Raw genomic sequence first — 71307 nt, forward strand, 5'->3', positions numbered from 1 at the left:
GTGTATCCAAGCGCGGCTGGTGCAGGCCAGCGACAGGTGTCCGCTTCCTCGCGCCTGTCGCAGAAGCACTTTCTCCAGCCGTATTTTTTTTTTCTTATCAGCTGGCCTTTCAGGAACTTGGTTCATTCGCTGTATACGAGACACCATTATGGTTTGAGGCGATTCTCTCTGTTGCGTCGTCTGTTAAATTTGTGCCTGGCAACTACGTGTAAATCCCTTGCGGTTTGTATCTTTCCATTATGTTGAATAATTTTAAGTAAATCTGAGCCTTGGTACAATTTCCAGTGGAATTTCTGGAATATTAAGAATGAAATTGAGTAATAAAGCATTTAAATTTGAACTCTTCCGGCTAGCAGCTGGTCGGCACCCCCACATTTAGTGGCAGGGTCCTCCTTCCCCCCCACCCCATCACAAAGGAGCTTCAACAGCAGCTGAATAGATCTCAGAGAGCTGAAGCAGGATTGACGTGTGAAGATGTCCAGAAGACATCAGACCTTTTCAAAACAGGGTATATGATGCTAGAATGCATGCTTAGGAAGTCATGGCGTGTGGGATTATCAAGCCGTAATCACTGTGTCTCATTTAGCCAAAAACCTGCAAAGTAATCCATAAAGAAAATCACGAGAAATGGGTGATACAGGTTAGCGAATGACAGAATGTGATAATCTCCCCCAGTGTTGGCTACAAAGCGTAGTTTCTTTAACTAGTTTCCACCCTGTTTAAAAGGCACTTTAAAAGTATTGTGGTAGGAAATCATACAGCAAAAAATACTTTTTACATGAAGACGGCCATAATCCTATGCAACATGTGCAGTTTCTGGAGAGAGCAAACAGAAACTATGGGATAGGTCTGAACGTTTGTCTGGCCCTCAGTGAAGCTGTCCCATGTTCAGAAGACGGTCCAGGAAAAATGCTCATCTTTCTGTTTTGCTTCCAGACTTGCGGGAAACACTTTCTCAGAAAAGCCACACGATAAGGCCTATTATGGCTTTCATGTGGGGTGGCAGCGAGATGCGTGATCAGGGATATTTTTGTCTGTTTTCTGCTCTCTGAACCTTTTTTTAGCGTGAAGGTTTACAAGGCTGGTCACTTAGTATTAAGGGTTCATTTTCGCGGTGAGAATTGAATTGGTTAAGGAATAATTCCAGCAGAGTGTGTGTAAATCTGTTGAGGCGACTCGATAAATTCAGCATTGATGTCTTGGTTCTACAGCGTTAGCATGTCAGTTGCCAAACATGACTTGGGGTGATGTGCTTGTGGGCCAGCTGTAGGACACAATAACCCGTCTGCACCAGCCTGCTTACACAGTCCCAGGTTCTGATCCAGACAGTCGGATCCCGTGTCTCCTGGCCCCGGGAGTTCCGCCCTCGGTCTGTGCCGTATGAAGACTGGGTTTAATGGGAACAAGCTGTGCCCTGCCCCAACCCGACCAGCAACGGAGGGGAGGGCCACTGGGCAGGAGGAGGCGGGGGTGGGTACAGACGCTGTCAGCTGCAAACGGAGGATCTGTTCCATCTGGCAAGAAGAGCTCCAGCCGAACACTAGCTGTAACGCTCCTCAGCAGCGGGGAAACAGCTGCCTGGCTGCCTTTCGGTTCCCACCTTTCCCAGCTAGAGCTCCCCGCTGACTGTCGGTGTGATCCTCCCCAACGACGCTGGTTCCCTCAGCCAGCATCTGTAAGTACCAATCACTCTACCGAAGCATTTCTCTCTGCGCTCCTTAAGACAACTAACGAAACGGTCTGAATAGAGTTCGTTCAGTTGTGGTATACATTCATTTAGATCCATTTGTTATCCTTATGAAGCCAAGTCAGCCTTATGAAGCCTGGTGCTTATTGCTGGAGTGCGAAAGCGAAGACCATGTCCAGACCATGTAAGCAGTTCTCGCAGGGCAATCATCATGGTTAGCTCACATAGTTTCTCCAATGTTTTCATAAACTGGGAAGAAGAATCGCAAAGGAAGCTGGTGACTCAGAGGGACTGTAGCATTTATAACCAGTTTAATGTGAGAGATTATGAGACTAGCAAGTAATGGGACAGTAAAACATTTCAACGATAAAAAAAATGACCATGGATACATTTCATATTTAATTCATAGTCTTGCAAACCAATCCTTTACAGAGCGTAGCATTTTACATGAAGGAACCATATTTACTTCTGATGTTTACATCTGATATGCACTCCACATAAATGACAAAAATGAGGTATTTGATAGTGCTTCAAAGGATTAACCTCCAGCCCAGATGTACTTTGGGACATAACCAAGCTTAAACTTTCTGTTGTTATTCTTGTTTGCTGCTTGCGTGAGGATTATGGAGCTTCTACCTGATGGTTGGCAAATTGTGATTGGTCCAGTTCACAGACGTGTGTCAAACAGTATAGAGGCAGAGGTTTCTGGACCAGTTTTTCCCTGGTAGGACGTGGGTGTGTGGTGGAAGGAACAGGGATGAAGAACCACAGAGTTTTTTCCCACTGTATAATTTGGGCTTGCTAATATCGTGGTGACTGTGTAGACTTAAAACTGCACTGTTTATGTGCAAGACAGACTTGCAGACGACTGTAGTTTAAACGTAAAGTACCGTGACTATGCAGACTACCCAAAGAACACTACAGATTACTTCGATCTCTGTGGTTCAGTTTCAGGATTATCCGTCAAAAAAAAAGCTCATGGTTCATTGTCAGTTTTATTGGTTAATATATAGTTAACTGCTCTATGTAACAATTTAAAAATGTAACTTTTTTTTCTTCTACAAAATGATAATGTTGAGTACAAAAGATTTATAGATGTGATACAAAATGTTCTATATGGCCAAGAGGGCACAGTAAGTGGGCAAGAATGTCCCTGAAGTATTTTACAGTGGGGAGATGAATGGACTGGAAAACAGATCCAAGCTTTAGCAGCTCAGAAAACATAGTGGTGTATGAGCCAGGAGCCTGATGTTCTTACAGAGTGCCCCAATCGGCATGTGCAGGGGAAATCTAGACAGATGGCCAACTCTGGTTCCGGGAGGGGGGGTGGGGTTCGCAGTCCAGTCAGTTTTACAGAATTAATTTTAATTAGCATCAACTGACACCTGAATCTCTGGGTGATGTGATTTTACTTAAAAGTAAAAAGTAGAAGTTGGAGGATAACTTAAAGACCAAGGCTGAGTAACGGCACATTAAAATGAAGGAGAGAGACCGTAGCCTTTGAAACCCAAGGTGGGTTTGCTGTGCGCTGTCAATCACAGGCGGATCTCACCCAATCAGAACATTTTAAACTGAATTTGAGAAAACACTTCTTTACACTGCGTGTAGTTAGAGTATGGGATAGTCTTCCTACTAGTGTAGTGCAAGATAAAACCCTTCCTTTAAATCAGAGCTAGATAAGATTTTAACAACAAGCTATTAGTTAAGTTCTCCCCAAAGAAGCTTGATGGGCCGAACGGCCTCTTCTCGTTTCTTAATAATCAATCACCAATAAGAAGTGGGTCAAACCTGCCAAAGAATGATATTTTATTCCCTCCATAATTAGCTTTAAATAACAGCAAAAGGTTTTCCCAACACAATCGATTGTTTAATTTTGAAGTCCTTTGATACTTTGGTACAATATATGTCATTTATTTTTACAGCTAATACAGTTCATTTCCATATTCCTGAATAGAAACCTGCATTGACATTTAAACAGTAACTTGGGGTCTAATGGAAATGTGATGAAATGTTATATTTTATTAAATAAAAAATGGTTTATCTGAAGCAACAATTTAATAAATGTGGCTGGCAGAGCACCAAAGCCATTCTTAAGATTTTAATCTACAAACATCCAATCACATGTCCAGATCTGTAACCAATAAATTGCATCTGCATATATGGTCACAACGCTGATACTGAAGTGATTGTTTTATTTGAAAATGTTACATTACGGGCAGTAATTTAATCGATTTCCTTTACTTTCCCCTCCTGCTCATGTGGTCTTTATACTGAGTTTATCTCACTATCTTGCCGTGTCATCGGCACAATTCTATCTGAAACGAAACAAATCAATTCAGAAATTCATTTCAAGAAAAGGGGGGGTAGATCACACGACTCCTCCCTGAACAGTTTAAGGTCCAACTAACGGACCTTGATTTGCTCAAGTCAGGGTCACCAGTGACAAAGACCTGGAATCTCTCCAGGACCAAAGTGAACAAAGTGGTTTAGCACTGGCCGTGTGAGTAGATCAGTGTAAGGAGTACTGTGGATGGATGTATGTCACATGTAAAACTGTCAGCTGTGCGAGTCACAGACCAAAATAACTGAAAAAGAAGAGTATAGCATTTATGATTCACTCATCTAACTCTTTTATTTAAAGCAACCTATAGTATAGTGGTCCCTGAGATGTATAACAATAAGGTAGCTGGGTTTCTTTGGATCACAGTGTGTGTCAGGCAGCTATGATTATAATTTTTTTTTATTTAAAATACACACATTGCAATTCCATGTCTGGACAGCACTGAGCATGCTTCAGATGTCAGGAGGCAATGTACACCAGGGGGTGGTAGAGAGCCCTTCATTGGTGAGTCATTGGTTAACTGTGGACCATAAATATAGAGGAGAAGGCCACAAGGATCCCACACCCTGTTCCTCCCTCTGAAGCATATAGTTTTGTGCCGCCCTTTTTGTGTGGCAAGTGAACAGCCTTTTCGTTGCTAATTAGAAGCTTCAACAGCTTCCCCACCCAAAATTAGGAATTGTTATTAAACTATATTTAATGCAAACGTGGGAAAACACAGCAGATTTCTAGCTGAATTTGCTGTATTCACTTTAGATGAAAAATAGGACGATTGTAAAGCACTGCATTTCCTCCAACTGATATGTAATTAGACATACATCAGCATAGTCTTGATCCCACAAGAGTTTGTATGGCCGTCATGAATGGAGGGGGTTTCTTTGTTTTTTGTTGGATTAAAAGGTCAGAATAGATCAAAAACACAATAACGTACAAGAAAAATGCTTCAAACACCACAGTCGACCTACTGTGGTAGATGCATTTGGTTCATAGACACTGCAAAGCAATTGAAATAATGCAAATCGGCTCCAAACTCTGATGGTTTATGTTATTTTACCAAAGCCTTACCATGGTTTCTACAAACAGGCATTTCTGTGTTATGCCTAAAATAACATAAACCATCATTGTTTGGATCCAATCTTCATTATTTAAAAGAATATTAGGATTAGGATTAAGAATATTAAGTCCCTTCATGTTTTCTTTAGCTAAGGTATGAGTCACACAGCTCATAGCTGAGTTTACTGCAGATTTGCCACCGGATTTCGGTGTGGGAATAGTAGAAGCAGCACCTCTCACATGTTCAAAACCCTTAACAGAGTGGTATGTATTTGTTAAAGTAAAGGGGTCTCCTGGGATATCTTCATTATCATCATTGTGCATATGCCGATATTTTCAAACTAAATTTAGCCAAAACCGATATATGCACATTATTTTTTATTTCATTGAAGAGAACACTAAGTGTGTCTTGTACTAGAAATAACCTTTTACTCTTATTGTTATGGCCAACTGGGGATGGGCAATGTTGTATTGTTTGCGATATACCGGGAAAAAATTCCCCACGATCATAATTAGTCATCCTGTGATAATAAAGATAAACTCTAATTGATAACATATATGTGTGTTCGACGCACTCACAGTCCAGCCCGCTGTAACAACCATAGTGGAAGGTGAAAGAGAACCCGAGGAGGAGTTCATTGCTAAAAAAGGAGCTACCTCAATCATCTGGAACTGGTTTGGATACAGAAAACCTGACGTGGAACAAACAACTGTAATATGCAAAGTTTGCAAAAAAAAAACAGTGCTTACAAAGGATGGCAACACATCCAGTTTGTTCCACCAACTCAAACACAAACCAGAGTATGAGGAAAGCCAGAAGACGCGTGAGGAGGAGACAGCAAGGTCGAGTAATATTACAGTTAAGAAAATTCCTACTCGGCCGAGAATTGCCGACACATTTTCTCATTGCATTCCTTATGATAAGCAAAGTAAACGATGGAAGGAATTGACAGAGGCAGTGGCAATTTGCTTGGCTAAAGACATGTTGTCACTCCAAAAAACAGTAATGAATTGTAATATTTTTATCGTCATTTATATTGTTATCACAATAAATACGAGAAAATATTGTGATAAAATTTTAAGTTCGTATCACCCATCCCTAGCGCCAGCTCATAGTTATTATTTCCATTGTCCTCACAGGCCACTCTCTCATTTATTAAATCATATATTTATTTGTTTTCAAATGCAGCTGTTTGTTTCAAGACTTGTCACGAGTTGGGTTTGTCCTACTTGAAAAAGCAGCTTGAATCTAATTGTATGAGGTAACAGACATAACTTTGATGCAAGGTTATTTTCAAGGTTTTATTTATTTTGACCCAAAAAATAAAACAAAACTGGCATTATGCAGCATAATAAGCTAACTTTCCTAACTTCTTTTACCCAGGTTCTCTGAATGACCATGAAGCTCTCTCTGTTCCTTTCTTTGGCCTGTGTGTCCACGATTCTCCTGTGGAACTGCAGCTGTGATGCCACACCCTTCCCATTCAACATGTCTGCAGAAGGCAGTGGGGAGAGTGACCCAGAGGTCATAGAACCTGCCTCTTTTACCACTCGCAGCCCAGACCATGTGTCTCCAACACCAAGGGTCACCACTGCCACTCGCATCAAGCACTTCATCCTCAATCAGGTGGTGGATTTCCTGCGTGAGAACCTGCTCCTCATCATCGTCATCTCTTCACTGGTCATCATCCTCATCTTCATTGTCTGCTGTGCCTCTGTCATGAGCCACAAACGCAAGCTCAATGCCTACTACCCTTCATCCTTTCCCACAAAGAAGTACGTTGATCACAAGGATAAGTCTGGGGGTGCCAGGACGTTCAATGAAGTTCCAGGCAAACTACCTAGCACCCAGCAGGCCCGACCACTGGAACCTGTCAAACAACCACAAACTGACAACAGAATGATCACCAAGAACCTGAGGACTCCCTCAAATGCCTTGGTGGGAGAGAAGGAGGGCAAGGAGTCCAAACTGAAACCCCATGAAATTCAAACCAACAAGGAAGACAGGAGGCCAGAGGAGACCACCCAGGTCGCCAAGCAGGAGGAACCTAAACAAACCCCAAGCACCAGCCAACCCCCCCTGGTTTGTCTGTGTCACTTGAGAAATGGCAACCAGCCAAATGCTTCCCAGAATTCATCTGGCCCAGAAGATCGAGTGGCCAAGAGAGATGGGAATGTAGCAAAGGTTCAGGGAGTTGTTGTGGAAGTGGTGTAAAGAATGAGGAGGAGAGATGACTTAACACTGTGTATGGCTGGTCTGATGCCTTCAACACAGCATGTCTGTCACACTATCCTGAAGTATTTTTTTGCTATTTTGTTTGAGATGGTGGAAAATTAAAACCAAAAGAATCAAAGGCAGATCTGTATTATTTTTCCAACTGATTATTTAAAATTATTTTTCTGTCATCATTAATGCACAGAAACCAAATATGGATGACTTCTGTGACTTCTGGTGCATTGCATGAAACTTGTTTTAGGCCAAAAGTATGAGCCAAAAACCATGAAAAGTAGTTCCTTGATTTTTTTTTTGATTTTTTATTTTTTATGAGACGCATGTCTGATTTTCCACTCATTCAAAGCAGGATTCTGGCAGTGCCAGACACAACCTACTCAGCATAAACAACACTGCTCTTTTATCATAGTTCTGTATTCATTGTTGCATATTTTTGGAAGAGACAATCTATGAAAATACCTCTTGTGGTGCACCATTTCCAAGGCACTGAGGTTGTAAGCCATTTCTATCTGCAGTGATATACCTGCGCATTGTCCCCCTCAGTGCCTATATTTTGATCAGCAAGGGAAGAATATAACCATATGTGTAAAAACTGATATCACAGATTTTTTTTTTCTTTTTTAAGTAGCATGCAGCTGTTACGTTAATTATCTTTAAATGTTTCTAGTTTTGAGTGACCTGTGCTTACCTCTTCTGATTCACTGCATCTTTAAGACAGCTTCACGTTACTTTATTTAATTTTGGCCTTTTTTCAGGTCAACTTTTCATGGTAGACACAAGAAATCAGTCATTGTTACATTTACATTTATTCATTTATCTGATGCTTTTATCCAAAGAAATTTCCAATTGTGTGCTCTCTGAGATTGGTTTGCTTTAAAGCATTACCACTAATCTTCTTGGAGCACTATGGTTACATTCTTTGTCTTGTCCCCCTGAAGGAAAATTATTTTTAAACTTAATATCCTTCTCATATAATGTTGTCAGCTATGACGCCCACATTGACTCCTTTGTCTCCAGCATAATGGTAAAAGAAAGTAAATATAGTTGTATTTTTCTTGTTCATATGCAACCTATCTTGCAAACAAATTGGTAGACATTACGTCCCTTTATTGTACCACTTAAAGGACATTACATAGTTTCCTGGCAAAATATGTCTGGTACTAGACTATTAAATTGCATTCTGTGTTTTTATATTTAAGTGCTCTTTGAAGTCAGGATACTTGTCTAATGATAATATGACGTTATATTTTCTGTTACTCTTTTTGTGTGAGTCTGTTTAGTGGCATATAATATTCATTTAACTTTATACAAAAGGGGAAATCGTGTATGTGTCTGTTAATGTTTCACTTAGGTTATTTTTCCGAATGATGAATTTTGATGTGAAATTAAAAAATTGAAAATTAAAAATAACTGTGGACGGAAAAACATAGGAAGACTGTGCAAAAAAAATGGCAGTAATGATGCGTTTATTCCTACTTTATCATAAGCATGGTTTTCCGAGTTCCTAAATGCTTATGTCAGCTAATATAACCGCCACAAATAAACATAGTAATAAAATAATCCAGTTTCTTGTGTTAGTTTATGTTAACGTAATGCTGGGGTCATCAGTTTTGTTAGTGGTTACAAACAATGTCTAGACTGTTATGTTATTAATGCATTCTATGACAATTACATTTATTCTTTTTGTGGTTCTGTTTTCCAGTTTCCTATGTTGTTGAAACGCAGACAGCAGATAAAACACATCCATTCTTTTTTATAACATACATTCTTTATAGGCCTAGTACTAATATGATTTAAACCAGTTCTGCAAGCTGGTCAACGGAAACATTTCATAAGGTATGTTTTTATTAAAACACTTGGCACATTTGACCCAAACTAATAAAAATACAGGTTAGAAATTATATTGGATATGAACTTCAACGTACACTGTCTGAATAGTTTTGCTACCATTAACAGCAGACTGAAATAGTTTTATGACTTATATTGAAGAGAGCAGTTTGCATGATGAGAACATCTCTGTAGATATGTTTTATATAAATATTTAACGGCGGCATTCCTACGGGGAATTACGTGTGCTAACTCTCCGCTACGGACCGAATTTGGTCTCCTTCAGATGCCGGGTCAGATTGATCCACATTGAGAGGACTTGTTTGCAAGGACGCTTGTGATTTTGGTTTCAATGCCAAAACTTCTCAAATATTTATTAAAAGACTTTTCAGTTCCACTTGCATTCCGCGCAGGGTGTACCCAAGAATGGGATAGGATCCAGCCCCCCCATGACCCTGACCAGTAGATGTGGTTGGAAGATGGGTGGATTCCTTTTCATGCCACATGTAGGCCTAACATGGTCCTAATATGGAGTGAACATGGAAAATGAGAAAATGGTGCATCCTTTCCTTTGGAGCTCCTGCACTACTTTTACCACAACACACAGAAATAACATTTACAAATTTGAAACAAAAACATAGTATGCACCAAATTAGAAACCTGACATAGGCCTAACATTCAAAAATGCTGGCATAAGCATCCATAATCTCACCGAAATTTCAGCACCAGCTCAGTAAAAATAAATGTATGGGCACTTAGCAGACTGTGAATTTCAGCACTAAAAGGAATAAATAGATGACTTACCTAGCAGCATGCTTGTGTCCAGTTTAGTGACTGGCAGATGCACCAAATATTGTCCCTTTGTTTATTTTGTCAAAAAATGAGATGGTTATAGTTCTGTCTATCTGTGACACTATAGTATGTCTTTGCACAAACAAATAGTGTATTTATGTTTTGGGGTCTAGTTGAGCTAATGAACTTAAACCCCATATGGCTTTAATCAGCACTGACTGCAAGTCACCTTCGCCTTTATCGGGTTGTGTGGCGCTTTGTCATGTGCTCCTCGCTGTCCCTGCAACCTTGCACTGTTATTTGACTATTTTGTGGCCAATGTAAAAAAACAGTAATGCCGGACTTTGCTTAAACAAGACTGTCTATAAATGTCTTGCAGGAAAATAAGGGCACTTTGTGCCCAAAGATCCTGCAATGAGAAGCGCTTTTTCTCTCCTTGTTGGGCTTACAATTTTTGGTCAGTATTTCAGTAGCTAGTTAAATGACACGGTACTCACTGAAATTTGAGTTTGTGTCTTTTTTGGTGCACCCTGCTGTTATAATGGGCAAAGTAAACAAACTAGTTTTGTCTGCTTCTGACTAAAAACTAGGGATGCACAATGATATCGGCACAACATCGGTATCAGCCGAAAAAACCTTTAAAAACTTTTTTTATGTATAAATTTGTAAAATGATACATTTAGGGATGAAATGTTGTTGGTCTTGTTTTATGTCTCTGTCTACAACAAGTTGGCCATAACAATAAGAGTAAAAGGTTATTTCTAGTACAAGACACACTTAGTGTTCTCTTCAATGAAATAAAAAATAATGTGCATATATCGGTTTTGGCTAAATTGAGTTTGAAAATATCGGCATATCTAGTATAGGCAAAAATTCTATATTGTGCATCCATAGTAAAAACTGAATTTTTAATTCTCTGGATAAATTTTGCTAGTAGCTTAAATATATGATGAAACAATTGCCAACAGATCTGGCATTGGCTTTCTCCAAGCAGTAAAACAAAAAAAAAACATGGTTTTAGTATATAGGCCTAGCTTTTTCAGTGCTTCACATTTTATTTGTCCATGTCTTCATACAAGTTGTGGATCGCCTCGCAATTGCTAGCATTGTAATCGATGGAAAGTGTGCCACCTTTTGGCAATGTTGGGAATGACATGGTACTATCTGCACCTGTCACACCAGTGCTCCTAGACAATAGCACTGGATACTTATCATGCCTGTGGTTGCCCGTTTTGTCTTATAAGGGGAATATTTGGTTATTTTTTTAATCTTTGGATTATATTTAGTTCGACAACTAAAGTCATTTTTTTGCCAGTTAAGTTTCACTGGTGACAGTTGGGCACACTGAGAAGCTAGTTTTTAATTGATGGCGCAGTTTGAGTCTCATTCATGTGCTGCTTTGGAAAAGCTATCAACTACGAACATAAGGTAAGCGCTAAAGTTAATGTTCTACAATGAAAATCCTACAAAAAATCAAAGGTTGTCAATGTGAAATGTTTGACTTTATTAAAATTTCTTAAATAGCAAAGTCTGGAATGTGTTTGAAAGATATGCTGTGTTTATGCATGCAACATAGAAATAGTAAAAAAAAAAAAAAAGCCACATAACAAATAGTTTGTATATCTTGCTGTAGTTGTTGAAATTTACTGTATTTCACGCTTGCTTTTTGTGAGAAATGGACCATGCATGTAGTTTGCAGGAAAATGGATGTTTGTCTGATCGCGGCAGAGAGCCAGGTCAGTGATCCGGTTTGAAATGCAGACGTCAAAGATGGAAAGTGAAAAGTCTGCGGCTCAAAGGAGCAGCCAGCAGCTGAAAGGCGAGTCCTGGAAGGCGGCTTGCCTCAGGATCAGCTTTCCTCTCCTTTTGTTGAGGAGGTGCTAAATAATTTGGGAATACACATCCTACACAGTTTGACGGCAATCTGCTCGCTTTCGGACAGTCCATATCCTAATAGTTGATCAATTCATCTATATTTTCTGATTGACACTAAAGCAGATACCTTTATTTGCCACATTGCTAAAAAGTTTAATCGTCCTATGGCTATGTTGTATTTGTCGATCAGCTTGAAGCAATTACAATTACAATTCTAAATGTTTTTTAACCATCAGCAAACATCTTACCAGAGATCTAATCAGGAAGAAGACATGGCATCAATTGGTGAAGAAGACACACAACAAGTGGAATACTTTTAGGTTCCATTAAACTTTGATGCCTGCTTTAGATTTGCTGAGACCATTTCATTTCTATGTTGCAGAGCATCTCCTCAGGTGCAATAGGTGTGCAATTTTTACACCCTGGGGTCAAAAAAAATTCTAACCACAGCTGGAGAAGATGGTAAGTGCCACTGTATTATGTCATTTTACTACTCAAAACCTAGATGCTTTTGAAAAGGAGAAATATAATTTCAAGGTGTATTTTCTCAAAGGTACATTTTACAAAAAGTTGCATATTTTAGGTTTCAGGATTTTCAGGGTGTTTAAGGACAAGATCACATGTTCTAAAGAAAATTGAACATAAAATGGAGTTGGTTCCTTTCTGCAATCATCTACAAGCCTCAGCGGACGTCAGCTTACTGGAGACTGGGAATGGGTACCTCTGAGTCCTCAATGGCCTGGCTCTGTCCCATGACAGTAAGCCATGCCCAGGTGCCTATATGGTCTGCTTTTGGTCCTTGTGATGACTCCTCTAGTTTCCCGGGTGGCTTCCATCTGCCCTCCAGGATGTTGCTGCCCACACCCAAGGTCTCTGGTTCTCTGTGAATCCCTGGGCCTTCAGAACCTGCCACGTGCCATTCCCCTCAGCACATCTGTCCTCTCCATGGCCAATAACCGGCTGTGCAATGTGGACCACCTGCTCCGAGCTTTCTCCGACCTCCGGGAGCTGAGCCTCGGCCACAACCGGCTGCCCCGCTTCCCCCGGGGCCTGCCCCCCAGCCTTCAGTCTCTGCAGCTGAGGGAGAACCACATCACATACCTGACAGCAGGTGGACTGCGACAGTTGGGAAACCTAACCAGGCTAGACCTGGAGGACAACCGCATCCGTTTCATACAGCCTGGTGCACTTCTGCGACTGACAAAGCTGCGGGTTCTGAGCCTGAAGGGGAACCGCCTGTTGGACCTTCCACGCTCCCTCCCCTCCTCTCTGGCCCACCTTGACCTGTCTGCCAACTGTGTCTCATCTCTGGATCTCACATCCCTGGCCCCCCTTGTGAACCTGCAGGTGCTGAAGGTCAATAGCAACTGCCTGAAGTCAGTGCCTGTGGGCGCCTTTGACGGGCTGCCCCGCCTCCAGACCATTGCCCTGGCTGACAACCTCTGGGTATGCGAATGCAACATCTTCTATCTGTACAGGTGGCTCCTGGATGGCAGGTTGAGGATGGCCACAGACCTGGTTTGTGCCGCCCCTGTCCACTTGGCCCGACGTTTGCTCCTCACTCTGTCCATCACAACCATCTGCCCCTGGGTACTGAAGCCAAATGACACCAGGGTTCCCCCAGATACTAGAGTGCCCTATAAACCACTGGACAGTCAGGCAGCTCTACCTGGGACTGACAGCATGTCCGTATCCACAACAACCAGGCCATTCTTGGCATCCTTTAGACAACCAGCCAAAGCGTCACAGACACCAGCCATGACTGATGACCACACCTGGCACATTCGTCAAGGCCTCTTGGCTGCCCACCTCCCGGTCGAAAGCTATGTGTTGGAAGAGCTGAGCTACAAGGACTGCTTGTCATTGAACTCAACTCCACAACCTGTCCTCCAAGTGGACAGCTCTGTGGCCCACAAGGACACCACATGCACAGAGAACACTGTGGGTCACTATACAGACGCTGACAGCACCACCACAGGGCCTGCCAGTCCTGCCCTCCCTACGGACAAGGCCGGCCCACAGCCCATTACCCCCATCTGGCCTGTGAGACTGCAGGAGTCCAATGCAATTTTGGCTATGCTGGTCACTTTGTGTGTGCTGGTCATCCTGGTTCTGCTCCTACTTTTACTTCTCCTGCGGAAGGTCTTGCGGAGGAACCAGAGAGTGGCCCCCATTCAGAACTCTTGACTCTGAAAAGACTCCAAAGTCACCTGGCTAACAAAAATAACAGAATTGCAAAATAACAGAGAACAATTGCTGTTTATCATAAACATTTAACAATTTGATGTGACTTTTTGAAGCACCTCAATGAATTAGAATGCATGTCACAAAGAGAAATGAGGAGTTCTGAAATGGTAGTAAAACACCACAGACAAGTCATGCAGCATTTCTGTTTCAATTGTTCTTAATTGCAACTGTACAGTATGTAGTTTCTATTAAATATTTTGAAAACAAGACTTTCATGTCTTTATGAAAGCAGACAGCCTGCTCCAAAACTGAAGTGCCAAAAGAACACAATATTACTTTATTGCCATTGCTATTTCTTCTGCAGCACGCATGACAAAATCATGACAATAGAATAATACTCTAACTCCTGTCTGATATTCATGCTGGCTTTGTCCAACCATGGCTTACTTTAGTGGAATTGTATATTTCCATGTTCTTCAATATCCTTCTAAATCACTTTTATTTCCCAGAACTGGACAGATATTACTACTAGTAACATGAACAATAATAACCTTGATATTGAATAAAACATACTGTCAGAGGTACCTAAATTATGAATACTACTCTTCAGCAATCCTTTGATTCTTTCTATCCAGATACTCTGCAAGTGCAGACACCAATGTCTGATAAGGCCAAAGAGTAATGTGAATGAAGATGGGTGACAAGGGGCCTAATTGACACATTTTTATCCAAAGATTATACATTTTTGAGAAACTAGGGTCAGACAGCCCCTACAGTAACTGGGGGTTAAGAGCCTTGCTTAAAGGTCCAACAGTGAAATTACTATGATTATGGTGGGATTTGAACCAGCAACCTTATGATCACAAGCACAGCACCCTAATCCATTGAGCCACACAATCGATTTTGATATCCCTGTCAATCTATGGAAAGACTTGGAAATTGCTGTCCATGCTGTAAACAGACCTTGCGCAAATCTATCAGGTACTTGATCAGAAAGGTTTCATTTTATTAGTCTGTTGAATTATTTCTAGTTATTATGTAAGACAATGCTGCAAGGAACCCAATCTGAACTATACATCCATCTTCCATAATTTTTCATGCAGTATAGGGTCATGGCACACCTGGACCAGGAGCAACACAACCATCTAAGTGTGAGGCCACAGTGAAACTCACTGAGTCACTGTTCCTCCAGGTGAACTGATTTCAGAAAAAAAATCTTACCCTTAATTTTTTGGTTCATATAAACTTCATTCAGTATTTAAATAAATTCTTCAATTTGTACTTTCATAGGAAAGAGCAGAATGTTGTTGTAATCCACCCTGTCCTCTGCTGTGGGTCTGTCCATTCATCTATCCATACATCTTCCTGTAGAAGTAAAAAGGGACACAAGTAGCCTCCAACACGATCTTAGATGATGGGTTATGACTAGAGTAAACTCAAGTGGCAAATTTAACAGGTCATGTTTCACAATTAACTAATGCAAGGAGATTCACTTAAGGGATTAGATGTCACGGATATTGATTAAAAATTAATTGTTCCTGTTTGTTAGTTTACTATACGTAAGCCTAATACTTTCTTTACAATTTCAACATTATGCACATTTTGTGAAACTTCTTTTAAAAATATTGGGACGAGTGATGTCGTTATGCTGAGAAAAACACTACAAATTATTTTAGAATCATAAATATATAAAGCTTCCACACTTCATCACACAAGCGAGGATAATTCGGTGATGTGCAACCGATCGTCAGAGAATATTCCAAAAAAAAAAAAGCAAAGAAAAATTTTGCTGTCGCGATTAATTTTGGACTACTAAACTGGCATGTATGATATATTAGGTAATTTCAATTGCTTTAGACAGCATTCAGCTTCGCCATTAGCAATGAGTTTGAGTTGATGAGCGGACCTGTAATGTTGCCTACCAGTACATTGATTCATTATTATATAGAAAGAAACAACATAACTACCTCCAGTTACAATCATAAAAAATATAAAGTTGTAGTACATTAAATCTGTCCACCGGGGAGCTGCATTTTAGGAGAAAGTACAAATAAAAGAAATCTATATAAAAATACTTAAACTGGAAAGTCAAAGAAAACCGAACGCTTTCGTCTGAAACATTAGTTACTGAATGTGAAAAATGTCAGCATTTATTATAAATTCCAATATTACATTAAATTACAGAAAACGTTAGAAAAATACACTTAATTGCGAATTAGAATTTATTTCCATAACACATAATTTACACATAAGTTACATAATACTAGTTACAGAAGTTTGTTAAACGTAATGTTATTTCATAAAACTAAAGTAACCCATTACTTTCAGCGTACGTCTGTACGATTTTCAACACCGCACCAAGATGGCGCTGATTGCAGTGACTAAATAACCACGTGGTTTTGTTAAATGTGACGCATCATCAAACCGTCTTTAAAACGCCTGAAATATTGCCCCTGACAATTTCAATAAAACGTGAACTAAACGCGATAGAAATGTGACATTTTAATAAATATAAAAGTAAAATATATTATTAATCTGGTGCTCAGACAACGCAACACTGCGTTTTGTTTATTGGGGTCATTAAAAGCAGGCTTGAGGTTGGACAACATTTCACTGTTACCAGGCAGATCGAGTCCCAACATGGCGGCAAAGGGAAGCGAAGAGAAGACGCAGTTTCAAGAGATGGAGGAGGAGACGACAGCTGGATTGGAAAGAGAAATGGAGTCTGATCAGGAAGAAGGAATGGGGGTGGAAGATTCTTCTGAGGATGAAGACGGTTCCTCTGAGGATGAGAAAGAAAACGAGGCTGAAATTCAGCGTTTAGAAGAACAGGTATGGTTAAAAAAATGAATGAATGAATGTGTTGTCAAAACCCCGTTTATTGACCTAAAACACTAGCGTTTCTGGCTGAATATCTGAGATCTTAAAAATACAGGCAGTCATTGATTGCCCAGTATACATGTAACGTACGTGCATATTAACATTAAATTTAACGGCATGCGGGCGATCCATATGTACGCAGAACCCACTCCATTAAGTAGGCTGGGATTTAAATGACTGCGTTATGATCTGCGCGTAATTAGGTAACAACGCGGTTTATCATGCTGGCAGTGACGCATATTTTCAATGCATGTGCGTGTCTTCAATTGTCCGGGTTGATCGTTAGATTTATTTTGTCGGTAAAAAAAATAAAAAATTCTAAGCGTTACATCGTTAAAGTTTTGTCTGTCGCGGTTGTAAAACCCTACAGCCTACCCCGTTGTAACCGGAGTGCTCACGACTTTCCCTGTTTCCTGTGGGGAGCGCATTGCTTTCCAGAATAGTGTGGGCGCGATGGCCAAAACACTCACATGCTCCATCATTCCACCCAAAGAGTCGCTCGATAGGTTCCATAATTGCTCCTCGCTTGTTGATTTGCATGCTTCTATGGTGTCATTTCCCTATGTCATTAGCACACAGTCACCTCTTGCCTGTTATCGAACTTTCTTCCGCTGTTCCATACGGACCTGTTTGTTCACTGATTTGCAGCTATCCATCAATGTATTTGACTACAACTGCCATGTGGACCTGATCAAACTGCTAAGGCAGGAGGGTGAGCTGCTCAGACTGCGCAGGGCAAGGCAGAAGATGAGTGAGCTTTTCCCTTTGACAGAAGGTTAGACCCAGCCCTTGTGGCACTTTGTCATTCCTATGACCTTGTTGTTTGTGGTCAGTAGAGATGTTTTGTGTTTTAATTATTCATTTACATGGTCAGTGTCTACAGGTGAGTTAGTGACATATGTGAAAACAGATCTTAAGGTGTGTTTTTAAATCTTGCTTGTCTTCTGCAGAGATTTGGCTGGATTGGCTCAAGGATGAGATACGGATGACAGAGGGGGAGCCCAACCGTGAGAGTGTGTATGACCTGTTTGAGAGAGCTGTGAAAGACTACATCTGTGAGTATGGGCATGAGCTATTGCGGAAAAATAACCTTCTGAGAGACAGGTGCCATAAAAATGGTGCATCTTCCTCCTCACTCAGGCCCTGAGATCTGGCTGGAGTATGCCCAGTACTCCATTGGGGGGATGGGGTCATCTGGTGGGATTGATCAGGTGCGGTCCATCTTTGAGCGAGCCCTGACATCAGTTGGCCTGCACATGACCAAAGGAGTTGCTTTGTGGGAGGCCTACCGGGAGTTTGAGAATGCCATCCTGGCAACAGTGCAGGTAGTGTGTTTCTGCTCTCATTTCTAGGGTTTTCAGTACATTGTGGGAAATATCCTATTAAAACCTGTCATACAAATGTAATAATGGTAATGGAAGCTACATAATCTGTGTACAGAGGATGAGTGAGTTGTCTTGTTGATCACCCTAAATCTCTTGCATTGATCACTGATTTTATCATTATAGACAGTGTTATTGAGATGAGGTAAGCACTGAGTTAGACATGGTGTCTTGCATGGGTGGCAATCCAGCATGTCCACAGCATGCTAGATTGCATGCACAGCATCTGCTGTGTCTGCAGGTAATGTTGAAATGTGTCCCTTTCCCCTTCCGGTGGGGACTGTGTACAACTGATGCCCTATGATACAAATGCCACAGGGGAGACCGTTACCTTTTTTCACTCTGCCTCAGGGTCTTGGCCAGTGTGTAACTCCCCTCCCTCAATCTTCTCTCCTGTCTCCACAGCCACCCCCAGGCAGTGTTCCCACTCGCGAACAGCAGGAGCTGCTGAATGTTCAGCTTGAGCGAATCCACACACTGTTCCGCCGCCAGCTGGCCATTCCTTTAATGGGTGAGGCTCGTAGCTTTATTTGTGGGGCGGGGAGGGGGGGTCTCTCAGGACTGGTTTCATAGAGCCATGTTATGCTTCTTTCAAATGGGGCTCGAACGCTGTTGGTTCTCCTGGAGCACCCCTTTGGTTGGTTTCAGGTGGAGAGGGGGTGTGGGCTGCCAGGCCTTTCACATAGTGCCTGGCCAGCTCCACCCTTTAGAAGAGTCTGGCATGGATACAAACAGATGGTGTGGCCTTGTGTGTGAGGCTTTGGAGGCTCAGTTTATTTTCCACCTGAGACTTAGCTGGGGTTGCCAAACACATTTTCGGCATGCACGGTGCCTGGTTTAGAGCTTGGGCTCCCCTTTTATTATTATTATAATGATATTTATATAAAGAATCTTCGCTTCCTGTTCCTGAGAAGTTACATGACAGAACAGTGTACCAACTGGGGTCCCCAGTCTGCAGAGACTCTTCTCTTAATTATGCAGTATCTGTGGACTAATTAGTGTTGCAAATTTCTGGGAGTTTTCCCATTAATTCCCATATATTTCCATTAATTCCTATGGAAAGTTTCCAACTTGGAATATTTTCAGAATTCCCCAGCTTAACTTCCCATTGAATGGAAAGTTTATGGATAGTTTCCAGAATTTTTCTGTCCCTTTCCAACCCTTGGACTAATAAATGTCACATGTTAAATTAGCGATTAGTGAAACTGGCTGGCATGAGAACAGCACACCGAAGGCTTGTGCTAGATTGAGCATGAGACCCTTCTGGTGACCAGAGCTGTGTGATTTTTTTTGTTTTTGTGCTTCACACTTCAGAACCCACCTGATTTTGCTCAAACTCCTCCCTTAAATGGTCTGTTTAATTGGCTGTAATTAACATTGTCATGAAAGTAAATCACTGTTCCTACCTTGGTCTTGGAAAGCTTACCCGTCTCTGAAGGTGAAAGGACTGAGTCTGACCTCTGCCTATCACCCCCCCAACCTCACTCCAGACATGGAGGCTACATATGCAGAATACGAGGACTGGTCTGACAGAGGTGTCTCGGAAGAGGTTACGCGCCAATACAAGAAGGCTGTCCAGCAGATGGAGAAGAACCGGTCCTTCGAGGAAGCTCTGGTAGGTCCTTCTGCTGAAGTCTCCCATTGCTGATGTGGCTGGCTGTCTCTGCTAAATTAACCGTTTCCAAGTTAAGTGGGTCTGACAGCACCGTATTTCTTAATTTTCACTTTTGGACTTTAAAATGCATTATAGCCAGAAGCTGATAACTGTACACAGATGGCTGCCAATGTGATATTAATGAAAGGAATATCCATCTATCTTTGGACTGATTTATCCTGCTCAGAGTCATGGGGGCCTGCAGTCGATCCCAGGCAGGACAGAGTACTAGGCTGGGATAGACCTTTGCCCAGATGCCAGTTAATTGATGCAACACCATGAATGCTTAATCTGGTTCTGATGTATGTAATTGGGGTGTCTTTTATATAAGATTAATACCCTTGTTGGAATGGGTCCATGTGTATTTGTTAGCACTTAGTTCTGTTGCGTGTGCGTGTGTATCTGTATGTAATGCACTTTAAAAATATTAACTCTGTAATGGGCGTAGTGGGATTTAAATACCTCTATTTTTAAAGTTGGGCTTTATTTGTTTATATAGCAGTGGTAGATAACTTCCCCTCAGGGATTAAATCCACATTGTGCTGTCAGTTTATGGCTGGATTATCTTAATTTGATCTAAATTAATTATTAAAATACCCAGTGAGAAATGGGTTAAATAAGACTAATTAACAGTACAAAGAAATAGCTTTAAAGCCCCATTTCTGCCTTCTTTGGAGTCGGTGGGGGGTGTTTGATTTTTGTCCCTCCCCAGTGTCAGGGTCTTACAGTCTTCCTCTGTTCTTTAACTGAATCTTTGTCTCGGTGCAGCTGGTGGCAGAGACCCCCAAACTGGCTGAGTACCAGGCCTACATCGACTTTGAGCTGAAGGAGGGAGACCCCGCCCGCATTCAGGCCGTCTTCGAGCGGGCGTTGGCCGAGAACTGCCTGGTACCCGACATGTGGGCCAAATACACCCGGTACCTGGTGAGTACCATCCCGCTCGTGCGGCTGGATCCGTGGGAAAGTGGCAGAACGGCTATGTCTTTGTACAGGTGCTCGCTTTTGAAATGTGATCCCTGTGCTTTTCAATGCGACAGCTGCGGCACTGACACCATTCAAGTGTGCTGGTGTTAAATCTGAAACGAAAGGTGAATGAATTTGAACCTGGGATGTCAGTTAAGACTCTCTGCTGTCTGGGGGGTGGGTTAGGCACTCTTCTCCAAAGGTGATGCCCTACTCTCCTCTTGTTCTAATTGAAAGTAAAAAGGGAACTTATCTGTCTGGAAAGTTTTCTGCTCTGTCCCTCCCTGTATAAAAGGCAGCATGGCAGGGAAGCTTTCCTTATATAATGCCAGCCAGCTTGGCTTCACTCCCAGGATGCTGTTGTGAGACCAGACTGAAGAGATGCTGTCGACTTGCTGTGGGGCAGACAGGATTGAGGGGGGATCTGTGCACCGTCTATAGTTACTAAGGTGTTGTGTCCCCCACACAGGATCGGCAGTTAAAAATACGCTGCATGGTTCTGTCGTGTCATGAGCGGGCGGTCCGGAACTGTCCCTGGACTATGAGCCTGTGGAAAAACTACCTGCTAGCCCTGGAAAGGCATGGAGCGGAGCACCAGACTGTGGCAGGTAAGCACAATCCAGGGGGGGGCGGGGTCAGGGTTTGCAAAGAGAGGAGGGTCTAGGGGAAATTGAGCTTGAGCAGCCTGGTATTTAAGCAATTTCAGCAATTTCTTTTCAGTACATCATGAAAAATAATTACAAATGTATGTCCGCCTTACAACATTTAGAATTTTGGGTGTGTGGAGACTGCTTTGTTGCGCGTGATGCTCGGGTAGGGATCCAGAGTTAATGACCCCAGAGGGCAGTATGGGTACAGGTGGACAAAGCTGCCTCTGTGCTTGTCTCTTGCTTTATGGTGATTGGGTAGATGGTTTGTGAGGGTCTGCATGTGTATGTATGCACCCCCTGGTATCCCATCTAGAGTGTACCTCAGCCTCGTGCCCTGTGCCTCCTGGCTTAGGCTCCCGGCCCTGCATAATCTTGACCTGGATAGGAAGATGGAAAGATAATTCAGTGGCCCATTGATGGTGGGGAAACTCTAGGACTGATGTAGTGTTGCATCATGGGATATGTCAACTCTCTGGAGAGTAAAGCACCGTTGCTTCTAAACTCTAAGTTCAGGATACAAAAGAGACTGTTCATGGGGACCTGGTTAGTGGTTTTGTGTTCAAAAACACTGCAAATATCTCTATCCAGTCAGAGCACACTAGGCAAGATAGAGAGATATTTGCATGTTTCCCTCATTAATGCAAACCACACGTGTGTCAGGGTTTCCCAATCCTGGTCTCCATGGAGACTGTCATGTATGCTAACCCTCATTAGTTCAGTCTGCCCTGATTCTCAAGAACTCTTAATGCCTCATGTGTTCACTCCCTTTAATCTGTGTAGATTTTGATTTGACGGGCTGTGACACTTCATTCCAATCATTTAGTTGCCTAAATCGTACTTTGTCATCTAAAGTATTTGCCCCATCTTATTTTTCCACAGTGAATAAACTATATAATTAAATTAATTTAGCCATCTTCTGAGACTACCAGACATGGATGTCGATGTCCGGATCCGTAAACTTCTAGGTCGAATTTAATGAAGAGCTCAATGAAGGCTTCATTTAATTAAGGATTCTGCAGGAACAAAAAGGACTGCAGAGAGCGGGCCCTTGGAGATGGGTGGGGGGGCGTTGTACTGTCAGTCGACCCAGGGAAAATGCAGAAAATAAATGACGGGGCTGCTGAAACCTGCACTGATTGCCCAAAGTGCCACGTCATTAGCGTTTGCTCTGGCAGGTGTTACTGGATTTAGGGTCTGCCAAGTCTGCCGGCAAGTTGGACAGGGTCTGAAAACAGGGCTGAGCACCCAAACAGCCATGTCAGAGTTGTACATGGTGTTCTATGTGTCATTGTGTGCGTGTACATGCTTGGAAAATCATTTTTGCACCCATTTCTGCTTCCTCTGTTACATTGACTTCTTTGTTAGTATCTGAAATAACGCCATAACAGGTGTTTCCCTCGTGTGTGTGTGTGTGTGTGTGTGTGACCACTCAATGGGACACCCATCCTGTCGCTGTCATATTTTGTGTAGGATGGCTGTTTATTGCAAGGTGCCTCAAATAGAACCTTCTGGAACCCTTATTTGTTTCCCCAGAGGTCTTTGAGAAGGCCCTGAATGCAGGGTTCATTCAGGCGACCGATTACGTGGACATCTGGCAGGCATACCTGGATTACCTGAGAAGACGTGTGGATTTCACTAAAGGTGAGGAAGGTCCACGCTGCTGTAGAGCAACTGGGGGACGTGTCACCCTTTGGTGCCTTTGTTCACTTGAGGGTCTCTTCTGTTTTAGAATCCAGCAAAGAGCTTGAGGAGCTGCGAGCAGCTTTCACCCGAGCTCTGGACTACATGAAGCAGGACGTGGAAGAGCGTACGTGTCTCCAGTTATCAAGGGCAGGTTGCTGTCATCTGTGGCTGCTTAGGTTTTTGTTCTAGTGGCCACATCCTCTCCTCAGAGGACAAAGCAAAATGTTCTTTTGATAAATACACCCAGTCATGGGTGGCATGATCTGGTTCTGTTAATCATTAGCAGAAACCGAAGCGTACAAAGTAGTCAGTGAGAAGTGGGTTAAACCCGTGGATAAGTTACATTGTCTGATTTTACTTGAAATTTATTCTGTCCTAAAGACTTGATGTGCTTTTGTTGTCTTGAATGCCGTGAACAAAAAAATGTCCCCCCCCCCCCAATCCCTTTCCCAGGGTTTAGTGAAAGTGGGGACCCCTCCTGTACCATAATGCAGATCTGGGCACGGATAGAGGTGAGTGCGCCCCCTTGAGGCTCAAGGAGGAATTTACTCATTTGGTTAGGGAAAGATATTGTCTGTGCCTCCCAAGCTGGGTAGTGGTTTGTTGGTTTTTAAATTTAGCACAGGGGACCAGTGGGGACCAGTAGTCCCTCGGTGTGGATGTTAAAGGTGACGGCTTGTGAGTCACATTGATGTTGCTGGGAAAATAAGTAAATAGAATGAAAATGTAAAATTGTTGCTGATTGATGGGTAATCTGGACTTGTAGGTGTGGGAACTGGAGCAGAATCTGAATTGTTGGGTATATCAGCAGCCTGTGATGCATGCCATTATGGGTAGCTTAATGGGTAGACTGGTGCAATCTACTGTTACCAGGCCTTGCACTGCCGGAACATGCAGAAAGCCCGGGAACTGTGGGATACCATCATGACGAAAGGGAACGCCAAATACGCTAACATGTGGCTGGAGTATTTCAACCTGGAGCGGTAAGAGCGGCTCCTGGGAAGCCTGCTGGTGGGGGTGGGGGAGGGGGATACACAGCGGAGTCTGGAAATAATGCATGTCTCGTCGGCAGGTCTTACGGTGACGTGGTTCACTGCAGGAAGGCTTTGCACCGGGCAGTCCAGTGCACTGCAGACTACCCTGAGCATGTGTGTGAGGTTCTGCTCACATTTGAGAGGGTGGAAGGTGAGTTAACCAGTGTGTGTATGGTGGTGGTGATGGTGGTGATGATGATGATGATGATGATTCTTCCTCTCTCTGCTCTGCCCTCAGGCACCCTGGAGGACTGGGATGTAGCAGTGCAGAAGACAGAGACCCGACTGGCCAGACTCCAGGAGCAGCGGAACAAGGTGAGGACCCCCCCCCAACACCATAACCCCTGACCTTGGTGACCCGCCGCAGCCCCCGTGTGACACCCTCTCCTCTTGCAGGCGGCTGAGAAGGAAGCCCTGCTGGCCCATCAGGAGGTGGGGCGGGTGGAACAGCGTAAGAAGGCCAAGGCCGAGAAGAAGGCCCATAAGAAGGCGCAGAGGGCCGGCCGGGCAGGGGAGAAGAGGAAGGCGACGGAGCAAGAGGAGGAGGAAGGGGAGGACTGGGGGGAGCAGTCAGGTGAATATCGGTGCACAATGGGAGACCCCAGTTAACTGTTAGGTCACGTTTGAGCCTTTTAGCTGGTTGTGTTCTCAAAGTTCCTACAGTTCCGTCCTTTTCTGCAAATTTGATCTATTTTCTGAAATATTTTTAAAGCATGCTATTCCAGGTGAGTACCTTAGGTATGTAGGCAAGTTCCGCTCCTGGCCGCCTACATCCTCCGTGTCCTTAATCATTATGCCTCCGTGTTACTAACCCTGTCCAAGTGGCTGTGAAGCAAGATATCTGTCTCCACTTCTATTCGTCCTCCGGATATCGCACGCCAAAAACAGCCTCTACCTGATGTCTGGTTTCAGAACATCCTGTGAAGAAACATAGAGGGGAGGGTGCCCCCGGCGTGAGCGAGGCGGAGGAGTTCATGGAGACGGAGGCTGGGCTCCCGGGACTAACAGCGAAGAAACTGACGGCCCCCTCTGGCAACAAGAAAGAGGCGCGGGAGGTGGCAGAAGCTGCCCGCAGGGTGCAGAATGCCACGCAGGAGCAGCGGGACGACCAGACGAGCGTCTTCGTCAGCAACCTTGCCTTCACCTTGGAGGAGCCGGAGACGAAGCTGAGGGAACTGTTCCAGAGCTGCGGCTCGATCCAGCAGGTCCGGGCCATCTACAGCAACAAGGGAACCTTCCGAGGATACTGCTATGTACAGTTTGAGGACCAGGCATCAGTCTCCCTGGCGCTGAAGCTGGATCGGCAGGACGTGGAGGGCAGGCCCATGTTCGTTTCCCCTTGTGTGGATAAGAACAAGAACCCCAACTTCAAGGTGACTGCAGGGCTTGCGGAGGATGCCTTGGGGTGGGAGCAGCTGGTCTGGAAGCTCTTGATTCTACCCATTCTTTCCTTTTAGGTTTTCAAGTATAGCACAGCTCTGGAGAAACATAAGATCTTTGTTTCCGGTCTTCCGTTCGGCTGCACCAAGGAGCAGTTGGAGGAGGTGTGCAAAGAGCACGGCACAGTCAAGGATGTCCGCCTGGTCACCAACCGGTCTGGGAAGCCCAAGGTCAGAACCAGCTTAGTCATTAAGGTTAAAACTGTGATGCACTAATGCGGGGTGCTTGAGAGCCATATCATATAATTACAATATAATCAAAAGGCCATAAATCATGTCTTCAGCACCTTAATTATTTGGATCTGTTGTGCTGAAGGTGAGTTATCTGTATGGTCAGTCCGACTGACCCAAGCATGGCGGCCAGACTAAGGTGCTGTCATCTCTCACCCAGGGCCTGGCATATGTGGAGTTTGAAGACGAGGCACAGGCATCAACCGCTGTAGTGAAGATGGACGGGATAGACTTCCAGGGCCACACCTTGACAGTGGCTATCAGCAACCCGCCCCGCCGGAACGTGGCTGAGAAGTCAGACCTGAGCAAAGGCCTGGGCTCTATGATGCCACGCCAAGTCTATGGATCGTAAGTGTGTCTGTGTGACAGAGAGAGAGCGAGCGTGAGAAGTAAGGGGTCATGCTTGTGTTTGTGGGATGATGCTGATCCATAGATCTGAGTAATTTCTGCTTTCTTTGCTTGATAATCTGTTACAAATGAGTCCCACTAGTGTGGGAGAAGATGGTGCCTTTATGTGATGAGTGGTGGAAAAAGTACTCTGTTTTCATAAAGTAAGTACTGATACCACACCAAAATACTACTCGAGTAAAAATAAATAAATAAATAAATAAAAATACATAGTACTTAAGTATACAGTACATTCGAATCAAATCTTACAAAATGCAACCTAGTCTGTTAAATTTACTTTACAGATTTGAATATAGCATTATCAATTACAGTGCAGCACAATTAAACTGAGTCGTATAACTGTTTTTTTTAAGAAAAAGCCTTGAAGCTTAAGTTTGATGGCACAGATTAGTGAAATGACTTTTATTCTGTGGAAAATGAAAGATGGATCTACAGTCCACAATCAATAATGAATTATAAACATTACTTAACTGGCGTATGAGCACCACTACGAAAATGGCTGATCGTCCAATGCAATCATCTCCATTATTTCAGTGGTAGTTCTAGTGCTGCTGACTTTGAAAAAGTCAGCAGCACTAGATATTTAAAAGTTTAAATATCGAATGGCAATTTCGGTATATTAACCAATATATCGTGCATCTCTAAACATAAAGAGATATATATCCCACAAGAATTTTTCACATTTTTAATTGTGCAGCCCTACAAGGTATGCTGCATGCATACCCAGAATGGTTACCCAGAATGTATTGTAATCAAGTTATTTGAAATGAAAGCAAAAGTTGCAACAATTATAAAATAAAGTACAGATTCATAAAAAGCCTTTCATTTGTACTTTACTTTTAATACCACCTCTTTGTTTTGTAGGAGGGGGAAGGGCCGCACCCAGCTGTCCATGCTCCCACGTGCTCTGAACCGGCAAGCAGTTCCGGAGCTTAAGGTGGAGAATGGAACTGTGCAGAATGCGGAGGCAGCGGGCGAGTCCGGGTTGGAAACGCAGGGCAAACCTCTGTCAAACGCCGATTTCGCTAGGCTCCTGCTCAAAAAATGACCTGTTCTGATTTGTGGAGAGAGAGAGAGAAGGAAATAACTGCCTTTTTAATGGAAACCATTTTGTGTCCTTAAAAGAAAAATAATAAAAAAAAAAAAATGTAATTTAGTTGTAAATATTTGAATCCCCCCACCCTTTATGTGGCCTATCCTATAAGCAAACGCCTTAATTAACCAGGGCTCCTTCCTTGCCCCCCCCCCACCTCCCCCCCAGAAGTATGAGAATCAGCCACTTCTTTTGGATGTTGGTCTGGCTGAGGAAATAGTTTTTTGTTTTAATTGCTGGTTTTATTAAAATTATTTTAAAGCGTGCATATAATGTGCCACACCTCAGTTGTTTAAGATGGGTTGTGTTCTCCAGGATTGAAGACTGAAAGGCTTGGATAGGATGCCTGTAGAGGCTTTGGGGTTTTTCTCCTGTTATTTTGAGGTGTAAATCTACTCCTGTGGATTGTTTTTGCTTAAAGGATATATGCAAGAACTTCATTTTTATTGAGAATATAAATGTATTATAAAGTGTATAGAAGAATGATGATGGTGAGGCATCTTTTACACTTGGTCTAAATATGGTCCAAGTTGTGTAGAACACTCTGGTGCACCTGTTTTGCTTTAGGCTTGGAGGCTGGCAGGTTTGGGCCAGTGCTGGATGTAAAGGCAGCTTCCGGTACCCTCCTGTCCATTTTGCAGAAGCTAACTGGACTGCCCTCACAGAAACTTAGCAGCAGCGATCCCAGCTGACTCATAGCCTCTCCTGAGCCCACAAAATAAGATTTTGATTCTTTGAGATGTGTCAGAGTGCAGTGAGAACACGGCTGTTGTATAGTGGAGGCTCTGCACGTTAACTTTGTTACTGATAGTGGGTGTTCAGATTGCGTGTGTGTGTTAAATCCCAGAAGTCTGCATGTAAAGGCTGATAATGACCATCTCTCATATTGAGGGCGTTTACATTGAAAAGTAAAAAGCAGGAATCATGATTACAAGCCCCGCCCCCTTTTCCCTCCCATTCTCAGCACGCGTTCTTGTAAGCGTCACCTACCTGTTAATCCCAGACTCCTCCAGATTTTTAAATTATTTTTGCCGCCATTTCTGCATTGCATGTAATTCTGCCTTACGCGTAGGCCTCACAGTAATAGTTACGCGTAGGCCTCACAGTACGCGTAGGCCTCACAGTACGCGTAGGCCTCACAGTACGCGTAGGCCTCACAGTACGCGTAGGCCTCACAGTACGCGTAGGCCTCACAGTACGCGTAGGCCTCACAGTACGCGTAGGCCTCACAGTAATAGCCATAAACGGATGGATGGGTTGTAGTTAACACTGTGAAACCGACACATTTCGGAGGCATCGCTGGGGACGAAGCAAAGGTGTGATGGTGATTTATTTTTTATGTTGAAAGTCGAGTTCCTCAGCTACCATTCCCGCACCCAAACCCTCGTGGAAATCTATGCAGCTGTATATCGCAAACAAGACCCTTCTGCGTGCTGATCCTTCTCTAACTGTACAGAAAATCGCTCTATCCGTGACTGTGAGTTATAACTGTATGCTTGAGCTGTCTACCTGTAGTGTGGAGTCCCCAATTTCTCTGATGTAAGGACCTGAAAGCGGTGAATGCGTGCATAGGTTTTGAACACATGGACAACAATTCTTTTGTGTATGTATATATATTTTTTGATTTTCACAGAACTATCTGAAACTTATTTTGTGTTTGTGGTCACCCAGGCAATTCCTTCTATACTAGTATCACCAGTGAGCCTTTCATCATTTTAAAGGAGACATTTTTTTGTGGTCAGGTGTTAAGTGTTCACATCCCAAGTGATTGGCCATAGTTTTCTATAGCATTTGTATGTTTTAAGAGAGAAAAAGGACATTTAGCTAAATCTAGTGATGTATCACCACAGTGGCCTATTTTAGTAAAGAGAAAGTGTTTTAAAGTTATTTGATGTCCATTATTAAAAAAAAAAAAAAGATTAAATTGTACAAAATTTAAAAGTTTATTTTTCGTTAATATGTTGGGTAAATTGGTCTTTGAATGCTTGAACATACTGGAAGCTTTCATTTACCAAAATGTTTTTTTGTGTGTTTGAGAAGTTGTACAAGGACCATGTGTGTAATTTCCTGCTGTTTTTCTAGCAATTTATCCTTTTTGTTGATCTATAACTGTATAATTTTTTTTGCGCCTAAATGCTTCATTAAAAGCAATTAAATGTTTACTTGTTTAAATGTCCTATTGGGGGGGGGGGTACAAATGATCTGGCATGTGTACTTGTCTGGAGGATTGTAGGTTCAAATCCCACAGTTGCAGAATAATCCTATCTCTTGAACAAGGCCCATACTCTTAACTGCTCCAGGGATTCTACTTTTTAACCTTAAACTTTCCTGATGTGTCCATCACTTTGAGTGTGCCAAATAAAACTACCATGCTGTCCACCACTGGAATCCTCAAAAAGGGGGTTAAGGACAAATAACCACAAAGACAATCTGCCCTCCTTTGGCATTTAATTTTAATTTCGTAATAAATAAGCTTTTAAATAGTATGAAAGTGCTGTTGTGTAATCACCACAGACTGTATCTGAGCATATGAGGCATGTTAATATCCACAGCAACTCAAAAGCCATTAGGAGTCTCTCACTTCAGCTGATTGACAAATAAGACTTTGTCGACCTTCTGATGCACTGATGAGCAGTAACAGTACATCTCATGGAATGTAAGGACACTAACCCCCCCTGCCCCCAAGCAACAAGCATGTACTTCAGAACCATAATCGTAATATACCAAATACTGGGAACATAAGATCAATCTTATCTGGGAAGATTTTATCTTAATAAAAGGTAAATTTATTAATTCCTTAGAATTCTTCAGTAGTACACCTACTTTTAGATCACATAATCTGCTGAATACCCCATGTGCAAATAGCCTAATTAACAGGCCTAATTAATTTCCACACATGCTGGTTGCGGTGGCACCTCAAAAGAGGCATTATACAGCAGAAGTATGGTCTGTCCAAATGCATATAGTTGATGTATGTACATAACTATGAATGCTATGTCCATCTAAGGTCACCTAATTTACATTCAGGGAGCCAATACCCACTCTCAAAAATATAGGGGCTGAAAGCAGGAGGCTTGAGCAAGAGGGTTGACAGGAAGCTCAGTTATGCACAGGGATGGTGTTCTCACAGTCAGTGCGTGGCTGATGCCCTGCCCCTGGCAGCCCCACTGCGTGTTCTGTGCTGGCGATGAGCAGTGTGTCCAGGGTGATCTCTGTGCATTTGGCGACAAAGCGGATGAAGGGCCGTACATCACCCTCATTGGCCGTGTCCAGTGCGCCGTAGTACTCTGCTCTCTGCTCCTTGCGGATGGTGATGGGCGGGTATCGCGCCTGCATCAGCACCAGGTTCATGAGCAGCCGGGATGTGCGCCCATTGCCGTCAGAGAAGGGGTGCACATACACCAGCTTGTAGTGGGCCAGGGCAGCAAATTCCACTGGATGCAAGCTGAAGGCCTCCTCCGAGTTGAGCCACTGCACGAGCTCAGTCATGTGCCGCTCCAGGTCCCGGGGGTGTGGTGGGATGTGGTGGCCCACAAACACCTGCGTGGCCCTCAGCCGGCCTGCCTCCACGGGGTCAGCATGGCCCAGCACTCGCCGGTGGATCTCCAGAATATCGTTGATGGTGACAGATCCCACGCGCGACAGCAAGGTGCTGTTGATGTATGTCATGGCAGAGTCCACGCCGATTACCTCATTCTGCTCCTGCAGGCTCTTTCCAGGCACAGCATAGCGTGTGTCGATGATATGCCGGATCTCTGACAGCGTCAGTGTGTTGCCCTCGATAGCCACTGTATGGTAGATGTGGTGATAATAGGTCTCCTCCATCACACGCCGCAGGGCAGAGTTGCCCTTAGGAATAGACATCAACCGGCGCACCTTGCTATCAATGACACTAAAGTAGCGCTGGTCCAATTCGGCCACTAGGGGCAGCGTTCGGTCCCGGCTCACAAGAGCCTTCTCGTTGCAAGGGGAGATGGCAAGAGCCTTGGAATAGAGATGGTCTGCCTGGATAACATCCTTCTCCTCCTCCAGGATGGTCCCCAGCTCTGTCAGAGCTTCCACAAAGTCTGGGTTCATATTAAGCGCATGCACCAGCAGTTTCTGGGCCTTTTCTCGTTTCCCCTGCTTCTTCATCTCCAGGGCCTGCTGCAGAGCTGCCTTGGCCTCAAACTTGTTCTCTGCAACACATTATAGATTGCTCAATGGCCCACTATTCTCTTCAAACACATTTTTTTTGTCAACGATGAGGTTATCTAAAGCTTATCTCCAGGAACAAGTGTAAAACTACATATTAGCCTGACACAGTAAACCAGATGTGGGGCTACAGATTCTGCATTGTGACTGATGCTATCATGATAAAATATGATGTAATGTTAAGTTCTGTTTAAAATGTACTGTTCCAGAAGGCCCAGAAGCATGTAACCCTCTCTGGCTCGAATTCAGCAATCTCACCTGGACTGGGTTTGGGCTTGAGGGGTAGGAGGTCAAAGACAGTGCTAGGAACAGTGAGACTGGTGGAGTGGGAGCTGTGCTGGATCACCCCGCCCCACAACTGGCAGCGCAGCAGGGCCAGGCCTTTCAGCGTGCCACAGCACTGCTCCTCCACCCCAACCAGGGGCAGCAGCAGGGCCAGCAGGGAGCCCAGGAGCAGGCATAGCAAAGGCCCCCAGCCACATAGCGCCCGGCCGCTGGTGTATCGCCACACCTCCAGTGCCGTGATCAGGCCCATCCTCCTCCTCCTTCTCCTCTTTGTGTTGGTGACATACCCGTCACCATGCTCTGGTTCAGCCTCTGCAGCTGTGTTCAAGAGTATGAAAGTAAAGCTGGATGATTCAAAAGTTATAAATTTCACCTGTAGTCCTTAATTATTAAAAGATCTTGACAAACCAGTGGAAAACCTATCTCCTTACAACAATCATACTTGGTTTGTATATAAATCTCCAGTATAGTAGAATGACATTCCTAGCATACAGATCCCCGATGTGTAAGTGCTGTATGTATCGACATTTATGGGTAATTTAACAGCTGTACAAACGGAGAACTCATTCCTGTCTTCTGTGGATTTCATGTCGCCTATTTACATACTCTATAAATGTCTCCCTGATGAACAAATATTGTTTTCAATCACGCAATGGAAGACATGATAACTACGATTAACTGCGTTTAAAAGAGCCGACAGATTACAAATATGTCATCATACAGGTATGCCTCAAAAGCGTAAAGTTGCACTTCCGGTAAAGAGAAAATGCTAGAATGACAATTTACGACAAAAATTAAGAGTGTAACGTTACCTGTAATATTTAGATAAATTCGTGGCAAATACAAGGAGACTATCCTTTTATCCACTTGTACTCATACCCTTCGTTTCCTAATGAGATACTTCATCGCTTGAACACCAATAACCAACAGTCCAGTGCACAAAAAAGTGACCCACTTCTCTCAGCGCCGCCGATTGGTCCTCTGTTCCTTGTATCCTCTTTCTTATTGGCTTACAAATGCCGTTTGGCCAAGGATAGGAGCAATAGATGTGCCGGTTCGTAGTTGACATCGATTGGACAAAAAGTATGAGTGACGTAAGTTATAATTTGAAAAGCTTCCTTCCCTTTAAACCGGAATAGAAATGACATTGTTAGAACGTGACCTCGATGCCTTTTCGCTGTGGAATTTTCCGATAGTGTTCATGATTCGTACACTTATGATGTGGTATAACGTCATAGACCCGACGTTCAAGACGTTGGTAAAGTTAGTTTGCGGTTCGTTTTTCACGTTGCAAACGGCCATAAAAACCTTATATATGCACGAAAAAATACGAATTATGGCTCCTTGTGATAGTCCTGTTGTGTGAATTCAGAAAATATAAATACATTGCGTAAAAACAGCCTTTAATGTATTTTGACCAGTTATTTTCATTAGCTTCTCACGTCAAAACCAGACGTCCTCATGACTCAAAAAGCGTCTCATATTAAACATCCTGATTTGTGAAAAATTTCACAACTGATAATTTGTCCATATATCGCGTGTAAACCCATAAAAAACACATTGAAAAACGCGCGTTTTAAGGAGGACCGGACAGATAGTTCTTAAGGTGGACCAACAATATAGCCCGAATACACACATTTTAATAATTCCATTAATCATACATGCATTTAAACTGGTTAAAACTGATCAAGATGACTTGTGATGGTCAAACAAGGACCTTTCACATCTTCATATACCCCTCAGACACTGACATTGATTTGTTAAAGCTTTCACAAGTCATATTTTAAGAGTTATGACTGATTAAAGGCCCTAAAAATGACCAAGATGACCTCTGACTGACCAAATCAAAACTTTCACACCTTCATCTATCCTAGAAGGACTCACCCTGATTTGTGAAAGTTTTCACAAGTCATATTTCAGGAGTTATGACTGATTAAAGTGCAGTAGTATTTATGGCGGATCAAGGTCTCAACCTAGGTGAATTTAAAGGCCCTAAAAATGACCAAGATGACCTCTGACTGACCAAATCAAAACTTTCACACCTTCATCTATCCTAGAAGGACTCACCCTGATTCGTGAAAGTTTTCACAAGTCATATTTCAGGAGTTATGACTGATTAAAGTGCAGTAGTATTTATGGCGGATCAAGGTCTCAACCTAGGTGAATTTAAAGGCCCTAAAAATGACCAAGATGACCTCTGACTGACCAAATCAAAACTTTCACACCTTCATCTATCCTAGAAGGACTCACCCTGATTTGTGAAAGTTTTCACAAGTCATATTTTATGAGTTATGAAATATTTATAATAGTAATGACTGAAATCCTATGACATGAAATAAGCACAACAGTACATGGAAATTCAGTTGTGATGAACATCTCTGAAGTCCATGTGTGCTCCTTGACACAACAGAGAGCCACAACAGACATTACAACAATGATACATGAACTTCTCTGTGTTGTGAAAGTTCAAAAATGTTATGTTGAAAGTTGAACATCATTTTATTACAATGAACTATTAGTGTAGTTTAAACATTACATCAAATAGAACAGTAACATAAGTTTAACAAATTACAATGATTAATAAACAATAACACAATAACTTAATAAAATTCACAATGTTAGTTTTTACTTATTATGTACAACATATACAAAACCATGTTTTGTTTGGGTGATTTTCTGTGTAGATCCAATGTGACGAGTGCATGTTGTGGACACATGTGAAATGCACAGACCTCACAGAACAGGAAATTGACACCATCAGTAACCCAAACAAAACGTAGTTTTGTATATGTTGTACATAATATGTAAAAACTAACATTGTGAATTTTATTAAGTTATTGTGTGTCACAGAGGATGACTTTTATTAAGTCATTGTAATAAAATGATGTTCAACTTTCAACATAACATTTTTGAACTTTCACAACACAGAGAAGTTCATGTATCATTGTTGTAATGTCTGTTGTGGCTCTCTGTTGTGTCAAGGAGCACACATGGACTTCAGAGATGTTCATCACAACTGAATTTCCATGTACTGTTGTGCTTATTTCATGTCATAGGATTTCAGTCATTACTATTATAAATATTTCATAACTCATAAAATATGACTTGTGAAAACTTTCACAAATCAGGGTGAGTCCTTCTAGGATAGATGAAGGTGTGAAAGTTTTGATTTGGTCAGTCAGAGGTCATCTTGGTCATTTTTAGGGCCTTTGAATTCACCTAGGTTGAGACCTTGATCCGCCATAAATAGTACTGCATTTTAATCAGTCATAACTCCTGAAATATGACTTGTGAAAACTTTCACAAATCAGGGTGAGTCCTTCTAGGATAGATGAAGGTGTGAAAGTTTTGATTTGGTCAGTCAGAAGTCATCTTGGTCATTTTTAGGGCCTTTGAATTCACCTAGGTTGAGACCTTGATCCGCCATAAATACTACTGTACTTTAATCAGTCATAACTCCTGAAATATGACTTGTGAAAACTTTCACAAATCAGGGTGAGTTCTTCTGGGGTAGATGAAGGTGTGAAAGTTTTGATTTGGTCAGTCAGAGGTCATCCTGGTCATTTTTAGGGCCTTTAAATTCACCTAGGTTGAGACCTTGATCCGCCATAGATACTACTGTACTTTAATCAGTCATAACTCCTGAAATATGACTTGTGAAAACTTTCACAAATCAGGGTGAGTTCTTCTGGGGTAGATGAAGGTGTGAAAGTTTTGATTTGGTCAGTCAGAGGTCATCCTGGTCATTTTTAGGGCCTTTAAATTCACCTAGGTTGAGACCTTGATCCGCCATAGATACTACTGTACTTTAATCAGTCATAACTCCTGAAATATGACTTGTGAAAACTTTCACAAATCAGGGTGAGTCCTTCTAGGATAGATGAAGGTGTGAAAGTTTTGATTTGGTCAGTCAGAGGTCATCTTGGTCATTTTTAGGGCCTTTAATCAGTCATAGCTCTTAAAATATGACTTGTGAAAGCTTTAACAAATCAATGTCAGTGTCTGAGGGGTATATAAAGATGTGAAAGGTCCTTGTTTGACCATCACAAGTCATCTTGATCAGTTTTAACCAGTTTAAATGCATGTATGATTAATGGAATTATTAAAATGTGTGTATTTGGGCTATACTGTTGGTCCACCTTAAGAACTATCTGTCCGGTCCTCCTTAAAACGCGCGTTTTTCAATGTGTTTTTATGGGTTTACACGCGATACATGGACAAATTATCAGTTGTGAAATTTTTCACAAATCAGGATGTTTAATATGAGACGCTTTTTGAGTCATGAGGACGTCTGGTTTTGACGTGAGAAGCTAATGAAAATAACTGGTCAAAATACATTAAAGGCTGTTTTTACGCAATGTATTTATATTTTCTGAATTCACACAGCAGGACTATCACAAGGAGCCATAATTCGTATTTTTTCGTGCACATATAAGGTTTTTATGGCCGTTTGCAACGTGAAAAACGAACCGCAAACTAACTTTACCGACGTCATTTACAGCAATATTATTCAGAGAAGACTGTTTGCCCTAAAGGAGAAACATACTCTTTTCATGTGATATTTTATGTGAGGACATACTTAATACTACTATTTTGGAGCAGGTAAAACGCTATGCTTTTTATCGATCCAATTAAAACAGACCAAATTTTGGGACACTTTAAAATGAATGCGGGATCACCACAGTAACGAAGGAGCGGCATTTCTTTATTTTACATAACATCAATCGGACACGAAGCATCAGGTAGCTAATAGTCATGATTATAATCATTTAGGGTTCGCCCTAAAAGCAATTTACCAAAATACTCGCAATGCCATGTTATACAAAACTAGCATTTAAGGCGTGCATTTAAATGGATTTAACTTCAGTCAGTATCAACCCAAGAAACATCAGGGGGCAGCAAAGTCAAGTTGTTTTTTCACCACTTTGCATATCTTGGTCTGTTTGGTCTGTTCTTGTCATAATGAAAATCATAGTCTCCCAGCCGCTTATCCTGAGGAGTCCTGGAGGCTGTTCCAGTGAGCTTAGTGCACAAAGGAGAGCAATAACAACAGCAGCAGTAATGTCTCGTACTAAGACAACCACCACCGCTCCATTGCTTTTGGAACAGTGTTTCATCACGTGGTTCCCACAGCACAGGATTTTGTTTTTGGGACTATTGAAACACACAAGTCTTTCTCTCAGACCTTATTAGGGCAATACCTAACTCAGAATTTTAACAGTCAAATATTCAACTATCTGTTTATTTTTTTCCCCATAGAGATAATCCATTATTAGCATTAGTTTCAGTGATGATATGGCGACCCAGCGCTGCGGCTCACTGTTTGTTATTCCTGTGTTTATGGATTTGTCGGAATGATACATCAGCACTTGTATTTTTGTTTAGAATGTGAAATAAAGTAGGCTGTAAGAGTTTGACATTAAAAATAAACTGTAAATGGATAAACAAATGAATCTGTTCACAGTATTGCACAACTGACTCTTCGACAGCCTTTTTCTCTTTAAACATTAAAACCTAGTAAATAAATCTAAAACAAATTAACTGATTATTTAAGAATGGAATTATAGATGAAAATAAAAACAGTAAGCCTGAAAATAAAAAACATGGCATTGTCTACTTTGAAATAACATCGTCTTCAACAGGATAGGCTTATTAGGCTATTGTATTTCTCTTTAAATATTAATGTTAAGTGTAAACGAATAAACAAATTAAAACACTTGCAGTTTGAAATATTTAATATAAAGCAAATGTTTTGTCTTCAGTCTTTTTCCTGCACAACAAATAGGTCTAAAATGAATGATTACCCTGGCCTGTATAAATTACAAGGCAGATGAAAAGAAAAAAAAAAAACACACACACATTGGATTTACTCAGTTCAATGGTGGACATTGGTTGTACTCAGATCATTTGGTTTGGCAGCAATTTACAGAATTGTATTAACACAATCTGTTTATGTTCAATCAACACAAGTACATTATTTAGAAACAAATTTATTGAAATTTGCTTCAGTTAAGTAAATTAAACTCCTTGATCATTGTACTCTAACACAATTTGATCAGTTTGTTCCAACATAATTAAATCCCTTGTATTCCAACACTATTAACTCTAGCAGTCTCCATCAGTTACATAATTTAATTACCTTAAATTGAATAAATTTAAGGTAATTATATTTAAATAACAGTAAATAAAAAATTCTGCAGTTTTTCATTTAAACTTTCCTTGATCATTCTGAACAGTATCCACTAATCCCCCCATCGACAACAATGGGACATTTTTGTACCAAAACCTTTATTCCAGAATCTGGATGAACAGCAGGTGTCCCTACTTTGCATGTGCCAACTTAAAATGTCACATATAAAGTAGATTCAACAAGAAAAATGGCCTTGTGTTTATATCTCACAGACCTTTACAAAGAAAGGCTGCATTATATAAGAAATTTAATGCCACATTCAGAGCAATATTCTGGTCCGAAATGCAGCACCATTCACTATAAAAGAGTAATGCAAACAAATAAAGATTAATGGCTCTTAAGGAAATCATTAACAATGTAATTGACCCAGAGTGTTACGGTGGTAAATTTTCCGATTTTTGCTTAAATAAATTTGACCACTTCTTCATATGGGCAGACTAGAAAAATTTCTGACTCGTGTTCACATCCACTTTTGCGTCCACCTCGTTAGCAAGCTTACTCACTGACTTCGAGTCCTTACAATCGTTGATCTCTTTTATTTTGGAAGGTCGTCATTAACAGGTTCATTTCCAGCCGTGAATAAATTTAAATATTTTTTAAATCAATCAAAGAAGAACGATAACAGATATGAATCTACGGTCAAAAAGCTATATGCTACTAAGCTGCGCATATGTCCGTTTTGCTACCACAAAAACCTCTATCACGTGCCCAGCATAGGATCCGCCTACTAACCAATAGGAATTTAACACCAATAATGCTATTTAAATTTCCGCAGTTTCAATTATTACAGATGTACCGTTATTAGGTATGCATAAAACAATAGTCAAATTCGAAAGAGTAACAAAAATATTCAACAAAAATGTTTTCCTATAATTTGGCTCTTACATTTCCAGCCCCTAATTGGAAGGCATGAGGACTGACAATTACTTAATACCCTTTATAGAGCCAAATAAATATACACTTAAGGCATCACCTATCAGTTAACCGAGTCTCACATCATACACAGAACATGGATAGGATTTACATTCCCCCTTTTTACATTCAATTCACATGTCCGCCTCACAGATAAGGCACAGCTTGTCAACAGGCCTTTCTAAGGTGTTGGTCTTTGTTTTGATGACCACACGCCGCACAAGTCCTTTGACGTCTTGAATCACCTGAAGAACTCTTCCCAACACCCACGAACTTCGCGGTGCTGAGTCATCGACGATCATAACAATGTCCCCAGGAGTCAAGTTCTTCTTTATCTGCGTCCATTTTTGCCGCTCCTGAAGCATGGGTAAGTACTCACGCACCCACCGCTTCCAGAACAAGTCAGCAAGATATTGCACTTGTTTCCATCGACGGCGGTTGTATAAGTCTTCCTTTTTGAACAGCCCAGGTGGTAGGACTGGCTGCTTCTTCATCAGCAACAAGTGGTTGGGGGTCAATGGCTCAGGATCTGTTGGATCATCTGTTGCTGTAGTCAGTGGTCTATTATTTAGTACTGATTCTACCTCACACATCAGTGTCAGCAAACATTCGTCATTGATGGATTGTTCTTTTAGTATAGACTTCAAGACTTTTCTCACGGATCTGATCTGTCTTTCCCATATTCCACCAAAGTGAGAACCAGCAGGTGGATTGAATATCCACTGAATTCCTCTTTGCATGAGAAAATCTGAGATCTTTAACTGGTTCCACTCTTGAATGGCTTCACGCAGTTCACGCTCAGCGGCAACTAGGTTGGTACCATTATCTGAGCGCATAATAGCTACCTGCCCTCTTCTGCACACAAAGCGTCTGATGGCATTCAGACAAGAATCAGTGTCCAAAGTATGCGCAATTTCAATGTGCATTGCTCTTGTTGTGAGACAGGTGAACAGCACACCATATCTTTTCACTGTGCTGCGGCCTTGTTTTACGTTATATGGCCCAAAATAATCGACCCCAACGTTAGTAAAGGGGGGTTTGTCGGGCAGAAGTCTGTCTTTTGGCAAATCAGCCATTTTCTGTTCCAAAGCTTTGCCTTTAACTTTCCTGCAAATCACACATTTTGACAGAAACTTCCTCACCACCGAGTTAGCAGAGGGAATCCAATATTTTTGGCGCAGCTGTGAAAGCATGTAAAGTCTTCCGCAGTGTCCAATCCTTTCATGCGTGTCTCGCAAGATCAGTGTGGTGATATGTAGGTTCTTTGGGATGATAACTGGATGCTTCACATGCTCTGGCATTGCAGCAGCGGAGAGACGGCCTCCAACTCTCAATACCCCATCTTGATTTACTGGATCAAGTTTCCTCAAGTGGCTGGTTTTCTTCACACTATTGCCCTTCATTAACATGAGAATTTCTTCTTGAAACTGTTGCCCTTGACAGAACTTGATAATCTCTGTTTCTGCTTGCATCAGATCTTCTACAGTAAGAACCGTGCTTGTCCTTACTGATTGGTCGCCTTGTCTGTTCGGTTTGATGGTTGTTTGTTCGTTCTTGTTCCTACAACGTTGCAAAAGTAGGTCTTTGAGTTTAAGGACCCAGGCCACAGCTTTCTTCAAACGGTACCAGCTGGAATAGTGGTTGATCAGTTTGTTCACAGTATGACCTTCTTCATCTACGTTTGTGAGATGTACTGTGACAGTATGTCTCACTTCATCGTCGTCCTCAGCAATCTTTGTTTCATCAGGTCTTTTAGGCCAGAAACTTTCTGATTCTTTCAGGAAGCCTGGACCATGGAACCAGCTTGAGTTTTTCATGAGTTTGGTTGGTGCAACCCCTCGGGATGCACAATCAGCTGGATTAGTTGATGTGCTGACATATCTCCATTGATGAGGCATGGTTAGCTCTCTGATGACAGCGATGCGATTGGCAACAAATGTTTTAAAGCGGAGCTTATCATTTTCTATGTACTTTAACACTGTTGTGCTATCAGTCCAAAATATTGAATCAAGAAGATCCATCTGAAGCTCACTTCTTAACATTTTGTCTGTCTTTACAGCAATCATTGCTGCTGTCAACTCTATGCGCGGAATGGTGGTCTGCTTCAGCGGCGCCACACGCGATTTGCCCATCATGAAAGCACAATGAACACGCCCATTTTCACCTGTTAACCTCAGGTAAGAGGTTGTTCCGTACCCACTTTCACTGCCATCAGAGAAGTGATGAAGCTGCGCTGTTGCAACAGGCCCAAAATCCACGGATCTCACACATCTGGGAATGGTCACAACTGACAGCTGACATAGCTCTTGAAGCCAATTGTTCCACTTTCGACCTAGCTGTTCTGGAATCTCATCATCCCAGGCAAGTCCTTCCTTGCATAGCTGCTGTAGAATCCTCTTTGCAGGAAGAGTTGCTGGGGCAAGGAATCCCAACGGGTCATAGATGGAACTTGTGACTGAGAGAATTCCACGCCTTGTAATAGGTTTGTCTTTAACACTGATCTTAAACTTGAATGAGTCAGATTCAGTGCACCATAAAACACCTAAGGCTCTTTCCATAGGTAGCATGTCATGGGTCAGGTCCAGGTCTCTGATGTCTTTGGCTCTCTCATGTTCAGGGATAGAAGCAAGCAAGGCACGACTATTGCTTGTCCATTTCGTCAAACGAAATCCTCCGCTAGCACACAATGCTGTAAGATCTTTGTACAATTCAGCAGCTTCAGCGTCGCTGGTGATTGATTTCAAACAGTCGTCGACGTAAAAATTCTTCAAGATTGTGTTCACAGTCTCGGGTGATGACTCACAGCGGTTCTCCTCAGCTGTTCTTTGGAGGGCATAATTTGCACAACTAGGAGACGAAGTCGCACCAAAAATGTGAACAACCATCTTGTACTCAACAATATCTTGACTAAGGTCTCCTGCTGGCCACCACAGGAAGCGCTGCAGGTCAGTATCGTCCTCAGGGATACGGACTTGATGGTACATTGCCTCAATGTCTGCAATCATGGCAATTGGTTCTAGCCTGAAGCGCGTCAGCACTCCAAGAAGCGAGTTTGTTAAATCCGGTCCCTGTAAAAGTTCACTGTTCAGTGAAACTCCCTGATAGCTGGCAGCACAGTCGAAGACCACACGCAACTTCTTCTTTTGTGGATGATATACCCCATGATGAGGAATATACCACAATTTTCCATCTTGTCGGTTCAACTGTGTCATAGGAACCTCAACAGCATATCCCTTTCTCAACATGTCTGTCATGAAGGCAGTGTATTCTTCATGAAACACAGGGTTCCTTTTCAGTTTACGCTGGAGGTTTAGTGCACGCTGTAACACAACACTTCGGTTGTTTGGCATCTGGACACACAACTTCTTCGTGGGAAGGTTTATGTAGTAATGTCCGTCCATGAGATGGGCAGACCTGGACACGGACTCCATAAAGAGCTGGTCCTCCTGAGACATTTCCGATTTTTCATCACAGTGTCGCTCAGGAAAGTCATGATTATACTGTTGTATAAGCAGATGTTCTACATTGTCAACGGCTATTCTGTTCACAGCAGCACATACTCGTGCACCGTTACAAACTGCAGTTTCTCTAAGCGGCCCGTTCAGGATCCAGCCAAGTGCTGTTTTTACTGCATACGGTCCGTTATCCTTACTTGGGATCACTTTCCATGGCTCCAAGATCATATATTCTTTGGTCCCAATAAGAAGTTCCACCCCAGCATTGATATGAGGCAATCTGACCTCATTGAGGTACTGCCACTTTTCAATCTCCTTTTGAAGTGGGATGTTCTCTCTGGATACAGGAATATCTTTCTGCGTAAAAACTTTGGACAGCGGGAAGAAATTGTTGTCTTCAAGGCTGCTTACTTCCAAACCTGTGAGAATGTAGCTCTCTACTCTGGCTTTGGCATTGATGGTGCTCAACATAAGCTCAGTTAATCTGCCTTGCACATTCAATTGCCTGGCCAAAGCTTCGGTGCAGAATGAAGCAGAGCTGCCAGGGTCCATGAATGCATAAACCTCAACAGCTTTGTTGCTCTTGCTGGCTTTCACTCTAACAGGCACGATGGCAAGAACACAGCTGTCACCAGCCCCAGTACAAGCACTTGTCTCTTGCTCCTCAGGAACGTTTACTGATACACTGGCCGTGCTGCTTTCATTAACGTCTTTAGCACCCTTGTCTTGACTTGAAAAGTGCAGCAGGCTTGGATGCTTAAGAGAGCACACCTCACATGTCATTTTCTTCTTACATTCTCTGCTCAAGTGACCTTTCACTAGGCATCCAAAGCAGAGTCCATTTTTCTTCAAGAACTCCACTCTGTCTTTGTGAGGTTTTTCTCTGATCTTGCGACACTCTTGCAATACGTGATTTTTCTCGCAAAACATGCAGGGTCTTGCAAAGGCACAGTTAAGCGACACCCCACTTTTAGATTCTGTTTCACTTTCTCTGACTTGGTCAACTTTAGTAGCAAAGATACTTCCTTGCTTGCCATCTTTCTTTGGCTTGTTTCCTTGCTGAAACTTCTTTGTGGCCTTTTCCCTTACTGCTGCATCAAGATCACCAAAGAGTGGGTCAGACACGATCTTTGCTTGACGTTCAACAAAGTTCACAAGCTCTGTGAACCTTGCTCTTTTCCTTTGCTGATCTTGAATGTCATATGCATGCACTCTCCAACGCTCTCTTATTCTGAACGGCAATTTTGAAATGATGGTCCTCATGGTGGTGGGATTATCCATCTCCTCCATGTAATCAATATCCTCCATAGCATTCCGACAGCTTACCAAAAATACAGAAAATGCACTTAAAGCCTTTCCATCTTCAGCCTTGACTTGAGGCCATTTGGATGCCTTTTCAATCATCGCCGTAGCAACCATTAGCTCATTACCATATTTATCTTGAAGCAGCTTTAGGGCCTTTGCATACCCGCGTTGTTCAGGCATATGCTGGCAGCTCCTAACAAGATCGCGAGGTTCACCCCTTGTATATTGCTCCAAAAAATATAGCTTGTCGGCATCACTTTCAGCTCTGGAATCAATAGCATGAAAGAAGGCTCTCAGAAACGACCGGTACTCCAGCGGGTCTCCCTGGAACACTGGCACATCTCTCCGAGGCAGGCGGAACAGCTGCTGGTTCATCGCAAGCATCTCTGTGATGTCTGTCTGTTTTTGCATCATGCGACACATCTCTGTCGTTTCAGTGTCATAACGCAAAGTGTCTCTAGGTTGATTAGGCTGCTGCAGTGGAGCTCTAGACCGCTTAGGAATGGCCCCACCTAATGCACCTAGCTCATAACCAGTCATCTGGACTGCAGACTTCTCCTTGTAGTTTGACTTGAATGGTATGCTTTGCACATTGCCTTGTCTATCATCTTCATTTAAGAAATCAAAAAATTGCGTTTCTGCTGACTTGACCTCACTTGTTTGAGATTGCTGCCATTCATATTCTTCATACACGTGCATTTTAGCAGTAGACACTGCAAGAGCTGTTTCAACCTCTAATCTTTCTCTTGCAGCTTTAATTTCAGCTTCTTTCAACTCTAATGCTAGTTTTTCTTTTAAAACTGCTACTCGTGCCTTCAGAGCAGCTCTGTTGGCTTCTTCCTTCATACGTGCAGAAGATGCAGTTGACACCTTTGACATTTTTGACACCCTAGATACACTATCCAGCGGTGTAATTTCTTGGTCACACGACTGTGCTTCAATCCATTTTGTAACTCTAGTCATAAACTGCAAACACTGCTCTGACTTTGGCTGAAACCAAAACCGTTGGTCAGCATCCTTTTCTTCATCTTTAAGGTACAGCAACACTGCACTGTTAAACTCACTAAATTCTTCATACAACTTCTTGTATGCTTTCATTTCCTTTAGAACGTCATTTATGGTTGGCAGAATTTCACTCTCTAGGAGCCTCTCAATTACATTCGATTTTGCTGTCATTTGTCCTAATTTACCTCTTCTTGCTGTTGTGAGGTGATGCAGTTTTTCCTCCAGACCTTTAGCTGTCAACGCCCTCTGGCGGTCGTCACGAGTTACACCCTCGACGTCTTTCTTCTCCGCCATTTTGCAGGAGGTTTCCACTCAGCTAATCCGCTACAAGAGTTTCGTTTCAGTTAAACACAACTGTCTTCAGTTCTGGTACAGCACAAAAAACTGCAACTACTTTCCAAGCTGGTGTTGCCTGGCAATAAACTTTGGTGCGAAATCGAACGTTCGGTTCACTCGTAGAATACGTTTGCACAAGCACTTCCACAACGCATTTGACGTAGCCTTTCCTACGTCATCCACTTAGCTTTCTTGCTAACTCTTGCTGTAAAACTCCACTTAGCGATCGTTTCTGGGTGATAGCAGCTTTTTGACTATGTTACGGTGGTAAATTTTCCGATTTTTGCTTAAATAAATTTGACCACTTCTTCATATGGGCAGACTAGAAAAATTTCTGACTCGTGTTCACATCCACTTTTGCGTCCACCTCGTTAGCAAGCTTACTCACTGACTTCGAGTCCTTACAATCGTTGATCTCTTTTATTTTGGAAGGTCGTCATTAACAGGTTCATTTCCAGCCGTGAATAAATTTAAATATTTTTTAAATCAATCAAAGAAGAACGATAACAGATATGAATCTACGGTCAAAAAGCTATATGCTACTAAGCTGCGCATATGTCCGTTTTGCTACCACAAAAACCTCTATCACGTGCCCAGCATAGGATCCGCCTACTAACCAATAGGAATTTAACACCAATAATGCTATTTAAATTTCCGCAGTTTCAATTATTACAGATGTACCGTTATTAGGTATGCATAAAACAATAGTCAAATTCGAAAGAGTAACAAAAATATTCAACAAAAATGTTTTCCTATAATTTGGCTCTTACACAGAGAATAAATGAATATTCTCACCACAAAAACCTGAACCCAGTAAAAGCACTTGCAATCTGCAGCAAAATATAAAAGAGCAACAGAAAAAGGCAGCACCAAACATACTCACACACACACGCACACCTGCATTTGTATGTTTAAATTGGAGACACTTCTAATCCTGTTATTAACAGAAAAGATACTCACCATAGAACTTGCATTATGTACATCACAGAGGATGCACTATGTACATCAGACAGCAGACTGCAGCCAAAACAAGAGCAATGTTAAAAAACACAATTTTACAATCCAAAACTGCAACGCACAATAGTGACATAAAGAACAGTGTATAAACTAGGTATGTGTCACATTTTTTCAAATACTCAGGCAAAACTGATGATCTGGTTGACCATCAATTTCTAAATTTGAGATTCTGCTTCAATAGTATCTAAACTTTTATATTTTGCACAAAATATTGACCATAAAATGTAGAGATGCACCGATACCGATCGATATTCGGATCAGTATCGGCGCCGATCCAGACCTATTTGACGGATCGGGTATCGGCCATGCGTGACCGATCCACGTCCTATACTTACTTATTTAGTTTTTGGCAATCAATCGCACGACAGCTCTTTCCCATTTTACATGTGTGAGTACAGTGACTTCCGCCTCCTCGACGTCATGCACATAACCTTCGCAGTACGAGGAGCATAAGATGACGTGACGACCTGGGAGTATTTTACGCTTTTAACTGAAACCAGTAACAGAGCGATTTGCAATCTATGTAAAATAAAGTTTTAAGGTGGGAATAGCGTTTAATGGACAATCCCATTTAGCAAAGCGCACGCAACTGCGAGACAAAACAAAGCAATAGATGATTTGGAAGTCGCTAACTTAATTGGACTGTTTTGCGAACTCGCTGCAGTTTGTGATACAAGAGGGACTGCCATCGCAACAAAAGTGTAACTGCGCTGACGTCAATGGGAGAAAAACTGTGTTAAAATTTTAAGCATTCGCCACTTGTGTATACTTGCTTTGAAGATATATTCATATTGGACTGCAAATGCCTCAAAAACGCTTAAAACAAACGAGGTGGAACAGCACGTTATGTATGTTTGTCAGGGCTGTCAAGTTTTGAAGACAGGCAAGAGTGACATTCCACAGGATGCCTTTTCATTGGTTGTTGTGTTGTATTTTACCCAGATACAATAGTACTATTTTCTGATTGGCTATTGTGTAGACCCTTTCTTTTTTTTTGATTGGCTGGTAAGTGACAGGCTCTTTGGGCAAATCTTGTCCGACTTCATAAAAGAGGCGTGTTTCCGACGGGAAGCGACGTTTTTCTTGACGTTTCGTGACGTTTTCATCCGAGAGAAATAATCCAATAGAGTCTGGCTGCAGATCCACTGAGACTCACGTCCACTGACACGCAGGAAGTGACATCACTAATCCACTGAGACGCAGCCATAGATATCTTCTATGATACATTCTACTTTTAGTTCATTTAAAAATGGTTCGCAGTTATCACTTGTTTGTATGCATATAGTCGTCCCTCGCCACTTTGCGCTTCGACTTTCGCGGCTTCACTCCATCGCGGTTTTTTGTCTATTGATTAAAAAGTTGATCGAGACAATGAAAATGATACATCGCTACGCATCGGAAGCATATTTGCTCTTCGTAATTAGATGTATAATAATAACAATTATAACGTCTAATATTTATCTTCTATTATTTTTTCTAACATTTTGGGTAATACGAGTGTAATTTTCATGACCTACCTGTCCGATCCTCTTGTGTGCCACGCCCCCTTATTAACCACATATGCAACCCTGATTGTGACCAGTTGTTTTCTGTCAATTTGATTCTGTTTCTGTCAGTGTCTATAACCCCAGGTCTGTCGTTGACGTTTTGATGTTACATGTTCCTGTCCCGCATTTGGAGTGATTCCAAATAAACCCTTCAATCCTGATTCCTCGTGTCCCCGTTCCTGCTTCCCTGTCCAGCAGTCATAAACTATTGGTGACTAAAGGATGTTATTCCATGTCTAGAGGGCTCTAATAATGTTAAAAACCGTATTTAGAAGGTCGTAAACAGGTTTCCAATGCTCTAACTACGAAAATATTCGATTTCTAAAGAATCCTATTTCGCGGATTTCGCCTATTACGGGTTATTTTTAGAACGTAACTCCCGCGATTAACGACGGACCACTAGCTGTATTACTAAATCATAGATTATTTTAAAAATAGTTTGTGCTTATCACATTTGAATTATACATTTATAAAAGTAGTTTGTACTTATAATTAAGAATTGCATAACTTATAATTTGATAAGTAGACAATTTTATTAAATTTTATCACCTGTAGTCCTGATTGTGACTGTCAATGGTGACCAGATTTTTTCCCCCCTGAGTGTTATATTGAAGCCTTAAAGACTGCAGAATTATGCTTCTCGCAGAGCTTTTCTCCATACTTCTGTTATTCGAAGATAATGTACGTCCTACATAAATAAATCACTATACATAGATAATTTGGCAAACATTTTATTTGTAGTGTATTGATGTATAAATTTGAACAAACGTGCAAAAAAAAACAAAAAACGGTATATGGAACGGAATAAAATGAGGAAAAATTTGTATTATGTAAACATGGCATGAATTTTAAGACCCATCCCATCAACGCAATTAGAGAGTAAGGTTTCCATGCCCTCCCTATTATTAAAAATAAACATGAATGGGTCATTCCTGTTGCCACTTTGACCCTCCAGGACCTCCCTGGGTGCTTCCTGCTGATCCTCAGCCTCCATCTGGAGAACAGCAGGTTCGGTCACCTCTCCACTGGAGAGTGATTCTTGCAAATCCAGCACACAGCACTGCAGAGGTCCCTCATGACGTGCGACTCCTATATGACATTGGAAGTGAATATCAGGGGTTAGGGTTAGTTAATCAGGCGCAGCTGGTAGTGAACAGGAAAACCACCTGAGAAAAATGAGGGACATACACACACACCTCACTATTACATTGGGTACAGCAGTCAGTTACAGCTTGCCCACCAGGTCTGACAACAGCAGGAGTGCTCACCCTCGAGAGAGGCTCCAAGTTCGCTTTCAGCAGGTGTGAAGCTTCCTCAGTCTTCCTCTGTCCATGTCTGAGTAGTACAAGTACACATCACACACACTACCAAGACTTAATGTTTCAATATCTCAATGTATCATCAATGGTGTCATTAATACCCATATACGCAAAACCTATCCATTAGCTGAATGCACTACCACTGAAGAATTAATGGAATATTACCTTAAAAATAACAAAAATATAATATTCAGCCTCCCTGCTGGGCTTTACCCGGTATTCTATATCTGACAGAAACCTCCTTCACTGCAGAGAAAGTGCACTTGATTCTGCATCTGAATGCATCTCAATGTACAACACGATGCTTTCCATACATACTTTTCCAAACCACTGTTCATCAGAGTTAGGCACCACCATTTTCTTATCCATGGCATGTTAGACTGAATATAAAAAGACAAAAACCATGCACCTGCGTGAAGTTGGCCCCCCATATGTTTCAGATTTCAACCAAACTGGTCTCAATCGTATGTGCTGCGTTTGTGCCGGATTGTGCCGTTAAAATTTTTGTTTGTGCTGTTTTAGTTTCTGAGATATAAATGTGTGTTTACATGGTGACGTCATCAGCGTGAAGTTGGCCCCCCATTTGCGTCAGATTTCCACCAGACCGATCGCAATCGTGTGTGCTGCGTTTGTGCTGGTTTGTGCCGTTAAAACTATCCTTTGTGCTGCTTTAGTTTCCGAGATATTAATGTTTGTTTACATGGTCACGTGACACCAGCGTGAAGTTAGCCCCCCATTTGTGTCTGATTTCCACCAAACCGATCGCAATCGTATGTACTGCGTTTGTGCTGGTTTGTGCCGTTTAAACTGTCCTTTGTGCTGCTTTAGTTTCCGAGATATTAATGTTGTTTACATGGTCACGTGACACCAGCGTGAAGTTAGCCCCCCATTTGTGTCTGATTTCCACCAAACCGATCGCAATCGTGTGTGCTGCGTTTGTGCTGGTTTGTGCCGTTAAAACTGTCCTCTTTGCTGCTTTAGTTTCCGAGATATTAATGTTTGTATGGTTGCCCCCCCCCCTCCAATTTTAGTCTGATTTCGACCAAACCAATCGCAATCGTTTGTGCCGTTAAAACTGTCCTTTGTGCTGCTTCAGTGCAGATATTGCTTATTTACATGGTCACGTGACTCCGCCGTTAAGTTAGCCCCCCACTTAATGCCTCCCAATCGGTCTCAATAGTTTGTGCCGTTTAAAAATTGTCTGTACTTTTATTTTTCTGAGTTATACCTCTCAGTTTACAGTATGCCTTTATGTGATCGCCGTATACTGCTCAGGCGCGTATTTCTCATGTTAACAGAAGGTGGACGGTTTGGTGACTCCGCAACAAAGCTGTACGTAGACTTAGTCACCCCGCCAGCCAGATACCACATTTCAGGATCTTGCTACTGTAGATATTCCCACAAATGACCGACCATTACATCCTGCTTCGTTACGTGCAGGCTTGACCCAGCTAGGTTATCATCGGTTCTACCAACTCATCACAGCACAGCATGCGTCCATTTCTTTAGATGTGGGAGTGAAAAAGCAAAACGACAGTATGAAAAGTGGTTCTTGCGGTGTGAGAAGTGATTGTGTGCCATTTACAGTGGTACTGGTAAAGCACATCACAGAGCTCTAAATCATGTGCAGACGTACATATATAGCATTTTGCTGCAAGGTAGTGAACACCCAGCACCAAACACGACCAGTTAATGCTTAATACTGTACAACAATGTATAATAAACTCTTGTCATTTTGCCTGCACTGTGTATTGTGATGTCTTTACCTTCCCGTGGACCCTCTCACTTATTGCACATGGCGGTTAAATAAAAATGTCCAATAATGAAGTTGTACTTTCTCCCTCCACTCAACCCGAACTAACATATATCCAATCACAACTGAGTTTTGTAAAGGCGGCGACCAATGTAAGTTCAACTATTAAACAATTTAGCAACGAGTGCATAATCATTGACCTGTGATCGCCATTAATTTAAATTATCTTGTTACTAAAATACATCGACTTCAGAAATACGTCATAAAAGGTACGTAACATTTGTACTTTAAAGTATTGACATAACTCGGTAAATTGAAGGCACAAATTTATGTAAGACAGTTAATGCACAAAGCTCTTTTGCACATTTTAATTAAGTATTAACAAATAGTTATTTGATATACTGTATACAGATAAAACACATAAATATACTGAAGTCGTGGTCATTTGCATTTCTTTTGATCAGATGCCCAAAATTCCTAGTGTCAGCAAGGAGAAAATAATTGAGGTTCTCCAGACAGCGCAGGATCAAATTGTCTGTAGCGGTCATATAGCTGTTCCTTCTGATGATGTATGGATTGCTCTGAGCCAGCAGCTGAACTCCAAAATTTCAGCCAAAGCATTGTATACGTTTGTAAAATTAAACCGCCATAATGTATGGCAAGGTTTAGGGTTAGCTGTGGTGGGGGCAGAGCAGGAAGGCAGTGATGACAGTGAAGTGTCCTGTGAAGATGGAGATGAAAATTATGACCTGCTACAGACACCACAGACAGAAAATATCATTAAATTTAATTTTACACTTTCAGAAAAACAATGGAGAGCCATCTTACCTGACACAGTCACATATCAGGACATCAGTAGCAACCGTGGGAGAGAATATGTAATCCTGAAGCGAGGAACATGGACACACATGTTAAATGAGCAGATATGGAATAAAGTGAAGTGTGCCTGCACTCTTGTTTTTAAAAGGGCAAAGGTGTATCCAGCATCACTTACAAAATTTTTGGCCATCGAAGCACACTGCAAAGAGTGCAAAGGCAGACTTCTCATTCACTGTGTCAAAGAACCCAAATCAAATGAATGTGCTCTCCTTCACTGCATTCTACAAGATGTTAATGAGACACTGCATAGTTTCAAGTCAAAGAGGCAGTTATCTGGAAATCTGCGTGCTGAAGTGGCAAAAAATCTTTGTGAAAGTGGAATACAGCCAAGTACCTGGCGTGAAACTGAAGCCAACAAATTGATGAGATTTGGTGACCCTGAGCCCAGTCATTTGTACAAATTGACTACACTCCGGAAAGCCAAGCAGGAAAGAAAAGATGAAGAGCTTCAACACAAAGATCCTGTGCTATCACTTCAGCTTTTAAAACACTCTGTACCTCACAGCGGTAGTATTCATGACATTGGCATAGATAAATTTTATTGCCATTATTGGAGTCCATCTCAGATGCAGCTGTATAAATCCCAGTCAAAGCAGCAGCACTGTGTTTGCTTCGATGCCACGGGATCTATTGTGAAAAAACTGAAAAGACCATACGGTATGTCAGGACACATTTTTCTTTATCAGGGTAGTTTACAATATTCCATAATTGATAAAACATGTAGCATACCAGTGGTACAGATGCTATCCGAAAAACACGATGCCAATGCAATAGCATCTTTGCTTTCCGAGTGGCATCATGCAGGGGCTCCAATACCCAGAGAGGCTGTGAGTGATTTCTCCCTTGCTCTTCTTGGTGGCATGGTGAAAGCCTTCACTCACTGTCCAGACCTCAGGGCATACACTGATGAAAGTTTTGGAGTGCTAATTAGAAACCAAACTTCAAGGCTACCAGCTTGCTTTATTAGAGTAGATGTTGCTCACTGCATAAAGCTCATCAGTCGATGGGAATGCCTGAGGAAAAAACCCTGCAGAGTAAGAGAATTTTACCTCCGATGCATGGCCAAGCTTTTACAAGCAGGGACGCTGGATGATGCACATCAAATCATTTACTCAATTACAGTCGTGGCTCTGAGTGAGACTGAAGGGCACAATGAAACAGGACGTCCTGTAATGGCAGAAATGAGCAAAATTTATCTGAGGGCGAGAATCGCAGAAGTGAGTGCCATCTGTCCTGACATGAAGGATGATGAAATTCAAGAAACAGAAATGGACAATTTCACAGAGCCATCTCAGACAGACATGAAAGACTGGGTTACAAATATCATTGAGAAAGCCAAATTGACGATCGTGGACAATGGTGACAGGGACAATCTGCACTTTCTTCCAGAAATAATTCCTCATGTATTAAGGATATCTAGTTACCTCCCTTTGTGGACAAGCATTATGGTCCCATTATATAAAAGTGCGAAATTCACTGCAAGCACAGCCTGTGTTGAAGCTGAATTTAACAGACTAAAGAATAATGTTTTCAAACATGAAAACTTACCTGTTCGGATAGACAGGTTCATTGTTCGGCACCTTGGTTCAATTGAAGGAAACATGAAAATTTCCAAAGCAACTGAAGATTGTGCCACAGGGTCCTCTCACAGAGACACAACTAGTACAATGTCAGAGAAAGTGATGGAACATGAGGATTATCCATCAACTGAAAACTGGAGAGGTCTTGGAGTGCCACCGAAGAAAAGAAGGCACACTTACCTTGCACCATGTTCTGAATGGCTACATGCTGATACTTCTGTCACATGGAAAAAAGCCAAAATTGGACTGCTGAAAAATGGAAACTGCCTGACTCAACCAGTAACAACACAAGGAGAACAACTAATTGTGAAAAATACCTGTGCATTTGATTCATTCTGCCAGGTACTCTGCTGTGCATACTGTGACAGCGAGACCTTCAGCCAGTTTGTTGGCAATGCTGGCAAGTCCACTGAGGTTTTTGAACTTGTCCAGCACATTGTTCAAAAAGGAGTCGACAGAAAAGCATATTTACTGCGAACAAACATCTTAATGCACATGTTTACAATGACAGCAATGAAGTCAGGTGTTCAAATGCTGGATGCACAGTGTCACATCTCAAATATAATTACAAACACCATGAAGACTGCCCCAAGCATTATCTCTACTGGCTCCTGTTCTACCATTTATTGCTCAAGTCAAGCAGTTGGCAGACATATCCCTTTTGTATCGGCAAGTGAGGAGGTGTTGATCAATAAAGGAATGTCAGAGCTGAAAAGTGCATTGCTTGAACAACTCACCATGAGCAACACGAAATGCCAAGCCAGAATTCCAAACCCTGAAATATATCCTAGACAGCACCAGTCAGTCAGCAATCTCTGCAATGGCACAGTGATGCATTCATTCAGCACAGGACAACTCTTATGTGTTGATGTGGACCATGGCATCAACCAAACTCAAACAAATCTAACTGACTGCAGGAAGCAGAAACTTTGTGACTTGCCATTAACCATGAAGCTCCAAGATGACATGTTCACCCTGAGAGGAGCTGTAGCATTCTGCCCAGGACCAACTGTAGACTGTCTTGGCCACTATATTGCTTTTTGCAGGAGACCAAATGGCATCTGGGAGAAATATGATGATTTGAGCACAAAAGCCACTGCGGTCTGTGAGAAAACAACAACAACACAGTTCCATGCAATTGTCTTTACTAAAGGCAGACATTCTTATCAGTGAACATGATCAACTGTGTTACAGTGATGTTTAATGCCTGGGTAGTTCCTTGTCAAATCATCACACTTTTGGACCTCATTGTCAAATAAAGAAAAAACATAGCATGCTGATTTGGTCATATGAGTAACCTATAGAACTGAAATCGCAAGCGTCATGGATCAGTATTAAGGCAGATTTAAGCTAACAAACTTTTAAATTATCGGGGGGGGGAGTAAGACTTTTGACTGGCTACATCTCCCTTAATATAAAGTTGCACAGAAATGGTTTTTGTATTGTTCTAAAGCTCTTTTCCAGATCTATTTTGCATAAATACTACGCTATCCACAACTTATATTAAGGAAGATATAGCCAGTCAAAGTCATAGCCCCCCCAAATAACTTTGTTAGCTTAAATCTCCCTTAATATTGATCCAAGATGCGTGTGGTTTCAGTTCCATGGGTTACTCATATGACCAAATAAGCATCCTAAGTTTCATTAAAATCTGTGGTGATGAGGTCCAAAACTGTGATGATTTGAAACGGAATTACCCGCCAGAGGAATGTTAAAATTTTCATTGAAAACTTTATGTTTGAAAAACAAAATTAAGTTACGTGACGTTTGATAAGACTGTTTAATAAACAATTAAAGATTACTTGGTGTTTGGTAAAGGAATAAGGTTTTCTTGCATTTAATAAACCATAAATTAACATTTGAATCGCTGTGGACTAACGGAGACACTCCTGCAAGGGACTTGCAGATTTTTATGCTGTGGAAATTTGTGGTATATAACTGAGTTCAGAATAGTAAATGCACTGAAATAAACATTTTAGCTTAGTGTTGTTTCCTTCTACAACACCACCATTTTTTGAAAAAGGCAACTGTGAGTATTATAAGCACTTACCCATTTGTTCGGAATCCGGTATCAACCACAAATCCTAAGGTCTTTCTATACTCTACGAATCTCACGAAGATGTTAATCTCTGCCTGGGTCACTTCGAAACACACACGTGCCGTCCAGCTGAAGCACTCGGAGTCTAACAGGGAGGTAACCCTTTCCCTTGTGAACGCCAGAGTCGGCAACACTAGGAGTGCAGAGGAGGAAGGAGGACAATATATTGTAAAAATATAGCGAAAAATATGTAAGGCATAAACTGAGAGGTATAACTCAGAAAAATAAAAGTACAGACAATTTTTAAACGGCACAAACTATTGAGACCGATTGGGAGGCATTAAGTGGGGGGCTAACTTAACGGCGGAGTCACGTGACCATGTAAATAAGCAATATCTGCACTGAAGCAGCACAAAGGACAGTTTTAACGGCACAAACGATTGCGATTGGTTTGGTCGAAATCAGACTAAAATTGGAGGGGGGGGGGCAACCATACAAACATTAATATCTCGGAAACTAAAGCAGCAAAGAGGACAGTTTTAACGGCACAAACCAGCACAAACGCAGCACACACGATTGCGATCGGTTTGGTGGAAATCAGACACAAATGGGGGGCTAACTTCACGCTGGTGTCACGTGACCATGTAAACAACATTAATATCTCGGAAACTAAAGCAGCACAAAGGACAGTTTAAACGGCACAAACCAGCACAAACGCAGTACATACGATTGCGATCGGTTTGGTGGAAATCAGACACAAATGGGGGGCTAACTTCACGCTGGTGTCACGTGACCATGTAAACAAACATTAATATCTCGGAAACTAAAGCAGCACAAAGGATAGTTTTAACGGCACAAACCAGCACAAACGCAGCACACACGATTGCGATCGGTCTGGTGGAAATCTGACGCAAATGGGGGGCCAACTTCACGCTGATGACGTCACCATGTAAACACACATTTATATCTCAGAAACTAAAACAGCACAAACAAAAATTTTAACGGCACAATCCGGCACAAACGCAGCACATACGATTGAGACCAGTTTGGTTGAAATCTGAAACATATGGGGGGCCAACTTCACGCAGGTGCATGGTTTTTGTCTTTTTATATTCAGTCTAACATGCCATGGATAAGAAAATGGTGGTGCCTAACTCTGATGAACAGTGGTTTGGAAAAGTATGTATGGAAAGCATCGTGTTGTACATTGAGATGCATTCAGATGCAGAATCAAGTGCACTTTCTCTGCAGTGAAGGAGGTTTCTGTCAGATATAGAATACCGGGTAAAGCCCAGCAGGGAGGCTGAATATTATATTTTTGTTATTTTTAAGGTAATATTCCATTAATTCTTCAGTGGTAGTGCATTCAGCTAATGGATAGGTTTTGCGTATATGGGTATTAATGACACCATTGATGATACATTGAGATATTGAAACATTAAGTCTTGGTAGTGTGTGTGATGTGTACTTGTACTACTCAGACATGGACAGAGGAAGACTGAGGAAGCTTCACACCTGCTGAAAGCGAACTTGGAGCCTCTCTCGAGGGTGAGCACTCCTGCTGTTGTCAGACCTGGTGGGCAAGCTGTAACTGACTGCTGTACCCAATGTAATAGTGAGGTGTGTGTGTATGTCCCTCATTTTTCTCAGGTGGTTTTCCTGTTCACTACCAGCTGCGCCTGATTAACTAACCCTAACCCCTGATATTCACTTCCAATGTCATATAGGAGTCGCACGTCATGAGGGACCTCTGCAGTGCTGTGTGCTGGATTTGCAAGAATCACTCTCCAGTGGAGAGGTGACCGAACCTGCTGTTCTCCAGATGGAGGCTGAGGATCAGCAGGAAGCACCCAGGGAGGTCCTGGAGGGTCAAAGTGGCAACAGGAATGACCCATTCATGTTTATTTTTAATAATAGGGAGGGCATGGAAACCTTACTCTCTAATTGCGTTGATGGGATGGGTCTTAAAATTCATGCCATGTTTACATAATACAAATTTTTCCTCATTTTATTCCGTTCCATATACCGTTTTTTGTTTTTTTTTGCACGTTTGTTCAAATTTATACATCAATACACTACAAATAAAATGTTTGCCAAATTATCTATGTATAGTGATTTATTTATGTAGGACGTACATTATCTTCGAATAACAGAAGTATGGAGAAAAGCTCTGCGAGAAGCATAATTCTGCAGTCTTTAAGGCTTCAATATAACACTCAGGGGGGAAAAAATCTGGTCACCATTGACAGTCACAATCAGGACTACAGGTGATAAAATTTAATAAAATTGTCTACTTATCAAATTATAAGTTATGCAATTCTTAATTATAAGTACAAACTACTTTTATAAATGTATAATTCAAATGTGATAAGCACAAACTATTTTTAAAATAATCTATGATTTAGTAATACAGCTAGTGGTCCGTCGTTAATCGCGGGAGTTACGTTCTAAAAATAACCCGTAATAGGCGAAATCCGCGAAATAGGATTCTTTAGAAATCGAATATTTTCGTAGTTAGAGCATTGGAAACCTGTTTACGACCTTCTAAATACGGTTTTTAACATTATTAGAGCCCTCTAGACATGGAATAACATCCTTTAGTCACCAATAGTTTATGACTGCTGGACAGGGAAGCAGGAACGGGGACACGAGGAATCAGGATTGAAGGGTTTATTTGGAATCACTCCAAATGCGGGACAGGAACATGTAACATCAAAACGTCAACGACAGACCTGGGGTTATAGACACTGACAGAAACAGAATCAAATTGACAGAAAACAACTGGTCACAATCAGGGTTGCATATGTGGTTAATAAGGGGGCGTGGCACACAAGAGGATCGGACAGGTAGGTCATGAAAATTACACTCGTATTACCCAAAATGTTAGAAAAAATAATAGAAGATAAATATTAGACGTTATAATTGTTATTATTATACATCTAATTACGAAGAGCAAATATGCTTCCGATGCGTAGCGATGTATCATTTTCATTGTCTCGATCAACTTTTTAATCAATAGACAAAAAACCGCGATGGAGTGAAGCCGCGAAAGTCGAAGCGCAAAGTGGCGAGGGACGACTATATGCATACAAACAAGTGATAACTGCGAACCATTTTTAAATGAACTAAAAGTAGAATGTATCATAGAAGATATCTATGGCTGCGTCTCAGTGGATTAGTGATGTCACTTCCTGCGTGTCGGTGGACGTGAGTCTCAGTGGATCTGCAGCCAGACTCTATTGGATCACATGCGGATCCCACACGAGGTTAACGAGGGGGCGTGGCACACGGAAGGAGCGGACGATCAGGGCAGGACAGGGGTAATGTTGGGATAAGATCTTGATCATTTTGGAAGCCATTAAGAAAAAAATGCTCTTCTTGTTTTATCCTCTTCATTTAGTGTTTATATGCTAAAAAAAAAAAAAAACATATTTAGGTGCAATTTTGGGGGGCCGGGAACCAATTAATTGGTTTTCCATTATTTACATTATACACCCCCCTGTATCTCTGTCTCTGGTGATCATATCACAAAATGCTTTGGACAGTACTCTCTGTATATGGTACTGTACTATCTGAGCAAATTTCATTTATGTAGGACATACAGAGCCAGAATTCAAAGGGGGTGCAATTCCCGGCAGGCACCCTGCCGTGAATGGCACCCCCCTGCATTTTTGTCTTAGATGATCAGATCATATTTTTTTATAATACACACAGTGGACCTGAAGTTGTTATCTGAGTAAGCTTCACAAATTTAGTTTCAGTGCAGCTAGATTTGAAAAGGGCGTATTCCCTTATGCATAAGGACGCGCTCCCCTCCACCCCTACATGTTCAGGTCAGTTGATCTCGATCCTTATTTGCTTTTGATAAATCTGCACAATAGACCAACATCAATAAACAGTGCGAACTTTGTAAGGTACTGTATAACACAGTTACTGAGCCAGTTTCTTAAATACGAAACAAGTATTAAGCTGCCGTAAAATGAACCCCCCCCCCCCCCCTCACCCCACGTGCTGCACGTGATATGGCATTCACGAAATTCAGTAATTGTTATCTATTTCTTTAAATATGTCGGTTGCTAACAGCATTTCGTGATAGAATTGAAGGGAAGAATGGAAATGAATTTCCTGCCAGGTTAGCCGTCATAAAGACAAATATCTTTTTTGTTTAGGTATTTCAGATCACTGTACCAGAACATTGTCTTCATTGTGGAGAAAAATAAATTATTTTATAAGTATAAGGAATCGTCTACATGTCACAGTTTATAACTTTTATTTGGGTTAAATTCAGCCTTCGTTAAGTGAAACAGTGATAATTAAAAGTCTTCTAAATGTGCAAGCGAAATTTAATATTTCTGTTGCATAATTAGATTGACGGAACTACGTCTTTTCCCCCTTCGAATCGAAGAAAAGAGCGGTGCGCGCTCCCGACAGGGGGTGCATTTCACGGCAAGGGTGCAGAATTCGGCACAACACCTGTTCGGATTAAGTTCGAGAACCGAGGTACCACTGTACAAGTAAGGACAAAGTTCTTTGTTGTTAAGAGAACAAAACAGGTTTTGAATGCGTTCTGAGCCATTAACCCTTATTTGTTTGCATTGCTCTTTTGTAGTGAATGGTACTGCATTTCTGACCAGAATATTGCTATGAATGTGACATAAAATTTTTTATATAATGCCGACTTTCTTTGTAAAGGTGTTTGCCTTTTTTGTATGTTTGTATCAAGTTGTTGAAAAAACAACTTGACTTTGCTGCCCCCTGATGTTTCATGGGTTGATACTGACTGAAGTTAAATCAATTTAAATGCACGCAGGACTTAAATGCTAGTTTTTGTATAACATGGCGTTGCGAGTATTTTGGTAAATTGCTTTTACGGAGAACCATAAATGATTATAATCATGACTATTACTTGATGCTTCGTGTCCGCATTGATGTTATGTAAAATAAAGAAATACCGCTCCTTCGTTACTGTGTACGTGATCCCGCATTCGTTTTAGAGTGTCCCTAAGTTTGGTCTGTTTTAACTGGATCAATAAAAAGGTTTAACCCCTTTTTAAGCATAGCATTTTACCTGCTCCAAAATAGTAGTATTAAGTATGTCCTCACATAAAATATCACATGAAAAGAAATGTATGTTTCTGCTTTAGGGCAAACAGTCTTCTCTGAATATCATTTCTTGAAATGTAGGTCTATGACGTTATACCACATCGTAAGTGTATGAACTCTCTATCATAAAGTGTATGAACTCTCTATCATAAATTTACAGGGCGAAAAGGCATCGAGGTCACGTTCTGTTTGATGAATGTTTGTTAAATAATTTTACGGGTTTTGGAACATAATCCAACAAAGTGCAATAGAAGCCCATTATGTAACACATCCACGGAAATGCCATAGACTGTAAAATGCATATAACAAAACATCGAAGAAAAACTTACACAGCATTTAAAAAATTATAACTAGGCTATAATACAGTTACATATAGCGGCCTTTAAAGTATTTATTAATCACAGAAAATCATCTTAAAGGTAATTCTGTAGATGATGTCATTAATAATGCAGTTTTAACTTTCTTGCAAATTTTATTAAATATGTAAATACTGCATAAGCACGATTAAATAGTGTTCCAGTAGTGTACAGGTCATAACTGTGATTTTTATATAGATGTCATATATATTAATATTTTGTCTAGTAACCCTGCAGCTTAATGATAACAAGTAATCCGTGCTTGGTTTCACTATGAAGAATGTTCCTCATGAAACAGAAGCCAACCGGAAATCCCTGTGTTAAATGTTTCAGAGAACAAACTCACCGTGCATGTACTGTGAATAACAACCAGTATCAAGTCGCTGAAAGTGCTCTTTGGTAAGTTTGCATCAATGTGTTTAATAATAATAATAATAACACTCAAATACTGAATACTTATTACTGTTACATTGTCTGTGTTCTTAGATAAATCTTTTCATCCTTCAAATGACATTATATGTTTCATTAAACTGCTTTAAAATATTGCAGTTCACAATGAAGCCTCATTTAAAAAAAGAAGGTTTTTTGTTTAACCTTTTTTAAGACTTTTGTTTTACAAATGTGCAAATGGTGATATTTAATTAATCTGTGATGATATATGTAAGATTGATGAAATCATTTATTGTTTACTTCTTTTCAGACAGAATGTCAGCAGAAATTGATTATCTATATGACTATGAATATAATGATACTGCTTCCATAGTACCAAAGACAGGTGGCCAGGATGATTCCTGGACTTGGGACCGTGTGGTCCTGGTAGTAGTCAATCTTGTCATTTTTGTTGTTGGGGTTTGTGGGAATGGCATAGTTATTTGGATAAGTCTCAAGATGAAGAAAACCGTCAACTTGACATGGTATCTCAGCCTGGCGATCTCCGACTTCCTGTTCTGCCTTTTCCTCCCTATAAATGCTGCATATATATTCACCGAAAACTGGATCTTTGGACTCTCCATGTGCAAGTTAATCCCCTTTGTAATGTTCCTCAACATGTTCAGCAGCATCTTCCTGCTGGTCATCATCAGTATTGACCGCTGTGTCTCTGTGGTGTTCCCGGTCTGGGCACAGAACAAACGCACAGTGAAGAAGGCATCCATTGTCATCATCCTGGCCTGGACTGTCTCCATTGCTCTAAGTTTTCATTCAACAGTTTTCTGGAACATCAGCCTGGATGGGAACAAAACAAAGTGCCACAATGATTATGAGCCACCCTCTAGCCACTTGGCTGTTGACCTCATTCAATTTGTGTGTGGGTTTGTTGTTCCTTTTTTAATCATTATCTCCTGCTATTCTGTCATCTGGAGAGTAAGGAACAACCAAATGAAGTCCTCCAAACCATTCAAGGTCATGACTGCTCTGATAAGTGCTTTCTTTATTTGCTGGCTGCCCTATCATATTGTTGTACTGATGGAAATAAACCCTAAACATCAGGAGTCACTTGGTATCTACACAAAGGTGTTTGTCACTCTTGCTCATGCAAACAGCATCGTAAATCCTTTCTTGTATGTATTTATGGGTGAAAACAAATTCTGGTACTCTCTGCTATCCAAAATTGAAAATGCACTTGGTAAGGAAACAGACTTGTCTCAGCTCTCGTTCTAGTGCATTACAAACTTCCAATGCATGAGTGTCAACACACGTAAAAAATAAATGGTTGCAAAAATGCTATTTTTAATGATGCTAAATACAATAGTCTTAGAATGACGGAATGTTTTTTTAAGCCACTTATGACTAGACTCTAATTGCTGCATGTTCATTTTAGGATACTTCTCCAAAGTCTAAAAAATCAAGTATACAAGTATACGGATACAAATTCAGATAATGCACATTTAAGCAACTTCTATGCGAAATTCAGTACTAAAAGTTCATTATAATGAATCCAAACATTTAAAGAATATCCCAGTCTGGATTCTGCTGGGATGGGGAGCTGGGAATCATATCTGCCCATTGAGGGAAGGTAGATGCCCCCAGCCCCACCTCCAGCCACCACTCCATCCTGCTCAGTTAGTCATTGAGATCTTGGAGAAGTTTAAGTGGAGTTGGTATGGGAAGTTGTATGAGATGAAACCAGACCAAAACGGTTTGTCCTTTAAGTTTGCTTAATACCCTAGGGGGTCTTTAATGAAATTATACTAAAAAAAAAACCGCATATAACTGCTTAAATGGAATCTGCAAAATTAATCTTACATTCTTCTTTTGCTGTGTGTACTTTCTGTAAATGGATAATATGCTTTGAGGTAGTCTTTTAACTTGATCATTTTAAAGAGCACAATACATAGTAGTTTTCTGTAATAATCATTTTTAAACTGAACAATTTGTAAGTAACCTTTGTAACTCATTTATGTAGTTAAGACCTAAAAATAAAAACTAAATTTTTAATATGTGGTGTGTGAGGAAACATGCACAGACATGATGAGATCATGCCAATTTCATGCACACATGGAGACGGGGAGAGAATTAAACACACAGCCTTGGATGTGTGAGGCCAGAGTACTACCTACCGTGTCTTGTAAGTCTATAAATGTGCTTGTTAACGGTGACGACACTCAGCTCATGCCTGTCCGCCAGACTGCTTAAAATCACCCTGCAGAGATGATCAGATGGCAGACCGTTAGTCACAGAACCAGGGGCAGACTGACAACAAAAAGCACCCGGAAATATGCTGTGAAGTAGCCCCAATTTGTTATTTTACTGCTGATCGGGGGGGTGTCCTCCTTTGTGAATGCCCCAATTTCTTTTTTTTGTTGTCCAAGAAAATATTGTATTATTAAATATCCCTATGGTATTATTTTTTATATAATTTATGTAAATTTATATTGCCCTAGGTTCACTTTGTTTTGAGGGACTTTCATTTTGAAATTACGTGCCTAGCTTTTGTAAGTTCTCACATCAAGTTAAAAAAAAATGGAACTGATCAAACATAAAGAAGGAAAGATAAGAAAATAAGCGGAAACATTTACATTTACAGCATTTGGCAGATGCCCTTAGCCAGAGCGACTTACATAAGTGCTTTAAGACTCTACAATGAATTTTTCCCGATACTAGCTCATAAAACCAAGGCTATGAATACCATCGATCTAATACTCTGTTGGGAAATCTGAATCTGATGCGGGCAGCCACAGGAAGCCAGTGTAGGGAGTGCAGCAAAGGAGTGGTGTGGGAGATCTTGGGAAGGTTGAAAACAAGTCGAGCAGCTGCATTCTGAATCAGTTGGAGGGGACGAATGACGCTCAGTGGTAAACCCGCTAGGAGCGAGTTGCAGTAGTCAAGGCGGGAGATGACGACTACAAGAGCGGGAAACGTTGGCGATATGTGAGGAAAAGGACAGACGATTGTCCATGGTAACCCCAAGGTTGCAAGCAGTAACCGAAGGACGGATCGGGGAGTTGTCGAGGAAGATCGCAAGGTCCAGGAGGGGGGATGAGTCAGCGGGGATGTACAGCAGTTCCGTTTTACTAGGGTTGAGTTTCAGTTGCTGAGCGGTCATCCAAGATGAGATATCTGCTAGACATGCAGATATCTTAGTGGAGACATGAGTGTCTGAAGGAGGGAAGGAGAGGATGAGTTGAGTGTCATCTGCATAGCAGTGGTAAGAGAAGCCATGAGAGGATATGACCTCATCAAGAGATTTGGTATAGAGGGAGAACAGGAGTGGGCCAAGAACCGAGCCCTGAGGGACACCGGTGAAGAGACTACGTGGGGTAGATGTGGGTCCTTTCCATGTCACTCAATATGATCGGCCTTCGAGGTAGGATACAAGCCATCGCCAAGCCAAACCACCAATGCCAAGACTCCTAAGGATGGACAGGAGAGTCTTGTGGTTAACCGTGTCAAATGCTGCTGATAGGTCAAGAAGGATGAGGACAGATGACAGTTTGGCTGATCTAGCAGCATGCAGCTTCTCAGTGACTGCTAAGAGGGCGAGAAATGTTGAAAGCCAGGATTGGGCAAGACAGGTAGGGAGATGGTAAAGGATACTAAGTGGTGATCAGAAATGTGAAGAGGGGTAGTGGTGATGTCGGTGGCTGGAGAGGGGCGGCTGAAAACCAGGTCGAGAACATTACCTCCTTTGTGTGTGGGAGAGCAGTTGTTGGATGTCAGAGAAAAGGAATAGAGAAAAGGGAGGAGACCAGAAGAAAGGAGCTTGTCATGGGGGAGATTGAAGTCACCAAGGAGAATGAGAGAGGAGCTGTCATTGGGGAAGAGACTGAGGAGAGTATCCAGCTCCTCTAGAAAGTGGCCTAGGGGGCCAGGAGGGCGGTAGACAACAATGATAAGAATATTGAATGGAGAGGAAACTGCAACTCCATGGAATTCAAAGGATGAAATGTTGAGCTGGGGGAGAGAGAGGGGTGTGAAGCACCAGTTCCGAGGTAGTAACAGACCTGTGCCACCGCCCCTGCCAGTCTGGCGTGGAGAGTGAGAGAAAGCATAAACAGAGGAGAGAGCAGCTGGTGTGGCCGAGTTCTCTGATGATATCCAGGTCTCAGTTAGAGCCAGAAAGTCAAGAGAATGGTGGGAAGCAAGGGGCGGAAATGAAATCAGCCTTCTTTACAGCAGACTGGCAATTCCAGAGGCCGCCCAACACCCGATGTTGGGACTGGGATGACAGGGGAGGGTAGATAAGATTACTGGATGTGCGGCGCCTGGATGTTGGATGGGATCTTCTAGATCTAAGAGATAAGTGGACTGGGATAGGTCTGAGGCACATGTCTGCAGTGATGGACTGCATATTCGCAAAATTGAGAATAGAATAGAAAAGAAAGAAAGGATAGAACGAGTAGTAACAGATTAACTGCGTTTGTCTCTAACCGCCACAATATAACTCAGTTAGCCCCGCCCCTAATTTACACCTTCAGCAAGACCGAAACTACACTTGATTGGCTACCTGAAACTACTGATTAACAGAAACTAGCAGACACTACAACAGTTTCAACTGAGTCCAAGACAGAAAGTAAACAAAGACAGAGTCCTACCTTACTGGCAGAGAAGAAATCCAAATCAGAGCTTGAAGCACACAGAATGATTTGCACCCTCTGAAGCGGCACAAGCTCTTACGTTGGTTCAGTGGATTATTTATTGATTAACACAAGGATCTCAATAAAACAATAAAACCATCAGTCAAGTCTTGACCATCTTTCGGGGGAGATACTACACCCTTGGTACAGTTTGCCACCAACCAGGAGTATATGAGCATGGGCGTAATTTCAAGGGGGGTTAGGGGGGGGTCATGAACCCCCCAATAATCAGATCCAGCCAATATAACCCCCCCAATAATCATGTTTCCCCCGTAATGGGTAGAGACCTTGACCCCCCCAATGTTCCAGCCAAAGTTACGTCCTTGTATATGAGCCCTGACTAGACTGGCCTACCGGGAAATTTTACGAACTGTGTGTGTGTCACACCCTGCATTCCTGTCCCCTCACTCCAGCTGCCTCTCGTCTGCTCCCTCGTTAGTGGTGTATAAAATGCCTCCCTGTATTGAGCTCTGCAGTCCAGTCAATGACGCTGCATGAAGTCATTGCGGTCATTACCTGCTTGTGCTCCTGAGTGTGTCCTGTGTCTTGTGTTTCTGCTTGATCCTTATCTCCCTGTTTTGACGCCTCGTGGTCTGTTAGATTTGCCCCATTCATGTTGTGGTTTCTTTTAATAATGCCCCTTTTGATTTCCCCCAATGCCTGACTTCACCTCTGTCCTTGCCCTCAACATGTGCATATTTTATCAGTTCATCTATATGTTCCTCACACAGAACCTAAACTGTCTTGCTTTATGGACCTAACACTAAAAGTGATGTCACAATCTTATCATATACTGTAGGTCCGTGGATTAATTTTTTTTTAAAAATGGAGAATAAGGCTTCAGATCAGGTGGAGGGTTTGTTACAACATATTATGTAATAATGCCATTTATTACATTAGTATTACATTTTCGTCATTAAAAAGTGCAACTACTGTAATCATTTATTACAAAATGCAGTATTACATATGTAATTACATATTCAAGCTGCTTGTTACAAAATGCAGCAGATTATTACAGAATAATTACAGGCTGGAGAATATAAAACTAAAGAAAAGACTGGAAAATCAGATATTTGGAAAAGCTTTAAAATCGTTATAAACAGAGCAGGTAAAGAGCTGGACTTTGTGTGTTGTGAGAAGTGTGGCAAAGTCACAAATCACAATAGACACAAATCACAACAATATACTCTTAGCGTGCTGGTGTACTGCGTTACTACATGGTACGCTGGCAGCTCAGTGGCAGACCGGAGAGCTCATCAGATCTTCTTTGGAGAACCTTTTCAGCTCCCGCTGCCTCAGCAGAGTAATAATCATATCAAAGGATCCCTCCCACACTGGACATCATCTGTTCTAGTTGTTTCGCAGATGAACAGACTAAGGAACTGCGGTTACCCTAGAGCCATACGTGAACTGAACACTGTGAACTATATTGTACACCTCATTTTAATTTATTGTGTTATCCTAACTCAGGGGTGGCCAATCTTATCCGCAAAGGGCTGGCGTGTATGTGTGTCATGTTTTATGGGATGTCCTGTGTATAGTAATTTCCATATGTCAATTTTTGTCACTGTGCTCACTTTAAAATAATGCTGTTTACATTGTACTCCATAAATAACAATAAAGAATCTGAGTCTGATGGAGACAGACCATGACTGCACCCCTCGAGGCATGTACTCTGGACACACGAGGTACTGCCATGACTAGAACAAAACACACAAGACAGGACACCAGGCAGGATGGGGCACACGGGACGAACAGAGGATTGGACCAGACGGACGGAACAAATCATAACAAATGTTCTATTATTGCATGAAGAGATAGGAAAATAGAATAGGGAAAAGGAGACGGGAGTGTTTAATCTGGGACAGTTTAATCTGAGAATTTGGGATATTGTCTCAAGGAATGGAGGCCTTGGAGGGTTAATGATGATTAAGGGGGGTCTGTTTGTTTTGGTGAAATAAAGACATTGTTGCAGTATAAAAAGGCCAGAGAAAGTCTGTGTAATAAAAGTGATCCAGAAGTACTGTCCTAGAGAGAGGCAGCCTGTTTGTTTTTGTGAAGCAAAGGGTTATATTCCTCTAAAGAACAACTTGAGAGGGTCCTATTTGATTTAAGTTGTAAGGTTAAAATACTATTATGTTGTGAAACAAAGGTATGGTTTTAAGCAAAGGTATTTCTGAGTTGCAAACCAGGGTATTGCTGAAGTAGACAGGGCCAGAGAAAGCCTCCATAGTAAAAGTTGCATATAAGATAAGAGGGTCCACACATAAGATGCAGATAAGAGAAGAAGGTCCGCTAGATTGGACTGATTGTGTTAAGAAAAAATAAAGTACTCAGGGAGTAGAACAGCCCCCCTTGTGAAAAAATGTACTAAAGTATATATTTAAAAAATACAAAAAATATACTTTCAGCAAAGTGTATTAAGTGTATTATTTTGGGATGTCTCATTACAATTTAAATGCATTTAAATTGCACTTACGAACTTATTAATTACATTTAAAGTAATTAAGTGCTACTTCTGAGTGCTTTATTGGACATCTCAAGTTGTATTTTAGTGGAATTAATAACAATGAATTAAAAAAAAACGTTCAATACACTTGAAATGTATTTTAAGTCTACTCATAAGTGCATTGTCAATTATGTGTACTTTAGTGCTACTTTTTTTCCGTTAGAGTTGAACTACATTTTCACTTAAATAAGTTTAAATTGTAATAAACTATGGGGTGGCTCTGGCGATGGGGGGTTCTGGCTCGCATACCGAGGGTGGATGGGATGGAGAGGGTGCTGCATAGCAATGACCTGGCAGCGGCGACAGGAACTCCTGTAAATCATGCATGCCGGTTTGATGGTTACCATGCAAACCTCTGGTAACTGCTGCCACTACTGTTTTCTCTGTGACTGAGTGAGGCAGACATGAAGGTGAAGAGCATAAAGGAGCGTGAGCCCAGCTGCCTATCTGCAAGTCCAAGAAAAGCAGTGGAGCACTGAAATAGAGCAAGACCTGCAGAATCTAGCGTTCAGAGGTCTGTACCAGAGGGCAGAACACGCTCCCAAAGCCAGTGAGAAGCAGGCTAAGGGGCTTGTTTGTTAATGGGTGATAATGCAGATGCATCTGCAGAACACCCCTAACACTTCAGAAGGAGTAACAGCCGCCGCAGTAGCAGCTGCATGCTGAGCCCACCACTCTATGCCCCCGCTGCGTCTGTACGCAGGAAAAAGAAGCGGAAGCCCAATGTGGTTTTGCTATTTTCGTACAAGCACATTGCCCTTTTTCACGTCATGAGCGCACGTCCTCAAAATAGGAAATGATTTTGCGCCCACTTTCCACTCGTAGGAGTGGTGTTTTTCATTTGAGGCGGGCCAGGCAGTCCTGTCTTTAAATCTTGACTGAAGACCAATGACACTAGCCGACATCAAATTTGGTGAATTTCAAATGACATTTTTCAAACACCCTTTATAAACAAACATTTTTAGTATATTTAGTTTTGCTCCAGTATGTCTGTTTTTTCTGTGATTTCGACTTAACTTTTTTTCATATACAATGCGTTGTACAGTATACCTAATACAGTCTTATGCAAAGGTTTGGGCACCCCTCAATAAATAACATATTTTGGTCATTTTTTTATTGAAAAGATGTAAACACAGTCTCTGTAGGAAATGGAAAAAATGCACAATATATAAGATTCTAACAGGTCTGGATGCTGTTCAGCCAAATGGGTACTTTAATATTAGTCTAAATACTAGAACTAGGTTTGGGCGGTATCCAAATTTTGATACCGTCAAACCTCCCTATTTTACTTCGGTATACGGTATTACCGTGAATAATAAAAAAATTGTAACGTAAGGCTCAGACAGTGTCACCAAACTGTTGGCTTGTGCCTAAACCATTCAGAAACTGAATACCAAACACTAATACTGAAACAATAACAAAATTATATGCAGAACAATATTAACAACTTTTATTAGCAACAAATAGCAGTTTATAAAAAAGTGCAAATAGACCTACAACAGTCAACCACAGTTGAATTAACATAAACATATCCATATTATAAAAAGTATTGCAAAGCAATAGTCCTAAACAAAAACTTCTTTCCAGTCTTATTTCCAATATTGTTTTTAACGTAAACCAAATAAAAATACCTGAATCAATTAAATAAATCCGTATTTACCGCCTCTCCCTTCTCGTTCGGTCGAAACCCGAAATAATGCCAAACTGCAGAAGTTGTGTTCTTTTTCGAGACCAGGTCACTTGGTGCGTGACTCGCCATCTTTCCCCACCTCTCTATTTCTCCTCCACGCTGTCATGTGATGACAACCACGCATACACATTTTTAGGCATTAAATAAATTGTATTTAATATTTAATCCGTGTCTCCTATATAAGTGCATTGTTTTTATGACGGTATAACGGTATTGAAACTGATACCGTTGCTATTTTTAGATCCCGCGGTATACCATATTACCGTATTACCGCCCAAGCCTAACTAGAACTCATGGCCATACGTGGAAATTAGCGGGAAAACATTTTAAACTGAATTTGAGGAAGCAATTCTTTACACAGCGTGTAGTTGGAGTATGGAATAGTCTTCCTGCTAGTGTAGCGGAAGCTAAAACCCTGGGTTCCTTTAAATCAGAGCTAGATAAGATTTTAGTAACTCTGAGCTATTAGTTAAGTTCTCCCCAAATGAGCTTGATGGGCCGAATGGCCCCTTCTCGTTTGTAAATTTCTTATGTTCTTATTCTGAAACTACATGAAAAACTGTAGAACATGCACTTGTTTTTTGTTAAATCACTTAACAAAAATGTTTTAAATGTCGGCCGGTGTTAATTCAGTTTAGTTTACCTGCAACTAACACATAACACACTGTAACTATGGCTGCTTGTGCTGCTGTACATGCCATTTTTATCTATTATGCTTGTCCAATAATGTGTCAATGCATGTTCTGACCATCCATGCTCTTTGCTTTCCTTCCCACATGTCCAGATAGTGCCTGGGGAGGGGTGACATCGTGGATGGGACTTTGTTTTAACGTGAGAGGGGGTTATAGGGCTCTCTAAGGAACAAACAGGCACCCTTCGGTCCGTTCACAAATATTTTATTAAAAGTGATACAAAAGTATGAAATATAATAGTCCAAAGCGATACAAAATTAGGGAATATAATAAGCATTGATAAGTTGTCCAAAGCGATACTAAATTAGGGAATATAATAAGCATTGATAAGTTGTCCAAAGCGATACTAAATTAGGGAATATAATAAGCATTGATAAGTTGTCCAAAGCGATACTAAATTAGGGAATATCATAAGCATTGATAAGTTGTCCAAAGCGATACTAAATTAGGGAATATCATAAGCATTGATAAGTAGTCCCTTTAATGATTAAAATGCATCAGCAGCTGCAAAGGTATTCACACTTGGACTCGGAGGTATTCACACCTTTATACTAAATCAGGAGTTGGCCCTGCTCAGCCCTCCCCTCAGATGATGCGCTCTTCATTCTCCAGTTCCTGTCCAGGTGAGGCTGTTTGCGTTTGCGGTTACGAAACA

General features: G+C 41.6%; 4 protein-coding genes and 1 long non-coding RNA gene across 21 annotated transcripts; 3 read left to right on the plus strand and 2 right to left on the minus strand.

Moving 5' to 3' along the window:
- The first annotated feature begins 898 nt into the window (after nucleotides 1-898).
- On the plus strand, nucleotides 899-8874 carry tmem119a (transmembrane protein 119a). Its single transcript, XM_023833328.2, has 2 exons — nucleotides 899-1675; nucleotides 6466-8874. Exon 2 carries the CDS (start codon nucleotides 6475-6477, stop codon nucleotides 7294-7296), a length of 822 nt encoding a protein of 273 aa, XP_023689096.2. The 5' UTR covers nucleotides 899-1675; nucleotides 6466-6474; the 3' UTR covers nucleotides 7297-8874.
- Nucleotides 8875-16428: 7554 nt separating this feature from the next.
- Nucleotides 16429-29572, plus strand: sart3 (spliceosome associated factor 3, U4/U6 recycling protein). 3 transcript variants are annotated; one of them, XR_011989284.1, is made up of 20 exons: nucleotides 16429-16827; nucleotides 17524-17650; nucleotides 17826-17930; nucleotides 18016-18200; nucleotides 18663-18768; nucleotides 19748-19872; nucleotides 20680-20835; nucleotides 21344-21482; nucleotides 23058-23165; nucleotides 23254-23331; nucleotides 23661-23719; nucleotides 24081-24190; nucleotides 24280-24392; nucleotides 24480-24556; nucleotides 24638-24815; nucleotides 25154-25614; nucleotides 25699-25851; nucleotides 26072-26259; nucleotides 27184-28509; nucleotides 28546-29572. XR_011989284.1 is itself a non-coding variant. In XM_023833366.2 (19 exons), exons 1-19 carry the CDS (start codon nucleotides 16636-16638, stop codon nucleotides 27365-27367), a joined length of 2844 nt encoding a protein of 947 aa, XP_023689134.2. In that variant the 5' UTR covers nucleotides 16429-16635; the 3' UTR covers nucleotides 27368-29572. The 3 variants fall into 3 exon arrangements, 1 of the variants encoding a protein (XP_023689134.2); XR_011989285.1 differs by having other exon boundaries at nucleotides 28618-29572; XM_023833366.2 differs by having other exon boundaries at nucleotides 27184-29572.
- Nucleotides 29573-29848: 276 nt separating this feature from the next.
- On the minus strand, nucleotides 29849-32857 carry ficd (FIC domain protein adenylyltransferase). Its single transcript, XM_023833367.2, has 3 exons — nucleotides 32704-32857; nucleotides 31865-32209; nucleotides 29849-31590 (listed from the first exon to the last, which is right to left on the minus strand). The coding sequence occupies exons 2-3, from the start codon at nucleotides 32139-32141 to the stop codon at nucleotides 30512-30514; spliced, it is 1356 nt and encodes a 451-aa protein (XP_023689135.1). The 5' UTR covers nucleotides 32142-32209; nucleotides 32704-32857; the 3' UTR covers nucleotides 29849-30511.
- An 18186-nt stretch (nucleotides 32858-51043) lies between these two features.
- On the minus strand, nucleotides 51044-55904 carry LOC140587632 (uncharacterized). Of its 14 annotated transcripts, none has more exons than XR_011989298.1 (9): nucleotides 55240-55904; nucleotides 54130-54292; nucleotides 53927-54004; nucleotides 52659-53612; nucleotides 52339-52499; nucleotides 52108-52250; nucleotides 51725-51830; nucleotides 51559-51614; nucleotides 51044-51451 (listed from the first exon to the last, which is right to left on the minus strand). It is a non-coding gene; the product is annotated as an uncharacterized lncRNA (long non-coding RNA). The 14 variants fall into 14 exon arrangements; XR_011989293.1 differs by having other exon boundaries at nucleotides 52339-52512; nucleotides 52659-52776; nucleotides 53158-53268; nucleotides 53370-54292; nucleotides 55240-55890; XR_011989294.1 differs by having other exon boundaries at nucleotides 52659-53268; nucleotides 53370-53406; nucleotides 53507-54292; nucleotides 55240-55888.
- Nucleotides 55905-59030: 3126 nt separating this feature from the next.
- Nucleotides 59031-63124, plus strand: LOC111854910 (chemerin-like receptor 1). 2 transcript variants are annotated; one of them, XM_072709047.1, is made up of 4 exons: nucleotides 59031-59060; nucleotides 59595-59741; nucleotides 61020-61085; nucleotides 61387-63124. In XM_072709047.1, the coding sequence occupies exon 4, from the start codon at nucleotides 61392-61394 to the stop codon at nucleotides 62343-62345; it is 954 nt and encodes a 317-aa protein (XP_072565148.1). In that variant the 5' UTR covers nucleotides 59031-59060; nucleotides 59595-59741; nucleotides 61020-61085; nucleotides 61387-61391; the 3' UTR covers nucleotides 62346-63124. The 2 variants fall into 2 exon arrangements, with proteins under 2 accessions (XP_072565148.1, XP_072565149.1); XM_072709048.1 differs by having other exon boundaries at nucleotides 61391-63124.
- The last annotated feature ends 8183 nt before the right edge of the window (nucleotides 63125-71307 follow it).

Source organism: Paramormyrops kingsleyae, chromosome 2 (genome assembly GCF_048594095.1).
Source record: "Paramormyrops kingsleyae isolate MSU_618 chromosome 2, PKINGS_0.4, whole genome shotgun sequence".
NCBI lineage: Eukaryota > Metazoa > Chordata > Actinopteri > Osteoglossiformes > Mormyridae > Paramormyrops > Paramormyrops kingsleyae.

What these genes read in the sequence shown, in the direction of transcription:
- ficd (XM_023833367.2), bottom strand. Translation starts at nt 32,141, where the DNA reads ATGGGCCTGATCACGGCACTGGAGGTGTGGCGATACACCAGCGGCCGG. An exon ending in CAAGCCCAAACCCAGTCCAG is followed by an intron (nt 31,591 to 31,864) that starts GTGAGATTGCTG and finishes AATGTGTTGCAG; the next exon opens with AGAACAAGTTTGAGGCCAAG.
- tmem119a (XM_023833328.2), top strand. Translation starts at nt 6,475, where the DNA reads ATGACCATGAAGCTCTCTCTGTTCCTTTCTTTGGCCTGTGTGTCCACG.
- sart3 (XM_023833366.2), top strand. Translation starts at nt 16,636, where the DNA reads ATGGCGGCAAAGGGAAGCGAAGAGAAGACGCAGTTTCAAGAGATGGAG. An exon ending in GCTTTTCCCTTTGACAGAAG is followed by an intron (nt 17,651 to 17,825) that starts GTTAGACCCAGC and finishes TGTCTTCTGCAG; the next exon opens with AGATTTGGCTGGATTGGCTC. An exon ending in GCTGGCCATTCCTTTAATGG is followed by an intron (nt 18,769 to 19,747) that starts GTGAGGCTCGTA and finishes ACCTCACTCCAG; the next exon opens with ACATGGAGGCTACATATGCA.
- LOC111854910 (XM_072709047.1), top strand. Translation starts at nt 61,392, where the DNA reads ATGTCAGCAGAAATTGATTATCTATATGACTATGAATATAATGATACT.